The sequence below is a fragment of the Notamacropus eugenii genome, chromosome 2 (assembly GCF_028372415.1).
Source record: "Notamacropus eugenii isolate mMacEug1 chromosome 2, mMacEug1.pri_v2, whole genome shotgun sequence".
NCBI classification, from domain to species: Eukaryota; Metazoa; Chordata; class Mammalia; order Diprotodontia; family Macropodidae; genus Notamacropus; species Notamacropus eugenii.
Window position 1 is genome coordinate 5,338,563 of NC_092873.1, and position 72,089 is coordinate 5,410,651.

At 38.3% G+C, this 72,089-nt stretch overlaps 3 protein-coding genes across 5 annotated transcripts; 1 reads left to right on the top strand and 2 right to left on the bottom strand.

Moving 5' to 3' along the window:
• Nucleotides 1–8,047: 8,047 nt before the first annotated feature.
• LOC140523375 (olfactory receptor 4D6-like) lies at nucleotides 8,048–8,983 on the top strand. The gene has a single exon (XM_072638285.1). It carries the CDS (start codon nucleotides 8,048–8,050, stop codon nucleotides 8,981–8,983), a length of 936 nt encoding a protein of 311 aa, XP_072494386.1.
• A 6,463-nt stretch (nucleotides 8,984–15,446) lies between these two features.
• LOC140524287 (butyrophilin subfamily 1 member A1-like) lies at nucleotides 15,447–46,985 on the bottom strand. Of its 3 annotated transcripts, XM_072638706.1 has the most exons (10): nucleotides 46,611–46,985; nucleotides 39,740–39,838; nucleotides 37,263–37,610; nucleotides 33,762–34,043; nucleotides 31,656–31,763; nucleotides 27,036–27,056; nucleotides 25,538–25,558; nucleotides 22,842–23,033; nucleotides 19,347–19,373; nucleotides 15,447–17,210 (listed from the first exon to the last, which is right to left on the bottom strand). In XM_072638706.1, exons 1-10 carry the CDS (start codon nucleotides 46,768–46,770, stop codon nucleotides 16,612–16,614), a joined length of 1,857 nt encoding a protein of 618 aa, XP_072494807.1. In that variant the 5' UTR covers nucleotides 46,771–46,985; the 3' UTR covers nucleotides 15,447–16,611. The 3 variants fall into 3 exon arrangements, with proteins under 3 accessions (XP_072494807.1, XP_072494809.1, XP_072494808.1); XM_072638708.1 differs by lacking the exon at nucleotides 31,656–31,763; XM_072638707.1 differs by lacking the exons at nucleotides 25,538–25,558; nucleotides 27,036–27,056.
• A 7,942-nt stretch (nucleotides 46,986–54,927) lies between these two features.
• Nucleotides 54,928–69,033, bottom strand: LOC140522075 (butyrophilin subfamily 1 member A1-like). Its single transcript, XM_072637113.1, has 7 exons — nucleotides 68,958–69,033; nucleotides 66,484–66,825; nucleotides 64,466–64,747; nucleotides 63,730–63,846; nucleotides 61,314–61,443; nucleotides 59,058–59,080; nucleotides 54,928–56,294 (listed from the first exon to the last, which is right to left on the bottom strand). Exons 1-7 carry the CDS (start codon nucleotides 69,031–69,033, stop codon nucleotides 55,705–55,707), a joined length of 1,560 nt encoding a protein of 519 aa, XP_072493214.1. The 3' UTR covers nucleotides 54,928–55,704.
• Nucleotides 69,034–72,089: the final 3,056 nt, after the last annotated feature.

Consider the following 72,089-nt stretch of genomic DNA (forward strand, 5'->3'; position numbering starts at 1 on the left):
CTCATCCTTTCTGTGATTCTCCAAAAACCATTTTCCCTCTATGACAATGCAAGCTCCTTAAAGTCAGAGAGTTTAGTATTTGTATCCTTAGAACTCAGGACTGTACCTTCCACAAAGTAGCCACTTAACAAATGTTTTTCGTTTATTCATTCATTCACTCACTCACTCATTCATATGAATGTAATGATACATTGGAAAGGGCACTGGATTTACGTTCAAATTCTCTCTGCCATTTTGTACCCATGTAACTTTGGCCAAGTTATTATACCTCTCTTACAAGTTTCCTCATCTATTAAGAGATTAGAGTTGAACTGGAAGACCTATAAAAGCCCTCCTGGCTATACATCTCTGGTACAAGAGGATTCATCAATAATGGAATATTATAAGGCTTTAAGAAATTATGATGAACAGAAAGAACTATGAGATCCCTACAAAGTGAAGCAGAATGAAGCCATAAATTTGAAAGAGCTTATACACATTGACCAAAACTCTGTAAATTAAAACCAAATTAGACAAGTAGCAAGAGTCCCCTTAAATGAATTGGATGGCCAAGTTACTATAACTTCATTAGCATTAATTTGCAAAGCTTTTATTCCTTTTAGTCTATGATCCTAAGAATTTAGCAAATGACAGAATCAGGGGGTTATAAATATAATCATTTACACTCAATCTTTTTTTAAAAAAATTTATTGTTATCATTTATTTTTAAATTACAAATATTTATAGGTTACTCCCACTTCACGAGAGGTATCTTGTAATAAAATGAAATCATTAAGCAAAATGAAGAATACAATGACCTCATCTGAAAGTGGTTGCAACACTCTGGATCTGTAACGCCACTCCAGTTATTTGTTTGTTTTATTTTGTTTTTAGATGAAAGGAAATCTATTTCCTCTCCCTTCTCCTCTGATCCTCATTGGGAAAAGAAAAAAAGAAAAATAAATTTCTCGTAACAAGTAAGCATAGTGAAGTAAAATCTTCCATGGACATGGTTTTTCATCTCTGGCATGGATATGGTATTACATCATCACTCATCTGGAATCACAAATTATTGTTGTATTGATCATACAATGTTCTTTCAGTTTTCAAAGTTGTTTGTTTTTACATTGTCATTATTATATAAATTATTCTCAGGTTCTATTAATTTCTTTCATCAGTTTATAAAAGTCTTTAAAAATATACTTTGGTTTTATAATATTGACATTATACTATAAACTTCACTTTGTATCAGTTCATTCAAGTCTTTCCATGAGTCTTTGAAATCATTCATTTCTTAAAGCGTAATACTATTTAATCACACACATGTACCACAACATATTCAATCATTCTTCAGTTAATGGACAGACTTCTTAATTTCTAGTTTAGTTTGACCACTGCTAAAAAATTACTGTGCAATCACTTTTTAAACATTGTTTTGTCTAGTTGTTTTCATTTGTGCTTTTGTCTTCTTTTTTGATGGTGGGGTGTGGGGATGTGGAATTCTTTCATATTACCTGCTTTATCCTCCTAGTAGATTGAAAGCTTCTTGGCAGCAGAAGTTTTTTGGTTTTTTTTTTTTTTTTTTTTTTGGTCTCTTGCAATGCCCTGGATATTCTAAAATACCCAAATAGATCTGTCTTCTAGGTGATGTATACATTCTCCCAAACAAAGCACATCCCAGATCACCTATGCTTGACCAAACACACACCTCTTGTCCATGTAAACCCATTATTTCCCCATGAGATTGCAGCAAGGAGAGAAGGAAAGAGTCCATGAAATGAGTTGAGGGCCTTCCTGTCTTTCTTTTGACATCACAAGTATAACAGTAGAGAACATAGGCTATTTCTCAATTATCCCTCCCTCCTTCCACATGCGTAGTTCATCTCCTTTTTCTGCTTCTGTATTTCTTTGATAATATCTTTTTTTTCAATTGTCTTGCATAGTTCCTGATTTTAGAATATGCTACTTGCTCACACACCACTGTGCAGGACTCAGTATGATCTCTGCACGTGGAAGGATCTTAGTAAACCTTTGTTGCATTGGATTGGATTGAATTTGTAACTCTTTGTATCTCACCATGCTTGTATTGGTCAATGGAATTTAAAATTAGCTATATGCATAAATAAGCAATGGTCAAAAAAAAAGAAGGGTTTGTCCTAGATGATCTCTAAGATCCCTTCCAGTTCTCCTATCTATGATGTTAATGTACACAAAAGTTCTCTATTAACTGAAACTTATTCTATTAACTGGATCTTACATTCCATATAACCAATGTCAACATGTTCTTGGCCATTACCTCTAGGGTACAGGTCCCAGAGCACAGAGGCTGGAAAACACATTAGCTAATTAGAAAACAGACTTTGGATATCTTCCAGTAGTGTGTGTGTGTGTGTGTGTGTGTGTGTGTGACATTTTAATGACTCTCCGTGCTTTTGTACTACTACCTGTAACAAGACAAAACTCCATATCCTTCCCAAGGTCCAATAATGTCACCTACCCTACTACTTATACCAAAGAATTGTGTACCTGGGAGTAGAATAGGTTGTGATAAAGCCGAGGTGGAGCACATCATACCCGGAAAGATGGGGGTCCTGGAGACACCACCACAGTGATGTGGAGGTAGGTCAGGGAGTGGTCTGGAAGTATTGAAACCCTATCCTTAGCTGAAGGCTCAGAGCTTCCAGTATTAATATTCTCAGAAGGACTCCATTGCTTTTTAATATTTTTAAAAAATTATAAATGCTGTTTTCTACATCCTTCTTATAAAATCTTCTGATCTCTCATCATGACTGAAATTGACCACGCTCTCTGAAAAGCAATGGCTGCTGAAGACAATCTCTGGCAACGTCTACCAACCTGGAAAGCTGAACAATAGAATGGGTGTTCAAAGACCTCCCCGACTCTAGATGGAGAAGTTCACTACCAGCAAGTAGCCTAGATTGATCATTTCATGATCCCAGTATATTTGGTCCCTAGCAGGCACTTCACAAATGCTTGTTTCAATTATTGGTTATTTTGATGTACTTGGTTGGCTTATATTATTAATTTGCTTTGATTCATTTTGTTGATTGACTGGTTGATGCAATCATCTGCTTAGTAATAGAAAGGGTGGAATCTGATGTCCCTGCATCAGTTCAGAATACCCATACTAATGAAATCAAAAATTCCTAAAAGGGAAGTTGTTTTCTACTTGGTGCTCTATGATCTCATATGGCAAAAGGATAATCAATGATTGTTATAGGATCCTAAATTTAGAACTAGAAGGGATCATTTGGTTCTTTTTTCCCCCAAAATATAATCCTATTATGTTTTATTTCTTTTCAAAGATTTATTAATGCCCTTTATCAATAATATATTAGTCATTTATTGATATCCACCCTACACAAACGAATTTTCTCTTGTAACAAATGAAAACAACTAAACAAGAACAGTCCTGTGCTGCCACCAAGTCTGACATCACATCCTGAGCCCCACCTATCTACTAGGAGTGCAGAGGATGCTTTATCATCTGTTCTCCAGGATCAAATTAGACATTGTCATTAATGAGTCTGCCTGCGTTTTGGTGATTTTTTTCGTTATAACCGTTGTTGTATGGGTTGCTTTCCTGGTTCCTTCCTCATTTTATAGAGAGAAAGGAAAGGGAAACCCAGAAAGATGAAGTACCTCCCAAAGTCACATAAATAGTGACTGTCATGACTAGAACCTACATTTCCTGCCTTCCTTTCTTCTTTTTAATTGAATTTTCAAATGGATTTATTGAGAGCCCAGGTTTACACAGCGGGGGATTTGAGGCAGTATGACCCTGGAAATATGACCCAATTCTCTTTTTCCTCTGCTTTCCTTATATTTTCCAGGAAACTGATCCTGGTGACTCTAGGCTCTGTCTTCATGTTGCCATTCTAATCTCCTTCTCTGGTTCAGGATTCCCCATATGGAAATTAACCAATGATAACTATCCCCCCACTCCCATCCAGAAACACAAATATACTCTATGTCATTCTTATCATGGGGACACCAGCTGCCTTGAGCCCACAATGAATGCCTAGGATATTACACTATCACTCTACTCCTCAGAATAGCCAGAAAAATTATAATAATATTAATCACAATAATTAAGGTTTCTAAAGTAATAGGTTATGTTTATAAAATGCTTCAAAGTTGCAGATTACTTTACATACCAAATTTTATATGGATCTTTCCAACAATCCTCTAAGGTGGTATTATGATTATCATCATCCCTTTTTCATATGTGAAAAAAAAAATGATTGTCAAAGGGCTGATTTGTCAAGCTTACGTAGCCCCTGAGTATCTGAGGTGGTATTTGAGCCCAAGTCTTCATTGTTCCACGTCCAGCGCTCTATCCACTCTGCCACAATACTTCTCAATAGGAGCTGAATGTTTACAAAGCATGTTTCTAGTGATACAGAGAACATTGTGTTGAATAATGTAAAAGAACTTGTATGGTTGAGATTGTGCTGAAAGTGGAAGCTAAAAAAAGCCAAGCTTCTATTCAACCTCTGATGTTTGCCAGCTGTGTGGCCACAGATGAGTCACCTAACTTCTCTCCATGTGTTTTCTTATCTTTGAAATAGGACTCTTGGCACCTGAACTACCAATTTCACAGGGTTGTTGTCATACTCAAACTACGTAATGAATAATAAAGTGCTTGGCAACCATTAAAGCATGCAAATGTCCATTATGATTATCGCTAACATTGGACTTTTGCTATAAAGCTATAAAAGCATTGTGGTACAATGAATAGAACTGAGTTTTGAGTCAAGAGGACTGAGTTCAAATCCTACCCTGAACATTTACTTAGTTGTGTGCTTCTCAAAGCTTACAGTACTATATAAATGTTAGTTATTATTATAGGCAGCTAGTTGGCACAGTAGATTGAGTGCCTGACCTGGAGTCAAGAAGGCTTGTCTTCCTGAATTCAAATCCAGCCTCACACACTTACTAGCTGCGTGACCCTGGGCAAGTCACTTCACCCTGTTTGCCTCAGTTTTTTCATCTGTAAAACGAGCTGGAGAAGGAAACTCCACTCCAGGAACTTTCCCAAGAAAATCCTCAAATGGCGTCACAAAGAGTCAGACATGACTGAAACAACAAATCATTATTTTCTTTTCTCTCCATATCTTTGCTGTTTGGTCTGAAAAACTCTATTCATTATAAATAATTATTTTGATTATAGTAATCATGTGGATTTATGTAATCAGTGGGAAGAGCCTTGACTTCGTGATTAAACAACTTACCTGGATTCAAATCCTGGTGCCCATCACTATCTGTGGGACACTAGACAATTCAGGCGAACATGTATTTATTATGCTAACTCACATCCCTTCTCTGAGCTTCAGTTTCCTCATCCAAGAAAGACTCAGAAAGACAGACAGAGACAGAGAGACAGAAAGTAGGGAGGGAAGAGAGAGAGGAATAGGGAGAGGGAGAGGGATCTTCATCATAGGCACTTGGTTAAATCTAGGGCTTTCCATCCAGAGGTTCCCTTTGTCCCTCCCTCATCTCATGGTCCACTTGCTGGCAATTAATTGTTTTCACAATTAAAATAAAAGTACAATTAAAAACAGCTGATGTTTATCTGGAGATGAAATCCATTGTAAAATACAGTCATAAAATAAAATTTAAGAGTAAGTGACAGCAGTTCACTAGATGAAGATGAGGCAGGATGGGAGAGGAAGCAGAGAGGAGATAAATTCTCCTAGTCACAGTTTGGAAGGAAATTGTGCCCAGGTAGTTCTCTTGAGTGACTCAAGTGGTCAAGTCAGGCTCCAACTGCAGTCTACCCTTAGCCTGGCAACCCTTCTCCCAGTTCCCAGGATTGCTCAGGGTCACATAGCTTCCACCTTTATTAGTTCTTTCCAGCTGGGAAAAATATACTTCCTGTTAACCTCCTAGCCAATAAAAGGCTACCTTAGGAAGGACATTGTGAAGCTGTACAGAAAATTGAGGACAACCAGAGTGAGAAATGACCTCAACTTCATGCTTTGTAAGTTTCCATGAAAAAACAGGGTCTATTGAGCATGAATAAGAGAAGATCGTCAAAGGCATGGAGCATAGAGATGCCACATAGACAAAAATTTTCAGGTTCAATATGAGGAAGAACTTTTTAATAATTTATATAAAGGCAAATTCAGGGAAAATTTATAAGCACCTACTACGTACCAGGTAATGTGCTAAGTACTAGGGATGCAAAGAAAGACAATAATAGTTCTTGCCTTCAAAAAGCTCACAATCTAATGGAAAAGACTACATGCACACAACTATACAGAAACAGGATTAGATAGATAGATAGGTAGATAGATAGATAGATAGATAGATAGATAGATAGATAGATAGATAGATAGATAGATAGATAGATAGATAGATAGATAGATAGATAGATAGATAGATAGATGGATAGATGGATGGATGGATGGATGGATGGATGGATGGATGGATGGATGGATGGATGGATGGATAGAGCTATATATAGATAAATTAGAAATAATCAATGAAAGGAGGGCACTAGAATTAAGGGGGACTTAATTCTAGGTGGCACAGTAGATAGGGTTCTGGGCCAGGAGGCAGGAAGACTCATCTTCCTGAGTTCAAATCTAACTCAGACTGGTGAATTATTTAACACTGTTTATCTCAGTCTCCTTATCTGTAAAATGAGCTGGAGAAGAAAATGGCAAATCACTCCAGTATCTTTGCCAAGAAAACCCCACATGGGGTCATGAAGAGTTGGACACAACCAGAATGACTAAACAAAAACAAGGAAAGGCTCTTTGTAGAAGGTGGAATTTTACCTGAGACTTTAAGGAAGGCAGGGAAACCAGGAGGTGGAGATATGGAAGGAGAAAGTTTTAGGCTTGAGGACAATCAGTGGAAACAGCCAGATTTGGTAGAGTCTTATGCAAGGAACAGCAAGAAGGTGGATATCATTGGATTGTAGAATATGTGCAATGAGGTGCCTTGGGAGGAAATGGATTCCCGCTAAAGTTCCCTCATTTCATAAGTCATTACTTGTGCAGAATGAACTGAAGACCCTAGAAGTCTTCAAGCAGAGGCTAGGTGGTCACTTACTCATTATGACATAGTGGAAATGTGTTTTTCAGGTATAAATTGGACTTGAACTCTGAGGTCTCTTCTAACTGAAATTCTGTGCTTCTAAATGAGTCCAATCCTTTGCTTCTTTGAGGAAAGAGGTGAAACTTGGAATGTCTAAAAGCTGGTTTTTCCACGTTCCTCCTCTTACTGTAACTTCATTGTGATTTCATTGATGGGGTGTGGTGCTTCTCTCCTTAGCATGGATAGTCTTCCTTACTTTACCTTAAGAAACATTTTCCTTATTTATTGTTACCAAAATAATGTAGCATTTTATAGTTAGACCTCTGGTAATTTCCCTCTCTGAACTCAGGATGCTCCTCAAAGAGCAGACATATATATAGTCTGTAACTTGAAGCCTTTTCAGCTTGGTACAACAGTGCACAACTGGTACAGCCTTCAGAAAGCAAGGATTGTGTGCCTGGAAACCACAGCAGATCATTAGGGAAGGATAACAGTGGGCAATTCTCATACAGGTGGAGGTCATTCCCAGATCCTCATCCACAGGCTTTAGTCTTTTATTTGGCCTTTGGAAATTCCCTGTGTCTGTGAACATTCCATCCCCAAAAGGTGATACAAAGAAGTATGTGTATGGAAGCTGAATGAGTAGCATTATTAAAGTGTGTTGCATAGAAAGTCTCAGATATGTTCCCTGAAAAGAAAGATTTACCATAGTTAGGGAAAGCTTATATCCCACATTTTCCCAGAAGACACAGAATGAAGGCACAATCTACCTAAACGACAAGATTCTCGCTATTATCCAAACCCCATCATGGCAGTAGGGAGACAATTGGCAGGTTTAGAGCAAATCTAAGGGATGAATCAGCCCCAGAATTTTTTTTCCTGAGCAGCCAACATATTTTGGCACTGCAGAGAATCCCATTAAAAACCCCCCAAAAATGTATAATTTTCTAATTCTTCTTTAGCTCCTCCTAAGGTGGCCCTAAAGAGAAGTTTCTACACCATGGACTTAGAAAACTATACTGGAGTGACAGAGTTTGTCTTCTTGGAACTTACACAGTTTCAGGAGCTGGAAACTTTCTTGTTTGTGGCATTCCTTGCTGTATACATAACGATGGTACTGGGCAATGTACTCATTGTGGTCACTGTCACCTTTGAGTCTTGCCTTCACACACCCATGTACTTCCTCCTCCGGAACAAGTCCATATTGGATATTGTCTTCTCCTCTATTACAGTCCCTAAGTTTTTGGTGGACCTCCTATCAGAGAGAAAAGCCATCTCTTACAATGGGTGCATAGCCCAGATATTTTTCTTCCATTTTGCCGGTGGGGCAGACATTTTTTTCCTTTCGGTTATGGCTTACGACCGATATCTTGCAATCTCCAAACCCTTGCACTATGTCTCCATCATGAGAAAGGAAGTATGGCTTGGATTGATTTTGGCTTCATGGGTAGGGGGTGGTTTGCATTCACTTGTCCAGATCATTCTAATCCTCCCCCTCCACTTCTGTGGCCCCAATGTCCTGGATGCTTTTTACTGTGATGTCCCCCAGGTGGTAAAGCTTGCTTGCTCAGATACTTTTGCCCTTGAATTGTTGTTAATCTCCAACAATGGCCTGGTGACCTTACTGTGGTTCCTACTGCTTTTGGGGTCCTACACAGCTATCTTGGTGATGCTCAGATCACAAACAGGGGAAGGGAGAACCAAAGTCCTATCCACCTGTACCTCCCACATCATAGTGGTGACACTACACTTTGTACCTTGTGTTTACATCTATTGTAGGCCCTTTACCACCCTGCCCATGGATACAGCTGTGTCCATCAACAATACTCTCATCACCCCCACGCTGAACCCCATTATCTACACCCTGAGGAACCAAGAAATGAAGTTGGCCATGAGGAAATTGAAAAAACGACTTGTGTCTGCTGAAAGTAATTAAATCATGGTGAGAGATTCAGAGCCAGACTGAGAAAACAAAAAAAAATCATTCATGCATTCACTTTGTAAATAACCACTTATTAAGCACCTACTATTCAATTTTAACTGAAACATACTTAATTTCCTCAAACTGCTATTTTGAGACCAGGGCACCTAGTTCCCACTATTACTCATACATTAGCCTTTTAGTATTCAAACCTCCCAGAGAATGGGAAAGAAATGAAGAAGGAAAAGTGATAAAAATCTTAATTGGTTAACTGGACTGCTTGTTGGGGTCTCTATTGAAAAATATTATGTAGGAGAAGACAAGCAGAGAGTATCACCCAGGAGTGATTGTCATGTAATCTCAACATGCTGTTTTCCACTGTAGAAGATAAACTCCTTAAGGGAAGGAATTGCTTTATTTTTGTCTTTGTATCCTCAGTGCCTAGCACAGTGCTTGGCATACAATAGGTACTTGATAAATGCATCCTGATTGTTGATTAATTGGTTATTTATTTCATTTTAACATTCAAAAATATTCATTTCTAGCATCTGTCTTACCATATACAATCAAGAGGTAACTAAAAGCATTTATATTCATGCAGGTTTCAGTATATCAAAAATTGTATGACTTCACTTTGCTAGGACTTCACCATGATAGTAATGAAGATTGTAACCCTTCTATGCCTTAGTAGATGGATAAATAAAATATATTCAAAAAATATATATTCAACAAAAAGTACTCACTACCTACCTGGATAATCTTCTGACATTGTGTGTTTCCAAACTTTGTTATCGTTGTTCAGTCACACCTGACTCTTTGTGACTCTGTGGATCAACCTGTCCATGGGGTTTTCTTGGCAAAGATACTGAAGTGGTTTGCCATTTCCTTTTCAGGTTTTATTCAGGCAGGAGTTAATTGACTTGTCCAAGGTAACATAGCTAATAGGTATTGAGGTCAGATTTAATCTCAGATTTTCCTGACTCCAAGACCAATACTTTATTCATTGTGACACTTGACTGCACCCATCTTCAAACTTAGCTAGGTTGATCTTCAGGTGGCAATCCTCTACTGGACACATACTCAAAGCCTTTCTAATTTGGTCCAACCTGCCAGACCTTGTACTTCATTGGTATAGCCTTTGAGAACCCATAGTCTTCTCTAGTCACAGTAGAAGGAAGAACTTTAATGGAAGATATAGATGACATATGAGTAAACAGCATACAATTCATTTCCCTGAACTCTGCTAATTCTTATTTTAGTCTAATATTAAAAATATCTGTTAATATTCAAATTCAAATCTATAATGTTTTACCAAAGGTTATGCATAGGGAAATCATAAGAGGACTATCTTGCATTAAATACAAACAGTTATTGATTCTTCTCCATCGGAGAGTATCAGTAGCAAGCATATATTTCACTAGTACACCAGTGCAAAAGCACATATTAAGCTTTAATATCTAAAGGTCCTTTTTTCCTCCTTCCCCTCCTCTCTCCCTCTTTCTCTTCTTCCCTTTATCCTTTCCTTCCTCCTTCCTTCTGTCTTTGCTTGCTTCCTCTTTCTCCATCTCTCCCTTTCCCTCCTGTCTCTCTCCCTTCCTCCTTCCATTTCTCTTCTTTCTTTGCTTTTTTCTTTCCTTTTTGACCATTCTTTCATTTTCTTCCTGTCTTTCCTTCCTTCTTCCCTTCTTTCTCTCTCCCTTTCTTCCTCCATCCTTCTTTCCTCTCTCCCTTTCAGTCTTCCTTTTTTTCATCCTTCCTTCCTTCTTCAACAACAATAAATGTTTGTTAAGCACATAAAATGCACAAGGCTCACTGCCTACCATTAGGGATGCAGATGTAAGACATGTCCCTTTAAAGACATTTTCATATGGAGCAGTTTGGTGACATAAAGGGAAAGAAGAGTATTTTTTGTGTAAAGGAAAAGATTTATATCAACTAAAGATATTGCTATTTTTATAAATGGACATTTTGATTTCCTAAAAAAGTGGGAAAACAACTTTGTTTCAATAAAAATTGCTAATACACAAATATGAAAAAATTGGTTTTGAGATAGGACCTCAGCAACTTTGGACACAAAATGAACAGTAAAGTTAAATATAAGACTCTAAAACTTATTAATGATGTAAAATAATGTCTCACATATGTATGAACTGTTTAATATTTTAGAGGCAGAGAAAGGATTTTTATTTATTAAAAATTAGAGAAATATAAGTGTAAAGAAACAATTTTAAGTACATAAAAGGAGATATTGGACTATATTAAAACCCCCAGATCATTTGAAGATATATCTTTTTTATGACTAGAGGGGGTAAACTTGCAAAATGAGAAATCGTATAAGCATTTGAAGTCTAAGGAATGATTTTTTTTAAACTATCAGTGTGATAGATAGGAGAAAATTTGGTAAGAATGAATTGCCAAGTGAAAAGCAAGTCACTGAGAGTGAAGAGGCTTTCATTTAAGCCACTAAAGATACAGGAACCTTCAAGGCAAATAACACAGCAAACAAGGAGAAAGTGGAAGAATATAGACATTTGTGTAGTGCCTACTCTGGACCAGGCACTGTGTTATAACTGTTCTACCATTTGAGCCTCACAACAGAGGCAGGTGATTGTCCCCATTTTACACTTGAGGAAATAGAGGCAATCAAAGATATTTTCCATTGGCAGTTCATTTCAAGAGTCAATCACAAGAGCTGCCAATGAGAACAGTAGAGGCCATGGAGTAAAGATCTCACTTTTACTAAGTACAGAAAGTGAGGGTAATTTTGCAGTTACCTACACTGATAGATAATAGATAGATAGATAGATAGATAGATAGATAGATAGATAGATAGATAGATAGATAGACAGACAGATAGATAGATGATATGATGGGTAGGTAGATATGCATACATATATATGTACATATGTACATACACATATATAGCTTGCTGTATGTATTTCTAGATATATATATATATATACATTGTGTACATGTGTGTATGTATGTATATATGTGTGTATGTATATATATCTTGTTTGTACATAGTTTTGCACGTCTCACCCATTAGAGTCCAAGAGTGGGGAACCTGAGACTTTGAGGCCACTTACGGTCTTCTAGGTGTTTTGTTGCAGCCTTTTGACAGTCCCAGTTTTACAGAACAAATCCTTTTATTAAGGAGATTTGCTCTGTGAAGTTTAGATTCGGTCAAAGGGTCACACTTGAGGACCTAGAGGGCTACATGTGACCTTGAGGCTGCAGGTTCCCACCCCTGCATTACACTGTGAACTCTTTCTTTAAGAGCAGGACCTGTTTTTTGTTTTCCTTTGTATTTCCAGGGTTTAGCCCAGCATGTAACATATAGTAGACATTAGTATATGACTTGACTTACAGATGAGAACACTGAGGCCCGGGGCGGGGGGTTGGGAGGGAGGAGGGGGAGGCAGTGGAGGGGGTCAGTGGTTTGCCCTAGGTTACATAAGGAAGAAGAGCAGCTCTGAGATTTGAACACAGATTTGAAAACAGATCCATCATTAATTCCTTTATACCACCCAGCCTCAAAGGCTTTTATTACTGACTTCACCAGCTACACTGAGAACTTCAAACAAAAATGTTTTAATTAGGAGGGAAATTTTACCCAGAGGTGGTACTGAGAAACAGTCCCAAGACTGTCTCCAGATGGTTCTGGAATATCTCTGCCTGAGGCAGCTTGGCTCAAGTGGAAAGTGCTGAATTTGGAAGTGGAGCTTTCCAGGGGTTCAGACTCTCCCTCTGCTCCACCTCTGTGACCTTGGGCATCACTTCCCCCTTCTGGGTCCCAGTTTCCTCATGGACTAGATGAGCTATAAGGTTCCTGTCAACTCTGAGATTTTGTGATTTCATAAACTAATGAGCAAAGTAGAATCCAAAGAGAAGAAACCATTCATTTTCCCTCAGATGGTCAGGAAGATCATTTGAAGCTCAGGAACATGAGAGAGCATGTTTCTCCAAAATAGAGGCCTCAGAGGACAGAGCTTAGTTAGTCCAAGCTGAGATACCCTCAGATGGACTCTGGGAAGCTTCATGAGACCAGAATAACTCCCAGTATAACTTTCCAAACTACTTTGAAAATCAATCTACCAGACAGTGTTAAGTACCATGAACCTCAGACACAAAATAATTATCCATATGTAAAACACAACTATCCCTGTCTTGCCACTCAATCTGACCAAGATGCCTGAAAGATAGGGAATGTACTCATGGACCCATCTTTGACATAGGTCAAATGAAGAACCTCAGTCCAGGGAAAACCTCTCTCCTGTCATTTTCATGGTCCTAATCTCCAATACAGGTTGGATGAGGTACAAGAAAAATGAGTCCTAGGTTCAAATCTTGTATTACTCATTAAGTTACTTTGTGAACTTTTAATAAATTATGATTTTTCCCAGTGTTGGCCCAGAGCCAATTGTAAGATCAGAGAAACCTGAAAGGGTTTGACCCTTTGATCATCTAGCCCAAATCTCTCAATTTATAGATGAATAAACTGAGTCCCAGTCTTTAGTCTCTCTGTCTCATTTTTCTCACTTATGAAATAAACATATTGCTGAAAATTACAGGCCGCCTGAAGGTTGCATGGTCATGAAGGTCTAATGGGGAAAATTTGAGTTGAAAAACTTTGAAACGTTAAAAATAATGAGATAAATACAAAGGGAGGAAGAAAAGAAGGAGAAATAAGAAAAATGAGAAAACAGTGAAGGAAGAGGAGAAAGAAAAGGAAAATGAGGAGAAAGATGGAATTCCTTCTAGCCACGGATATAATGAACCAAGAGAACATTTAGAGATAATATAAAAGTACTGTCCAACATAGAGCCAGTATGTTTGACAGGACCAAACAGTCAGTCAATCTATATGCATTTATGAAGCACTCACTATACAATATGTATAATACTGTGCTAAGATGCTGAGTATATAAGGAAAGGCAAAAACAAAAAAAAAAAAAAAACTGTCCCTGCCCTCAGTGTTGGTGGAGAGAATGTGTGGAGAGAACTATGTCCATACAAGATATTATGGAGAGTAGATGAAAGGCACTGAGAATGGGGAGGTATTAGCATCTGGTCACTCAGATGAATGACAAGAAGAGGAAGAAAGAAAAGAAGGAAATCCCATGTAAACCATAAGGAACTTCCACTTTGAATCTGCTTGCTTGTCTTGTTTCAGTTCCACAGAAGCTGCCCTCACTGGGAACCCCTATTGCCCTATTCCCCTTACTCCTGATTTTCTGATTTTTTTTTTGTACTCTCTCCCCCACCTTTAGATTATAAATTCTTTGAGGGCAGGGACTTCTTTTTATTAATTGTACTCTCAGTACTTAGAATAGTGCCTCCCACATAAGAAGCACTTAATGAATGTTTATTGGATTGGATTAGATGAGATGGGATGGGATTGGATGGGACTAGATTGGACTGGAAAGATATAGGATTTGGGGACAGAGTGTGGATGATGACTGAGAAGGAGTGATCAGATGGGTAGGAGGGGAGATTGGAGAGAACAATGTCATGAAATGCCAGCAAAGATACAGGGTCCAGAATGAGGGGACCATTAATTTTATCAATGTCTGCTAAAGGGCAAGAGAGGATAGGAAGGATGAGGACAGAGAAAAGGTTGTCAGAATGGACAACTAAGAGATTATTCTCAGCCTTGGAGATGGTAAGTTTGGTGGCATGATTGGAATGCAGATCACAAAGGGTAAAGTAGAGGATAGGAGGAGAAGAAATGGACAAAATGAGCATGTAGTCTTTGTTCAGGAGGAAAGGTAGAATATGATAACATGAAGGGATGGCAGAGTTACATTAAAGTTGTTTAAGGTTGATGGAGACATGAATATGTCTCTGGTCAGTAAGAAAAGAGCCGGTAAATAGAAAAAGACTAAAGGGTAGATGCAAACTCTTCTGTTTATTATTTAAAACCTTCACATTCTGGTTGCAGCTCCTCTTTCCAGGCTTAATTTATAAAATCCCTATGAGTGGCAGTAGTAGCAACAGGTCAAAAGGGGAGCAGTAGGGAGAAGCAGAAGAGAGATGTGAAGCCCCACTACAAATCTAGCAAAGAGGACAGTCCAATTTGGACCAGACCCGGGAAAAAGAGAGTAGTGATGCAAAAAGACAGAGGAGTCTAAAAAATGTAGAAAGAAGAATGGCTCTTCTGCCAGGTATTCTGGCCAGATGTGATATGGATACATACATACATATATATGTACATATGTATGTACACACACATACATACATACATATCTGTGTCATGCAAACTTCTCCTCTTCCTACTGATTCTGGGCATTTCTCACATCCTTAGAGTGAACAGTGTCAATGGAGTGGAACCTAGATTGAAAATGATAAATTGTATGAGACAAAACAAAATGGAGGAAATGAGCACATGCCCCAGATTTATGGGTCGGGGGAAGAGGCATGTTGCTATATGATGTACTGCCAGGCTTTTGCAAATACATGTAATGAAGCTAGGAAAATTTTTGAACAGAGAGTTCTGCTTTTATTTTGACAATACCATCAGGCTATATTCTTAACAATGGAATTACTGGATCAAAAGCTAGGATTATTTTGATAAACTTTATTGTACACTGTCAGATAACTCTCCAGAAAGATATTACGTTTGCTGGTGTGATTGCACAGATTTATGATATAGATGGTGAAGATCTCACATGGTCTGGATACCAACCCACAAGTATAACTGTGTATATGTGAATGTAATGGTTACTTATAATTCTGGGTTGCAGGAATTCTAACTAGTTATGGTAACCAGCCAATATTTCCCATAAAAATAAACCACCCTTCTTCCTGGCAAATGTTCTGGGGTTCCTTGACCCATGGACTAATATCTAATGTATATCTTTATTTTTAAGGTTATTGTTAAAAATCTATAAGACAAACAGAACTATTATAGAAAAGGCACACTAGGAATTCTCATGGTGCAGAAGCAAATAAAATTGGATGAGGTTATGAGGATGTTGCTGCTGCTTTTCTTTTGTTTTTAAAGATGACCAGTGACATGTGATGTTTTGACTTGAGAGTGAACTGGATTTAAGTGACGCAGAGTTGCACAAAGTCATCAGCCTCCTTCTCTCTTCCGGAGTCACTGAAGTCTAGTGGCAAGACAAAAGTCAAGATGACCGATGACGGCCCAGAATGCAGCGCCTGACCTTGGCATCTTTGATGTCTAACCAAGCTCTTAGTGCTTCACAGAGCCTGCTTCAGCTGTCTTCGTGGTCACTGGAACAAATTGTTCTCGTCCACCCATTCCACCAGGGGTATACCATCTTTATATGCTTGGAATAGACATCTCCCTAATTCACCAACAGGTCTCAATTCTGTTGGTTGCCTTCAGCCTGGTTTAGCCCATCTGCCAAGAAGGTTTTACTGGGAATAGCTTCTTGGAACCATGAGAGTTAGGTAACAAGTGGACACTACAGGTGGATAAATATCCCTGAAAAGGACTTAACAAGCCCTCATACCAAATGGAGCAGAGAAGATGTACATAGGAATGGAGAAGGACATGTGGGAGAATTCTCAACATGTGCTTTTGGGACGCTCGTGAATATTTGATGTCCTCTAACAGAAATGAAAGGTACTGAGGGTTGTGGATAAGATGGCTTCTCCTCAAGAGCCCATATCTGCTTACTCAAAACAATTTCCAGGTTCTCCTGTGGTTTTAGGAAGTTTGGCAGGCTTGATACTTTCTTGCCTTTGGGATGGAATGGTGATAGGGACAATGTTTTCCCATAAAGAAAGGGGACCAGGGCAGATGCATGGTCGTAGGGCCTCATTAAAGGTGTCCTGGAAGGTGTAGATGTGGGTATCATCAGTCACATTGTAGAATGAGATCCAGCCACCTTCATAATCCAGGAAAATCCCCACAGTCTTGGGGGCCACAACCAATTGGAGACGGGTCCTACAGTCAGAGAGGGCCCAATACTCATTCCCTTTCTTCAGAGAGATAGTCCAGAACCCAGCTTCTGGTGTGATCTGGACCTCCCCTTTTCTGCAGACTGAGTCCTTACAGAGTCCCAAAGTCCATTTCATCTTATTTTCTACTTGCACCTCCCAGTAGAATTGCCCTGAAGTGAATTTCTCATTGCCCAGCACACAGAGGAGGGTTTCAAAGCGCTTAGCACACCTGGGCTTCTTTAGCTTCTGAGAACAGGCAAAGACACTTTTGCCATCCTTTCGAGGAAGGAGGTAAGGATGAGCTGTGTCCGCATCCAAAGTGATATCCACTGCAGAGAAACATAAATGTTCAATCCTGGGGTTAGAAACAAGAGCCTACAACCATGCTCCATCACTTCAACTGGCTCCCCAGTGATGTGCATTATTTAATGATACTTCACCTCTTGATGATTCCCTAAAATACATTTCCCAAAAGCTATTCAAACCACCTCCAAGCTTCAAGACATCAAACTCTCACCCAAACACACATGTACACATTCAGCCAATGCCTTTCTCCCAATTTTGCTGAGAAATACAAGGCCATATAGCCAAACTTCTTTCATCTTCCCTCTTTTTCTTCAGCTTGCTTTTTCACTTGCCCTGCCTCCATTCTCCCTAACTCAGAAGGGTAAGTCTGTTTTCTGTCTTCAAGTTTAGTATGCCATTACCATGAAAAAAATACCAGATAATGATAGTAGGCTTTAAGATTGGCAAAGTACTTTACAAATATTATGTCATTTTATCTACACAACAACCCTGAAAGGTTGGCAATATTATTGTCCCTTTTGCAGTTGAGGAAACTGAGGCAAGTCAATTAATTGATTTACCTCTGATCACACAGCTAGTATCTGAAACCAAATTTGAACTCAGTCTTGCTGAGGCCAGTGCGTCCCCTGGCAGGTGAATCTATTGTGGCCCTTTTGGAGTATAGTTACCCTTCCTTGAAGGCATGCCTCCATATGCTTTCTAGGCTAGGCCTCCTTTTACTATATTATTAAGGAACAATTAGAAAGGTAGGGAAAAAAACAATAGGGGAAGGGGATGTCAGATAACAGTATGGTACCAAAGAGTCCAAAGAAGAGTTTCAAGGAGAAGGGATCTGTAAAATATGGTCAAACAAAATAATAGAAGTCTTTGCAAACCTTCAAATTCTATATAAATATGACCAATTATGCACACAATCACAAAATCTCAGTTAAAAGGACTTAAAAGACCTTCAGTCTAATATGTGCCTGAAAGAGAATGTACTCTAAATAAGAATGTTCCTTAAGCTGTCAATCGGTCAATTAACAAACATGGATTTAATGCTTACTTGGTGCCAAATTATACTAAGAGCTGAATTCAGCCTTAAATCAAGCTATAAGAATTTATTAATCACCTGCTCTACTCCGGTCACTATGCTAAGTTCTAGGAAAAACAAAAAAAGAGAATGAAACAAAGACCTCAATTTAGGATTAGTGGGACATAGATTTTTAGTTAGAAAAGACCTAAGAAACCATCTTGCTCACCATTTCCCATTTTTTTACAGTTGAGGCAACTGAGGCCCAAAAGGGTTGAGTGACTTTCCCAAGGTTGCAAAGGTGGTAATGACAGAAGGAGAATTTTAACTCACATTCTCTGACTCCAAAGTCAACACTCTTTTCACTCTACCATATTGTCCTAACTTCAGGCCATCATTTTGCCTTAGAGCTATCTCTAATTATTGTTCCCCCTCCAAGCAAAGTAATTATAATCCCTATCACATGACTACTTTTTGAGTACTTGAATTACTTAAATATTCTCTTTTTTTTTTAAATAGCTAGGCTTTATATAGCACCTACTATTTCCCAAGCATTGGTCTCTCAGTGCTTTATAATTATCTCATTTGAGTCTTACAAAAACCTTGGAAGGTAGGTGATCCCCATTATGATCTCCATTCTACAGTTGAGGAAAATGAGGCAAACAAAGGCTAAGTGACTTTACTAGAGTCTGAGGCTTAGGATTTGAACTTAGATTTTCTTGACCTGATGCCCAGTACTCTAGACCCTTCACCACCAAGTTTTCCCAACACATCCATCCTAACACATCCACAGTTTCTTTTACTGATTCTCACTTGGCATCAACTTAAGACCCTTCAACACACTGATGTCTCTTCCCTAGACTCTCTCAACTTATAAATGTCCTTCCTATGTGGCTCCCAAAATTAAAATCAGTAATACTCCAGATGGAGGCTGACCAGAGCAAAGTACTGTGGGACTATCAACTCCCTAGACCTGGCTATTATTAAGCTTCTTTAAATGAAGACTTAGATGATATTAGATAGATAAGATTTCTTGACTGTCATCCAACACTATTGATTCAAATGGAGATTGCAGTCCAGTATAAACTCAGATCTAGACATTTTTATGCTCCCCACAGACTCTGCTCATAGCCTCTTCAGGGATTACCTCTGTGTTTCCGGGCAATTCGTAAGTCTGAAATAAAACCAAAAGAAGAAATAAGATTAAAATTCTAACACACACAGCTTGGCTGCAGCCACAGGGGCTGGTGACCACTCTCCATACTTTTCCTAGTCATTACTGATTGCCCAGACTCAGTCTGGACAATTTTGAGCCCTATTTAGAAGATTAGGACCCCAATTTTCATACTCTTTAGCTCATTATCAAATCCACACCCTGGCAATCTAGAGATTATGTTAATTACAATAGAAGTTATAATTCATAACTAGATTTCCCCCAAAAGGAGAAGTAATTAACAAATCTACTCAAAGCACAATAAATATTTTATAGGAAATTTACCCCTAACAAAAGCAATGAAACCATAAAGATCATACTGCATATCAACAGAATGATCAGGACAGAGTTAAGTCATTTTAACTACCACACAATTTTCTGGAAAGCTGATAGCTTAAGCCTCATTGATATAAAAAGCAATTTTTGCAAGTCTTTTAACTAATGCTTTTCCATTTTTCATCTCTGGCATTGTCTAATTAAACATCCAAATTTATTTTACTTTCTGGTGGTCTTTTTCACCAAAGATATTTCCCTTTCTTCAAACCCACTTCTTGACATTGCTGCCACTACAGTCATTCTGGTGTATATTTTTGGCACTTCTCACAGACCTCCCAATATTTCAATTTCACAAGGAAAAAGAACACCAGAAGGAAGTCAAAGGTAGCCAATCACCTCAGCTAAAGTTCACCTGGTTGAGTTCCCCTGCACTGGTTGCTATGTAGGTTGTCATAACACCAGCATAGGGAGAGACTTGAGGGGCCAAATAGGAAAGATGGGACTTTTTCCTTTCTCCGCCTCCTAGTAAAATGACATTTAATCATCCACTGAATTGCAGCCAAGAGGGAGCAAATAGGAAGTTGTGTTTTCTTTAAAAAGGTCACCTGCATCCTCAGATCTTCCTGTTTAGTAGCCAATTAGGGGATCCTCAGTTATCACTCATTCATGGATTAAAGTCAAGCCCTCAAATTTCCTCATGATTGACTAGGAGCAGGCAAAGAATATATGGACATGCTGCAAGGAATGCTCCTTACATAGATATTCTCTTGCCTCTGAGATACCCATGACCCCATATATGATTTAGATTTGAAGGAGATCTTGAAAAATCAAGATCAGCCTTATTTTATATATGAGGAATCCAAGGCTCAGAGCAGTGAGGTGACTTCTCTAAGGTCACACAGTATGTAGTAGACTGATGGTCAAAAAATGCTAGTTGGCTGAAAAACCGATATTCATCCCACCTTCTCCAGCAAATTGTCTGCTTATTGTCTCCATTCTCTCATATCTTCATTCTCTCCCTATATAACCATTGCTGCCCCATCCTTTTAAAACTCTCAAATGTTTCATCCACTCTTTCCTTTTTCCAAATTCAATTATTTTTTTCTTTATTTAAAAAAACGCTGATATATCGATACACAAAAACCCCACTTCCAAATCCTCATCTCTCAAGAAATAAATATTTTTTTGGTCTATTTTTACTATTTTGAATGAAAGTACTTGAACTGTAGTAGTATGATACTAACATCTGTAGTTGACTTTTCTTATCTTTAAATGGCTAGTGACTTTGTTTAACATGTAATCATTACATATGTGCTTCTTTCTTCTGTCCTCTTTATCCATTATTTCAGGCAATCAGTTTCTCTAAATTCTTTCCATATCTTCCTTTTTACATAACAGTGTTATTCTATTACATTGAACTACAACAGTTTCTCAGTCATTCTTCAGGTGTTAGAAACATATTTTGTTATCACAAATACTTCTGTAAAAGCCTTTGTAGGGTCATTTCTTGTTTTCAGTAGACTCATTAGCACAATCTCTGAGTCATGAGAGCATGGACAATTGAATAACTTTTCTTGAAAAATTCCAAATTGCTTTCCAGAAAAGGTGAAATATGTTACAACTCTTCCATTGTTTAATTACGATTCCGCTCTTCCTACAGACTCCCCGACAAAGAATTTTTCGGTCTTTGTTAACTACTTTAACATGACTTTAAACTGATGTTTAGTGGGTCTTCTAATTGGTAATTTTATTATTATTGATTTTAAACATTTTTCAGAAAATCATTGATAGCTGCTATTTCTTCTTTTGGAAATTTTTTGTTTATATCCTTAATTTGTCTATATGGGATAGTTTTATCAATCTGTATCAATTCCTCATAGATTTTGTATGTTAGACATTTTTCAGATATATCAATTGAAAAGTTTCTTTTGAAACCATATTTTTCCTCTGATTCTAGTCACATTGATTTTCTTTGTGTAAAAACTTTTAAAATGTATATAAGGGAGTTTGTCCCTTTTATATTTATTCTATTATCCAAAGTCTCCTTATGAATTTTTCCTTCTCAAAAACTTAAGTTATATAACTTTCCATTTTACTCTATTTTTAGTATATAAATATTATTTATATATTGTAAATATCTTGTATTATAAAGCATACTGTTTTGATCTAAGACATTTTTCTCCAGATACTTTTCCTGTTTTCTACAGGTTTGTGGTAAACAAAAAAACATAGTTTGTATTCTTATAAAAATTTTTAAGAAAATTTGAGAACCATTACTGTATGGTAATGTCATTTTTCTTGTCCTAGAAAAGCCCAGTCCTAAAGATTGAATAGCTTCCAACATTTTAGTGGTGTTTTACTTCTTACATCTTCTTTTATTCCTATAAAATTTTATAAAGATATGATTTTTTATTCTATAAAATATTTTGGTTGCATTTATATAATCTTTATGTATGTAAATTCCAAAAAATTTAGTACATTCTTGAAATTACATAGAATTTTTGTCCTATCTCTTCCTACTGACTTTTGTTAGTAATATATAGAAAGACAAGATTAGTTTAGATTAACATGTTGTCTAAAGCTTAATAGGGCTTAATAAATGCTCTTTGATTAATTGATTTTGTATCTGACACTTTTCTGAAGTTTCCAGTCATTTGAGATTCTTTTCTTGATTCTCTATTTCTCTAGAAGGAAATCAAGCAGAGATAAAGTAGACCAAAAAAAGGAGATCTGTATTAAAAATGAACATTACTATGACAATACAAACTAAAATATGACAAAAGAGAAGATAGCTGTGTATTCAAGAAATTATTTATATTCACCAGAAATCCAAGGATGGTTCAAATTTAGGGAAATTGAAAATATAACTCTATTACTAGCAAGCACAATAGAAATTAATTTTGTTATGAAATATTAAGACACCCAAAAATTCTTTGAGAGAAACATCCAAAAGCACAAAAATTGAAAGACCTCACAATTATACAGTATAAGTATATAAAACCAAACGTTAATATAATTTGTAACATGAATACTAGAAGCATTCCCAGTGAGATCAGAGATGATGCAAGGATGTCTAGTCTTTCTATCATTATTTCATTTGATGCTAGAAAGGCCATTTTTTGAAAACAGAGAAAATAACAATGGAATGTTAACCTGCTCTCTTCAATTCCACTTCCTTTTGGTCTCCTTGTTGGATCTCTTCATGATGGGAGAGAAGAGAGACAGATGCTATTTCTCCTTGCTCCTTTTGCATATCTCCTGTACTAGCCTGCTCCTGTGTGCGTAGGAGAGATGTGCCATTCCATTCTGCTCTTTCCAATAGTCTCCTGGCCTGGCTTGGATAGCCTGCAAGGGAAAAAAAAATAACATTCCATCTATTTCCTGCCTGGTCCCCTCTCCCAAGCTGATTAATGCTCTAAGAGGATTCTACTCTGAGAGCAAACTCTTAGAAATAGTGGTAATCTACCTGAATTAATTTATCAATGATTAATAAGCACCCATCCTGTCACCATCCTGTCACAACCCTCCTCTTCCTAGTGATTCTGAGCCAGAGCCTGTAATTATTCAAATCTCATTCTCCATCCCCCACTGTCCCATCACCCTTAAGCCAATTTCCACAACATTCCATTCTAAAGGTACTCAATCCTTCCACTGTGCTCTCTGGAATGCTTGTTCCATAGGTAACAAATGTGTTTTCATTTTAAAATTTTTCCTTTCCCACTCCTTCCATATTTTGCCTCCCACTGGAAACTGGCTCCCTCTTTATTACAGTCTTCTTGGTCTCTTTCAATTACTGGTTATATTTTCACTCATTTGTCCCACTCACTAGTTGAGGTGGAACAGTTAGGAAAGTACGTGTTCTGCGCTGCCATGTCCAAACTATCCTTCCTGACCTTTTGTCAGTTAACTTCTCCCTTTTAGATTCACTCAATCCAGATCTACCACCCAGTCAAATTCTGGTTGCTTTTGTTTATTGACTTCCAGGACACTCCTCTTCTTTTTGCAATTAATTCTGTGACTGGTTCATCCTTCTTCCTTTCTTTTCTGCCCTGATAATATAGGACTTCAACATACATATTGGTACTCTTTCAAATATTGAGGAAGTAGTCACCCTAACCTCCCAGTTCTTCAACGTTCTCATTTCACAGGACCTGCTTCCCTACCCCACCTCAGTTACTCAGAAATGGCTGCACCCTTTATTTTGGCATTACCACAGATGCACCACTTCTATGTTTGTCAACTCTGAAATTCCCTTATGTGATCATAAGCAATGGTTATTCCACCTCTCCCTTTGCCTCAAAACCCCAAACCTCACTACTCAACCTCATCATGACCTTCAATCCCTCTACTATTCAGTTTTTTCCCCAGACATTGTCTAAATTCTCCTCTTTTTTCCATCTTGACCCCTTGGTGATTTAGTTCAACTCCACCTGGTCCTATTCTCACTTATTGTGTGTGTGTCTGTGTGTGTGTGTGTGTGTGTCTGTGTATACTATCAAGGATCTTGCCCTATCTAACCTCAACACTGGATCAATCCCATCATCCATAACCTTTGCTCTTACTGATGTGCTGCTGAAAAACACTGGAGAAAAGTTATATAATTGTACTGACTAGATCCATTACAAATTTATGTTACATAACCTCAACTGGGCTCTCACTGCTGCAAGGCAATCTCTCTATACCTCCTTAATAAACTCATCATATGACTGATCACAGCAGCCATTCCAAACTTTTTCCATTGGCTGCCAAACTTCTCATATCTGAGAACTTTGCCTTGTAAATATTTAAGTCATTCACAAAGAGTTCCCTTTTCTCTCTTCTTCTCATATGACTTAGATACCTTTCCCAATTATCTCTTCATTCACTCCTGTCTCATATGAAGAGACAGATTTTCTCCTTGCCAAGGAAAATCCCTCTATAAACTACAAATGATTCCATTCCATCTTTCCTCCAACAGATTACTCCCTCTTCCTCCCCAGTCTCTCACTTATCTTCAATCTTTCCCTGCCTGTTGGCTGCTTCCCTGTTGTCTACAAACATGCTCATGTCTCCTCCAGCCTCAAAACATCCTCACTTGAACCACTCATCTCCACTAACTATAATCTTATATCTCTCATTGCTTTTGTGGAAGTTAATAAAAGCTTTTGATTGAACTTAAAATGTTTTCTTGGAGAAATCATTTAGCTCAATTTCACCTTCTGATATATGGATATTTGAGTTCCTTGTTACAAATTGTGTTCATTTTTGTCTTCTGTATTTTTCTCAGTTGTCATCTAGTTCATTGAAAGTTTCCATTTTGTTGGGATATAATTAAGTACTCTAGTTTCTAATGATTTTCTTTATACCTTCTCCATTGATTTAGAAATTCTCTCTCTTTATTATTGATATTGGCAATTAGTTTTCATCTTTTTAAAAGAAAATTATCGAATTTTTCATGGATCACAATAATCACCTCCAAAGAAACCAGATATTCATTTTATTAACATCTTAATGGTCATTTGGTTTTCAGTATTTTTTCTTTTATGCTTTGTTTTGGGTTTATAAATTTGATGACTTTTTAACTACTTGCTCTGTCTTTCTTTTGATAATAGGTATATTAAGATTCATAAACTTTCTTCTAAGACATACCTAAACTGCATCCCTTAAATATCAGTATGTTGATTCATTGTTATTATTTCAAAATTATTTGTTGTTTGTATCATCTATTCTTTGATCCCCTCACTTAGGATACCAATGTTTTGTCTCTAGGTTTCTTTTCTCTAAAATCTACAGCATAGTGAAATGAGCATCATCTAGTGGTATGTCATAGTCTTTATATATTGGATTATGAACAAGAAAGTATAACTCACCAAGCTCGTCTTTAAAAGTGCCTATAAAAAGAAAAGTGAGAAAAATTGCCAACTCATTCATATATATTATCCATTTTTTTTTACATTATGACCACCTCATTACTTGCTTTTCTGTTTTCTCAAGTATCCAGATTAGCTAATATAGATGAATAAACAAGGGACTCAGAGTTAGAAGACCTCAATTAATATTACGGTTGATTTTCCTACAAATTTTCCTCATGATCTTTGGTTTATCACTTCCTTTGTCTGGACCTCAATTTCTCCATTTGTGACACGAGAGGTATTGGATGAGATTGTCTCATACTCCTCATACTTCTAACAATGTATGAATCTATCTCAACTCTGATTCTTAACAACTTTGTGACCTTGGAAAAGTAATTTAATCTCTCTATATCTCTGTTTTCTCATCTATGAAGTGAGTGGGTTGGTCTAAATGTCTCTAAGGTCCCTAATAACTTTCAATTTATAATTCTTTGATAAAGTAACTTCTACTGGATGCTTTATTTCTAAGTTACTTCTCAATCATCAATTTTTTCTCTAAATTTGAATATCCTTTAAACTGTTGCCACACTGCTTTGGCATGGGTAAAATGAGGGAGTTGGACTAGGTCCCTAATCTCTCTAAGATCTAAATCTATAACCCATTGATGCTCCTTCTTCTATGTTGCCTTGGAATTATTTGTTCTCCAAATATCTAATAAAATTTCATTTCAAATAAATCCAGACTAGAAGTATTTTCTTCAGGAATTCCTTGACTTGATTTCCCTTTCAGATATTTGGCTATTTAATGTCTCTATTTTCTATTTTACTGATTTTTGCATTTTGTATTGTTCATCTACTTCAGGTACATTTTCAGTTTTAGCCATTTGTTGTATTTAACTAAAAGATTAAATGTATTAGCTAAATGATTTTGTTCCACTTTATCCATTGATTTGAAGACATTCTTAAAATGTCTACTTCTGGTCTTTCCTTCCCTGTTTCTTCTTTTTTTGGTTGTCTATGGCTTTTAAGCTTATGTTGGGGGGTTTTCTTCTGATATGTATCTTCAGAGGTATGACACTTTCAACTACATCCCAACAGTGCTGATATGCTGACTCACTGTTATCTTTTTCTGCTTTCTAGAATAAAATACAAAGCTCTTGTTTTGGATATTTAAAACTCTTCATAACCAATCCCCTCCATCTTATTATATGTTATTCTCCTCCACTCTCTCTATGATACATGTATAATGATTTACCCGCTATTTCTTGAGCATGACTCTCCATCTTTATATCTCCAGCACTTAGCACAGTACCTAGCATATGGTAAGCTCTTAATAAATGTTTATTGACTCACTGTCTGACTAACCAACTCAATTTTTAAGATGGAAATATGTTGATTCCTTCAGGAGATTTTTTTTTTCTGAATTCAACAATATAAAGAGATGAGAATCTTTCCATAGCCTGTAGCCTCCCCAAATATACATATTTGTATAATGATGGTAAAAATATATAACTTACCAAGTCTGTCATTAAAAGTATCTGTGGGGGAGGGTGGAGAGAGAGCAAGAGAAAGAAGTTAGTCAGCCTTTGAGTTTGCACTAGATTCTAGATCTGATTCTCTTACAAGGATCTTGAATAGTTCCTCTGTGCTTCTGGCAATGATTTTATCTAAATTCTGCCCTTCTGTGACCTTGGGAAAGTCACCTTTCTTGGTTTCAGTTTCTTCATATATGCAATTTTTTAATTGGACCAGATGATGTCATAGATCTTTTATCACTAAATTTAATTATATGACTTCTACTTTCCCTGTTTTTGAGGTGTTTTTCAGTCACACGTTCTTCTTATTTTTTTTTACATTTTCCTTAATTTATTGATAAATTTTGCTTTGACAAAGTAAACACTTCTTTAAAAACTCCCTATTCTACTTCTCAGTTACAACAGAAAAAGGTTTGTTTATCTTTAAACAAAAGAAATTCTGTGCTTTTAAATTTGAGAGGTGATAGTACCAGACTAATACTGTCACTGAATTTGATCAGTATTTTGCTGCCTCTTCTGGTTGCAAGGAGAGATAGGGCACCTCTACTTTCCCTTCTTTGACACGTAATGCTGTCAGAATTATTCTGCCTTTCAGTGTAAAGAAGACATCTCTTATTACCCCTATATAGTCTTTTTTCCTCCTCTCTCCACTCAGTTCTTCTTTGTGTGTGGGAAGGCTCACGTTAGTTGATATTTTTAAAGTTTAGAATTCCTAAAAATGAAAATGACTAAGTTTGGCCCAAGAAAATAAATACAAAAAGATCCCTCCCCAAACCTTCTTTACAGAGGAGGGTGACCATGGATGTGCAACACTGTGTATTAAATTAAACATTGATATGTTCATTACATTTCATTGAATCTTTTTCTCCTTTTAAAGAATTCTTTATTATGAAATATTTAGATAATATATGAAAATTTATATTAGGAGAAGAAAAAAAGGCACAATTTAAAAAAAAAAACTAGAAAATCACCAAGCAAATAACACCAAAGTGACCTCAGAAGTAAACATTTTAGAAAAAAATCAATGGAGAGATAAAGTTGAAAAGATAATGATTGAGCTAATAAATACAATTCTTGACCTGGAGCCAGACAGATTTGAATTAAAATATGGCTTCAGACATTTCTTAGCTATGTGACCTTGGAAACATCACTTCATTTCTATCTGCCTCAGTTTTCTCATCTGTAAAATGGAGGCAAATGTAACACCTCACAGGATTGTTGTGAGAATAAAGTGAGATGATATTTGTAAAGTACTTTGAAAACCTTAAGATTCTAGCTATTATAAGGGGTAGTTATTACATGGACAATTATATGAACAAGATAAGGCTACCTGGGAAGGGGTGGAGGAAGAGAAATAGTGGGGAAAATAAATGATATAAAAGCAAAAGATATCATGAAGTGATTTAAAGAGTATCTCAGGAAAAGTGAAAGAATGAGACAACTTCCCAACTTCCCTCCCTAGCCCCTAACAAATAAAGATTCAGTTTGTAGATCATTAACTGAAAGGAAAGATCCTCCTCTTAACTCTGGCAAGACATTAATATTAATTATTATTAATTGTATTAAATAATATTAAAATATTATTAATTATAATTTATTATTAATTAATTAACATTAATGTCAGTAGTTTCTGGCCAGAGTACTTTTGATTTTCAGTCTTACCCATATTAATTCTGTCGTGTATTGTATATATTGCTTTCTTCAATGGGCATCACTTTATGAAAATCTTTTTTTTCCTTAATATTTTATTCAAAGGAACCTCAAACCCTGTGAGGCCACTTGTCCCAAAGTAGAATGAGCTGCCTTCAGCAACCTTTAGTTTACATTTATGGGAGACCTTCTAACAATGACTAGATGAGCATTTTTCAAGTCTCTTACAGAAGGCATACTTCTCAGGTACTAATTGAACTAAATGATATCAGATGTTTCTTTCAGTTTGTACACATTGAGATTCTGTGAGTCAGAAAATCTGGAGGCATCTGTCTACATCAGAAGCCAATGAACTCCCCAATGCTGGATTCCACAAGGAGAAATTAAATAGCCATTGGTCAAGGATATTGTAAATATTTTCATTTGGTGTATGGGAGAAATCAGATAGCCTATGAAAACCTCTTAAGTCTAAAGACATAGTCTAACACTCTGGACTCTGACCCAACCTAGCTCACCCTGATCTATATTTCCCTATGATTATAATCTATACCACTCAATTTAGCATGTAACTATGGATGGGTGTGTATATATTATTACCTGATTAGTCTATAGTATGATATCCAGCATCCTGAGGTTTAGATATATGGAAGACAAGTCGACTGAATGTACTAGCCCTCCAAGGGAGTCATTGAAGGCCTTGGTGAGTTGCACTGTTAGGAGGTGAGGAGTGCTGAGGACCTTGTGAATCTTTGCTCTTCCCTCCACATTCCGTACTATCTCTTCAACTTTTCCCACCATTAAATGTATCACTGCACCCATTTTGGACATCTTTGACATCTCCACCAAATCTCCAGTAAACTCATTATTGGAAAATCTCATTATCTTGCAAAATCTAATCAACCAGGGACTAGTTGGTGCTCATACCTCATCAGTACCCTCTTCCCCCCTCTGATTGCAGGAAGGAGCCATGAACTCTTCAAATGCCATTTAAAGAAGTAGGGTAGTATAGACATTCCCATTTTCCACCTGGCTGCATTCATTTTGGACTTCTGTTTTCTCTCTGGATGCACTCATCTTGGATTTTTTTGGTTTTGGTCATTCCTCCCTGTTGAGTACCTTCTCCTTCCCCTACATATTCATCATCTGTCTTTATGTATTCTCTTCCCCCATCAGATTGTAAGTTTCTTGAAGACAGAGATTGTCTTTTTCATATTTATATCACCAGAGATTAACACAATGCTTGGCACATAGAGGGCACTTAAATATTCGTTGAATCTATCACTCTACTAAGTGTATAAATGTATTGTGTGAGTATGAAAGTATGTGTACATGTTTGTGTGTGTGTGTATCTATCTGCCCCCAGAGAATGTTAATTTCTTGAGGGTAGATATTTTACATCTCCAGACCTAATGCAGTGCCTAACATCTAGTGGATACTTAAAAAGTGTTTGTTGACTAATCAGTTTACTAGATTTATCTCCCCAACTAATCTTTCCTATATAATCTAAAGCAGTGCCTTCAGCTGAGAGGGTTAGATGAGGGTGGAGCAACTTCTAGGGATGAGGGACAACCCATTCAAAGGCATGGGCATAAAAATGGGTCATGGAATAACGTGTATGGAGTTGGATTGAAATGATTGTATTATGTTCTGAAACAGTTTGTGGAAGTTAGATGCAAGTTCAGCCAAATTGTATGAAGCACCAGAGCAGAGGCAAGAAGAAAAACAATCTTCAGACTCAGGAGTGACTGAACTTCCAATTACACCTCAGATACTTATGAGCTGTGTGACCATGGACAGGTCAGCTAGAAAACAATCATAATGTCTCAAGTTCCTATCTCACAGGCCTGTTGTGAGGCTCAAAAGAGAAAATACTTGTAAAGAGTTTGCAAAACTTCAAGCCTACATCAGTGTGAATTAATTAGTTAGCTTCCAGGCTGGACCAAGTTCTAGTCTGTTAAAGGACTTGTAAATGGCTCTTAACATCAGGTACTCCTGTTATTTCACTACCTTCCCCTAACACTTTCCAGGATCCAGAAAATCTCCAGAATTATTCAAGGTGATCTTGCATTCAGGCTCTTAGTATTGAGAGAAATAAAATGAAATATAATTTAATAGGGACCATATATCAACTTATTTTAAAAATCAATGGATTAGTAAAGTTGAGAGATGTATATTTTCATGTAGTCTAATAAAACTTTCTGCTCCAAATTATAATTAAGTGAAACAGCGTGTGTCTATGCTCCTTCATTGACATTTAGAATTTGTTATTGGGACCATAAATGCTTAATAATAGTGATGGTGATATTTAATGATAATAATAGTATTTATATGGTGTTTTTAAGGTTTGCAAAGCACTTTAAGTACATTATCTCATTTGAACCTCACAATGTCCCTGTGAAGCAGCTGCTGTTGTTATCCACGGTCTATTTTGTGACCCAAAATATGAGGAAGAATTAATTGATTAGCCTCTGTGTTACCAAACAGGTTTCAACCTACCTTTCCAAGCTTACTGCATACCAATACCCTTCCCAAAGTCAAACTGGCCTTTTCATTCCCTGTACATAATGCCTTATCTCTCATTTCTGTGTCTTTACATACAGTGTCCCTCATGTTTAGAATGCTCTCTCTCTTCCCCTCTGTCTCTGAGAATCTCAGGCTTCCTCCAAAACTCATCTCCAACACTGTCTTTCATTTTAAGCTTAGCAGCCCAAGGCCGGATTCACATCTAATGATGTCTAGTTTGAATCTGAAAATTCCAGTAGGATACAATTAATACACCCCACCTACAGTTATCTATTTGGAATCAAATTGGCTTTTCAGCGGGTTTATCATAGTCTGAACTGATCCCCCAAGGGTCAAACTAAAATTGATCCCCCTAGTGTCCAACTAAAAATAAACTGCTAGGTCCCATTGTATTGTAAAATAATCCCACCCACACATTTTCCCCTTTACCTCTGATTTTTGTTAGAATGTCCTTGTAATTGGTGAAGAAGAGGAAAACTGCAACCACAAACACCCAAAAAAATGGTATGATTATCCCAGAAGAGGTCTCTGGAGCATCTGAAAAAATCAGATCTCAGAGTTATAGGCAGCTGATGCCTTACTGATTAGAGCTAAATTCTAATTTAACAGATGAGGAAACAGAGGCCCAAGCAGTTCTGGTGCTTTGCCCAAGAGCCACACATGGTGGACCTAGAACCCAGAAATCCTAATTTCACAGTACCCTGATTCTCTAGTTGGAGCACTGGTCTATGCAAACAGATGCCCTACTCTCCACTGCATTGCTGTTAGCACAGCAAGGAAGCCAGCCTACAGGGCCAGAAAAGGAGCTGCTGTGATTTTGCTTTGACCAAATGGAAGCTATCTCCAACAACTCTAGTGAGGAGAGAGAGAGGTTGTAGTTACTGCCTGTTGACCTGAAGCTGGCTCTTTTCTTCCTAAAGATTAGCAGTTCAAGAAATAAGGAGATGATTATTGAATTGGGTTGGGATAAGGTTGAAAGAAGAACAGTTAGTAGGGAGTCAGGATGGCAGGACAGACCTTGGTTCCTTGAATGTGTTAGTCCTGCTCTATGTTGTATGCTCAATGGTATAAGGACCCTTGTATTCCATCTACCCTCCTCCATGGGCTATTACCGAATAGGCATGCCCTGTAAGAGGCATGGCAGAATCAGCATTGCTGAGAGTAGAATTTTACAGATAGATTGTAGAGCCAGAAATGACCTTAGAGTATCTGGTTCCATTATTCTATGGATTAGGAAGTTGGAGCCCAGAGAGGTTAAGTGACTAGCCTAGAGTCACACAGCTAGTGTCTGAGGCAGGATTTGAACTTATGGATGCCAAATTCAATGCACCGCTCTGTGTTCTAACTCTCTCTTGCCCCCATGTTGGTAGATGCTCCCAAAGCACATGTACTGTTGTGTAGCCCACAATTCAGAAGTTCGGGGCCAAGGATGACAAATTGCTCCTGTCTATATCATTAGACAGATAGGTAAATAGCAAGCATTCAGGTGGCACAGTGGATAGAGTTCCAGGCCTGGCATCAGGAAGATTCATCTTCCTGAGTTCAAATCTGACCTCAGATACTTATTAGCTATGTGGCCCTGGGCAACCCTGTTTGCCTCAGTTTCCTCATATGTTAAATGAACTATAGAAGTATATGGCAAACTACTCCAGTATCACTCCCAAGAAAACCCCCAAAGGAATCACAGAGTCAGACATGACTGGAAAACAACTGAACCACAACAATATGTGCCAGTCCCTGTGCTAAGTGCTGGAGAGAGAGAAATATAAGCAAAAAGGAAGACAGTCCCTATCTTCAAGACAATATCCATTACCCTCTAGTGGAGAAAGAAAACATATAAAGGGAAGCTTGAAAGGGGATGGGGTGAGGGGAAATACAGCATGACAAACATATCACAAGAGAAGGTCCTAGGTGATAAGAAAAGTTCCACGGTGAAAGGGCAGCTGAGTCATGATTCAAAAATCCTTAGAAATCAAAGCATGACTGGGGAATGGAGCATGGTCAGCCTGAACCTGCCCCCAAAACAGAGGCCCCAGAAGGAATTCACCATTGGGAGAAGAGGGACTTTGACCACTAAAGAGAAGGTGTGATCAGCTTGGGAGCAAATGAAGCTACATCAATGTGTGCCTTTGTTCAGTCTGCTTCTATGGGTTCACTGGAAATGATGAGGCCAATGGACAAACAGCAAACACAATCCCATTACAGCAATAGGGAATCTAAAGATCTCCAGTCCCAGTGTAAAGCCCCAGAGTCTCAGTACCCTTGAATGATAGGAAGGGGCACCTTGATCTATTGGAAAGAGAATTGGATTTGTATTCTGAAGATACTCTTGAATCCAGACTCGGTCGCTTTAAGACTAGAGAATTTCTGGAGTCTCTTCCATTGTTAAGATCCTACATGTTCTGATAGTGAAATGTGGAACATTATGACACATAACTGTGTGAGACATTTGGAGGTGTCTAGCTCTCCCTTTCTTCTTAGGACCTACAGTTTACTCTTTCTGGGCTAGTTCTGGTATTTAGGGAGTGAACTGACCTGCCCAAAAAACCTGTGCTTCCTTCCCTTGCTTGAGGAGGGGGTTCCAAATGAAGCAAGAGATGTTTTCTTTTAAAGTGGCTTGCAACATGATTGACATTTCTACAGAGAACAGCCCATTGTCCTGCTGCTTAATGATTTTTGAGGCTGGTAACAAGGGCATCCCATAAATGTTCTTCCATTGTGCCTGAGGCTTTGGATACCAGCCGGCAGATGTGCATGTCAGCCAAAGTCTCTTGCTTCCCTCAAAGTTGGTTTGTATGTGAGGGGCTGAACCTGTTCCTAGGAGAGAGAAACAAAACAAATTAGAGGTTATTTCCATGCACAGAGAATGATTCTTAATTTCTATGTTCATTTTGCATCTGTTAAAAATCGGAAAATATAGTGTGATAAAAGTGCATATATCTATACCTTGGGTGAAGTCATATATGGCATATTTATCCAATGGAGAAGGTAGCATTTTTTAATTTAAATAGGAATTGAATAAGTGCCTGCTATATGTCAAGCATGGTACTAGGTGCTGAGAACACAAAGCCCAAATCCTGTAAGTCCCTGTCCTCAAGAAACATACAATGGAAGAGAGGTGGGATAAGAAGACAACAGGTACACAGATAAATAAAATATAGACAAAGAAATTTTAGGGAGACGGAGAGGGCATGAGAAACAAATGACAAATATAGCTAATATTTTGAAATAGTATTGATTTGTAAAGAGATCACAGCAGGCAAAAATGGTGACGTAAAATGAAACAAATGAATTATAAAGCCCTTTACTAGAATTCCAAAAATCACCTGCACAAATACAAAAGTGGCCACTGTGTGTAAGAAAGGCCAGGGAATTGGGTGAACTGGGCACCTAATATGAGTCAACAGTCAGATGCTGAGTCAATCAATGTACAAATATTAATTAAGCACTTATGATACTATGATAGCTACCCTGCTAGGTTCTGGTGAAACAAATATACTGAGTGAAATGAGACAATTCTTACTCCTAAGGACCTTACATGTTATTAGTAGAGACAACATGCACATACACAATAAATAAATGAATGAGTGAATAAGTAAATGGGTGGATAAATAAATAAACAAATGAATGAATGAATGAACTAATTAATTAATTGAAAATAAATAGCAGGAAGCTAAACATTATGCAATCTGGAAGGGAGGGCAGGCATCATTCGCAAGATGATACTTGAAAGAAGGGGCTCTCTGAGAGACAAGTGAAAAGAGAACACATTCTAAGAATGAGAGATGGTCATCTCTCACGTGCAGAGGCACAATCAGACTCTCTGAAATTGTTCATTCTGGTTGGTAAATTTCAGGAAAAGTTTCAACAAATGGGGGTATATGAAAGGACTGTCCAGGGTGATAAGAGGAAAATGGTTTTAAGAAACTGAAGAAAAGACATAGGGGGATCAAAATCATTGCTTTCAAACGCTGGAAGGGCTGAGCCATTAAAGAGTATTTTGGCTTGTGCTTGGCCCCAGCAGCATGAGCAATAGGGGGAAGTTATATAGAGGTAGATTTCAGAAAAGTTTTATAACAATGCAAGCTGTCCAAAAATTGACCAGACTGCCTCATTTGGAAGTGAGGTCTCTTTTCCTGATGATATTTAGGAGAATGGATGGTCCCTTATCAGGAACATTATAGAGATGATTCATGTACAGGTAGAGTTTTGGAGGTTTCTTTCCAATGTCCCTGACATTCTGTGATTATACACATGTATATCCATGTACATTTGTGAGCACACGCACTAGAAAGGCAGACTGTGAGTAAAAACATGGCTATCTATGTCTAATTAGGTTTCTCTACAAATTGTGTTGCTGTGTATGGACAGAGTTATCAAATCTCATGTTATACAAATAACAACAGGGTCCCTAAAGCCTTGGCTTGACAATCTCTCATCTTCTCATCTCCACGTTCATACAATATATGAGCTTCCTGAAATTTGAAGCTCTGTTATATTACATAGAAAGGAGTAAGTAGGGATATAATACTATACCCTTCTCCCTTTCCCTGGGAAAAGCTTTTTGCAGATTGAACATGTTTCCTCCGAGTTGAAATTGAGGGAGATTGTGGTCTTTGTTACTTCACTTCATTAGTCCTTTTCCTTCAAGTGATCACTTTTTCTCTCCTCCCTTTTGCAACCATGCACCAGGGCATATGTACTTGTTACCTCCACTGACCCTTCAACACCATGCAATGTGACTTTCAACCTCCACATGTAACTGAAGCTGTGCTCTTCAGACATTTTCTCAATCCACAACCTATATATTTTTATGTATTGACCATCCTATCCTCCCAGGTACCATTTTTTTCATAGTTGGATCTTTGTAGTATCTCCCCTCTCCTCGATCTCATTTTCAATTATCTTTTTCTTTAGTATTGAAGTGCCCCAGAGTTCTTACTAGGTCTTCTCTCTATATACTCCCTTCTCCTCACTACATTTCATCAGTGCCCATGAATTAAATTGTCACTCTATTTAAAGGACATTTGAGAATACACATTCCCAGACCTCATCTCTCTTCCAAGCATTTGTCCCATATCACATACAGACATCTCCATCTGGATGTCCCTTAGGAATGCCAAGCTTAACACATCCAAATCAGAATTCATTTTTCCTGTAAACACACCCTTATCACTAACTTCTCTGTTTCTATCAAGAGTGCCATTCTTTCTAGTCAACTAAGTTTGGAAACTCAGTCTCTCTATCATTCTCTGTTCTTCCCTTTCATTCTCCACCTACATCCAACCAGTCACCATTTTTTTCTACTTCCATGACATCTCTTTCATTCATTCATGTCTCCATCTTCCCATGGCCTCTACCCTGCTTCTGACCCTTATCACATCTTGCCCCCCAGATTTCTCTCCTCTTCCAATCTCTTCCCAATTCAATTTATCCTCCATACAGCTCCCAAAATTCAACTCCTAACATGGAGATCCAGACATGTCATTCCTCTCATCATGAAATTACTTTTTACTTTGTATATAAATTATATTTAATTATCAGTATAATTGTGGCAGTATGTAAACTACCTGAGGTCAAGGTTGGTTTAATTTTTGTCTTCAGGGGATCTTTAAATTGATGACACAAGCCATGAGCATAATTATCCATCAGTTTAGTGCATTAGCTAAAATACCATTTCAATAACTGCTGGAAATTCACCATGATGGACCATTATTCTCACTCGAAGTGGTTTCCCAGAAATATCACCACAGTGAATCTAACTTAAGTACTTGCTTTGGATTGCATTATATTTCCTCAGTTGAACTACTTGTCCCCAACTGGAAGGGACCATTACTTTCCAGAATACTGATCTTCATCTTTGAATTGCTCCCTGCTTTTGATGCTCTGACCTGGAAACAAGACAACATTGCCTTTAACATTAGATGTCCCTATTTTGTCCTACTAGTAGGATAGGGCTGCCTGTATTCCCCAGAAGGAAATTTCTCTATCACTGTTGTTTCCACGTAAGGACTCCACCACCTGCCACAAACTCACCTGCCACAAGTACTTGGAATTCTGCTTCATGAGAATAGATGGAGCTTCTAAATCGACACAAGTACTTCCCCTCATCAGATGGATGGATGTTGCTCAATCTCAGGGCCACATTCCCACTGGAAATATTCTCTCGAAGGAATTTCGTTCGTTCTTTATATTCTGGAAGTTGATGTTTCACTTGATTCTGCTTATCTTTATAGTGATGAATTAGACCTGAATGTTTCTCATGGAACCACACCACCTCCATATCAGCAGCATCCTTCTGGGGACAGAGGCGGCAGTGGAATGTAGTCTCTCCACCCACCAGGGCTGTGATTGGCTCTTGTGGTCCCAAAACAGTGAACTCTCCTGGAGAATAGGGACAGAGTCAGAAGGAAGCCAGAACTAATCCTAGGACAGGGGCAAGATAAAAAGTAGTGGAGTGTGCGGAACGCATAAAGTCAAAGGTGGTTATTTTTCAATATGGAAAATACTTAGATACAACATAGGGAAATCTCCACCTTTTGTAGATTACAGAAATATAAGAGCAACAGTATGAAGGACCTTCAAGGTCATTGAATGTACTCCTCCCCACCCCATCCCAAGCAATCATCTTCTCCATAGTTATCTCTGAGACACAATCATCTAGCCCCTGCTAAAAGATCTCACTGGTTAGGGAGTTCAAAACCTTATTGTTATCAGTCAACCAAAGGAGGAGAGAAAAGTGGATCAAGACAACAAAATAAAAAACAGTAGCCTTGAAATCACTGGTCCAACAAGATACTATCAGTGAGTTTAAAAATCCAGACTGATTGTGGTGAGAAGGAAATCAACTAATGTTGATAACTTTGATTTACTTTTGGTTTGATTATAGCATTAAGCTCCCTTCTTTAGGAAAAGCTAGATCTAACAGCTACACCAGACTAACATAGATAGTCTCTGAAATCTATATTATCAATAGATTTAATGAAGAGATAGAGAAGATTTTATCATTTAGTAGCAAATAATTTAGAGTAAGATATAATAAATAATCTTAGGATTACTCTTTTTAAAAAGCTTGGTTTCCCTTTCTGGTAGGAAAAGTTTTTGACCAGAGGCTTAGTTCCCCTTTCTGGCAATTGGAGAATAGTTAGCCAGAGGTTTACTTCTTTTTTCCAGCCTTAGCAGATAAGCTTCCTTGTAATTTCTTGAACTAGAATCTAAATTAAATAATGAAATCTTCTAAGGAAGATTGAAGTGGGGGGGGGGGTGGAAATTAACTGTTAACTACTGACCACAGTTTTCCCTTTCCCAGTAGTATTTCTGGTTACAAAAGGTACTATCTCTAAGGAAAAGTGGGATTAAATATTAAGGATTCTGGATGGCATTAAGAAAGGCTGGGAGAAACTAGATATTAAATAGATGACTTGACTTGTCCAATTGAATTATGTTCAAAACAATTTTTATTACTCTTTTCTCCTATAAAAATCCCCCCCCCCCCCAATAAATCACTCCTAGTCTCTGACATTGGAGAAGTTAGGTGAACTAATTTGATATGTAAATGCTATCTTTGCAAACTAAAATATAGATGGTTTAGTAACTGTACTCAGTTTCCTTTTTATCTCAGACAACTTAACAGTGGGTTTTTTTATCAACAACATGCTAAAAATTCTTTTTACTGAATTGACTGATCATTGTTAGTTCAATGCAAAAAATAGTCAGAACAGTTGACAGAACAAGCTAGTTAATTTACTAAAAGAATTAAAATTGAGCATGAATACAAAGTAAGTCAAGCACTCTAATAAAACAGGTCATTTTTTCTGTGAGATAGGTTCTTTTGAGATTCAAATTATCCGACCCATCACCCAAACTCCCTCCTAAAATGAAAATAAGGAAGTACGATGGAACTTTTTAAAAATATCTGTCTTCATCTTATACCATATAGCATGTTCTACCATGAAAAATAATAGAAGATAATAGATGGAGTCATCTTTCACAGATGTAGCTTGGCTAAGTAAGGATCCTTAACCAAATAAGAAATAGGCGAAAGCACAAAAGATTAAATACGTAATGTATTATGTGAAATTGAAAAACTTTAGCACAAATAAAATTAATGCATCTAGTATGTAAAGAGAAATAATCAACTATCTCTGGTAAAAGTTTTCTATCCAAAATATATAGGGAACCAACACAAATACATAAGACTAAAAACCATTGTCCAATAGATAATTGACCAAAGGATACTAACAAAGAATTCTTGAAAGAATTGGCAATTATAAACAATTTTATGAAAGACTGCTCAAAATCAATAATAACAAAAGAATTGTATATCAATGCAACTCTGAGGTTTCACCTGACCCCAAACAAATTGACTAAGAATACAAAATATATGAAAAGGTAATGCTGGCTTTCAAGAAAATATACCCATTGATATGCAGTGAGTGGAGGTAGTGAATTGATCCCACACTCTGGAAAGTAATTCAGAATAATGGTTTAATAAAATAACTAAATGTCTGTACCTTTTGATCCAGAAGAAACGCTACTTCCATATTTCAAGCAGATAAAAGTCCCACGTTGACCAAAAGTGTCACAGAAGTACTTTCTGAGGTGGAAAAAATCTGGGGGGAGAGGGACAAAGTAAGTATCTGTGGGTTAGGGAAGAATAAAGCAAATGGGAGTTCATGAATATAATGAAATTGTAGTTGTTGAAAACAATAAATACAAGAAAATAAGAGAAAGATGTAAAGAATTGTATAAACTGATGCATTGTGACTTAAGTAGAAGCAAGAAAATAATGTACACGGATGAGAGCAAGGTAATAAGGAAGAATGATAAAATGAAATTAAGTTCTTTATTTACAGTGCCCTGGATCTGACCCAGGGAAGAGTAGAAAAATGGAACTTTGCTCCCTTCTCCATAGAGATGAAGGACAATGGGTGTGAAATACATTATGTTTTACCAGATATACTTAATTGTATGGCAAGGAGGCATAAAGGAGAGACAGTTAGGGTTAGAGCCAAGAAAATCTGACTTGGAATCCTGTCTCATATATTTACCAGCTGATTGAATCAGAAAAAGTCACTTTCCTTCTGTGTCTCAGTTTCTTTGTCAATAAATGTGAATAATAAAAAATAGCCCCTACCTCAAAAGGTTGTTGAGAAGATCAAATGAGATATGTGTAAAGCACTTCGAAAACCTACAAATGCTACACAAATGTTAGATATTGTGTGTTGACTGGTTTTTTTTTTTTGAAGGGACACTTATGTGGCACCAGTGGATAGAGTACTTGACCTGGAAACAGGAAGCCTTGAGTTCAAAGTCAACCTCAGATACTTACTGGCTGTGTGACCCTGGGGCAAGTCACTTAACCCAGTTTGCCTCAATTTCCACATTTGGAAATGGCAAAACACTGCAGTATCTTTGCCAAGGAAACCTCAAATGTCTTGAAGAGTCAGACAGGACTAAACAAGGGTTTTGTGAAGGGTTTTTCTCTCCCACTCTTTGCCTTTTTTTTTAAAAAAAAATCTTTGCAATTACAGAAAGCTTTCGTGGTTTAGGACTGGAGAGTAAAGGAATATATTAGCAAATACAAGTGACATATAAATCAAAGGCATTAATAAAAACAGATAAGTGAAACATCTGTTTTGAAACCCAATGGTTGAACCAGAGACAGATTTGTAAAAGACACCCATTCTAATGGGTATAATCTCAGCTGCTCAATTAGAAGTTCTATCAATTTTAAATTTAACTAACATAATAAAAACTAGAAAGCTTTCTGAGGAATAACTGGTTTTTCTATTGAGAGAAGGGGTCGTAATAAAAGACCCCTATAATAATAACTAGAAATTTTATAGACATTGAGATGTATAAAGCACTTTGTATATGTTAGCTTCATTTCATCTTAACAACCGCACTGTGATAAAGGTGCCATTATTAGGCCCATTTTGCAGTAGAGGAAACTAAGGGTGGGGGGATTTTTGGTGATTTTCCCAGGGTCATTGTTTTCAACTATTAAATGTCTGATTCGGTACTTGAACTCATGTCTTCTATACTCCAAGTCCAGCACTTTATTCACTATGCTCCTGAACTACCAAATGCATTAATTTGTAGCTTGAGCAAGACCTTCTTTCCATATTAATTTTGTGTTTGCCTGGGCCGTAAAAAGAAAGAATGAGACAAAATCAGAAATCATGCCTTACCTTCCTGATAGGTAAATATATAGGTCTCACATTCTCCTTGTTACCTGGCCAGACAAATCCTAACTCTACCTGACCTTGGCTGATTAACAGGATGCAATGATTATCGGGTTAGTAGAATAAAGTAAGGCTATTCCTTCTCATTGGCTTAAGCAGATTGAGAAAGTGAGTAAATTGCAGGTTGTTGTCATTAAAATATATGTGTGTGTGTGTTCTCCTGTATGTGTGTGTGTATACATATGTATAGCTTCTACACATGAGAAGACAGAAGGAATTTTTGAATGCAGATGGACTCACAGCTGAAAGCACAGAAATATAGACCAACTGAGAGAAGTCAACTACAAGAAAAGCAAGCAGGAAATCAAGTGTGAGACAGAACCAAAGTTAGATTAAGGAAAGGTAGAAAACAGTCAAGAATCTGTGAAAAGAGCACCAAATTCTACCTATGAATTTTTGTCTTTAAAACTGATTCTATCTACAAGGCTAGCTGCTTTGTGTATTATATTTCTTGGTTTTAAGAAAGCCTTTGATTTTTTAAAGAATGTATAGAAAACCAAAGAATTCTTCCACCTCATCATACCAATAGCTTAAACCTGATAAGGCAAACCAAGCAAGTAAATAATTGCTTCCACCTTGTGGGTGTAAACTATAATCACAGACTGTTATTTAGAGAGATCAAAATAGAATCTGGAAAGTGAAACAAACCTCACCAGCAATACCACCATATGTTCAAACTAGTTTTTTGACAGTATGTAGATATAGCCAGTTTTTTTGAAGATAGTTATTGCTTGATTGTATCACAGACAAGGCCATACTGATTTTGAGATGAAGAATGAAAAGTAGTTGACTTTTAAAAATTAAACTCTACAAGATTAAGACAAAATGACCAGAAGATTAAACAATGATTCCATTAACAAATATTCATTAAGAACCTACAATAGAAGCCCATCAATTGAGGAATGACTGAAAAAAATGATGGCATATGAATATAATAGTATATGAGTGTGTTGGGGAAAAAAAGACAAGTATGATGAATACAGAGAAGTATAGAAAGACCTACATGAACTGTTAAAGAGTAAAGTAAGCAGAACCAAGAAAATAATATACACAGAATACAACAGAGTCCATGGAAAGACCAATCACCCCAAAGCAGTCAAAAGTGACTGTTGCAAAATTAAAAAAAAAAAACAATCATAGTCCCAAAGAAGAGATGTGAAAAAATAATTTTTCCCTCTCCTGTCCAGAGATGGGTGGTCCATAAGTGAAAAACACTATATATTTTCAGTGTCTTTCAATTTATGACCAGTTTTGCTGATTTATTTCTCTGCTTTTTTGTCTTTAAAAAATATTCTTTGTTTTATGGATAGCATTATGGGAATGGGAGAAAAAGAACTGTAAAAACAAAAGATAGGAAGGCAATATAAATATAAAAGCTAGAGATATCAGCATAAGTTTTAAAAAAAGAATGTACCATGTACAGAACCATTCCCAAAATCTAAATAAGAGAGAATCTCTGCTCTTTTGTCTCTCAGCACTCACAAAAGGACAAGCTCACAGAATCTGAGGGTTGGAAGGGACCTTGGTAGCTATCTGATCCAACTAATACATGAAAGGAATCCTCACAATAATATAGGGGTAAGGGGATTGATTGATTTACTAAATTAAGTCACACCACATAAAATCAGTAATCAGCTGGCCAATCAATCAGTAAGTGCACAGAATCCTTGGAAAGGAAATATGTTTAAAATATATATATTTTATTATTTATCTGTATACATCTCATATATGTATGTATATATTAAATTATATATGTGCAACATGTATAAAAATCATGCTTAAAAAGACCAAGGAAAGTTGGTCACATCCCAGGGGCTGTCAGCAAGTTATTGAGGCAGTTTAGAACTAAACTCTTTCCAGACATTGGAGTGTGACATTCTATCTCAGCCCCCTGACTAGCCAGCGTCATGCTTTGTCAGACCCTATGGGTCTGTTTATTTGCTGTTTAATCATGTTGACTAAGACCACTATACACTAATGTTGCCTAAGAGCATCTCCATCTCAAGTTAAGAATGACATCTTCTTACATAGAAAATAAGGTTCTTGTCTCCATAGATTTCAAATAGAGATGTTCTTAGGAAATCATTTGAACTTGGTTCATCTTTGAATCATCTTTGAATGGTATGTAAAACCATCAAATAGAGAAACAATTAAAGAGAATATGGCCAAAATGGTATACAGACTGGAGCCTGTTACCTACCTTAACATGAACTGAAGGAATGAAAAAATTCACACAGTCTTGAAGTCCCTCAGATCTCAGGCATTTAAGAGCTATTGCACTATGCTATCAGACAAACGATTGACATAGTATTTTTTTGTTGGCTTTAAGACCTGGGGCATCGTGACAATGGTGGTGATTTTTGTTTTAAATTTGTTAAAAAGCAATGAATCATGGCCTTTCAAAATTAATCCTGGTGAGGAATTGCTATTTAAATTTCAAGATTAACCTTCCTTCCCCCCACCTCCATGAAATTAAAAGTACAGTGTTTCCTCCAAGGTGCAAATTAATCATATTTGGACTCCACCACCAAATTCAAAGGAATGTCATTCTATATCTATCATGTTACCAGAATTGAAAGGTAGGAGACAGTTTATTTTGAGAGGCTGAAAGGAGGCAGTAGGAAAAGGGGTCTTTTTTTGTGATTTCTGATCAAAGAAACCACAAAAATGATCCCTCTCTTCAGCAGAATAATCTTTTTACTGTATAATTGTGACACTATTCCACTGACTACAATGACTTAAACCTCTTCTCTCTTTCAGGCTCCCACAAAACCACTACCATCTGAACTGAAGACTTCACCTAATACTTCTCAAATAAGTCATTAACTATAAGCTTTCTCTCGTTCCTTTCTCCTCAACTCACAAACTTTGGATATCATCTTATATACTCTCTTCCTTTGTTCTAGGTTCTGATGAAGAGGTGGCCCTTCTTCTTGCCAAAACCAACCTTTCTCCAGGTACTAGATCAAGCCCAATCCCTCTCATCTTTTCTGGTAAATTTCTCCCAATATCATCACCCTGGAATTTTAATCTTCAATCTCTCCTTCCCTACTGATTACACCCCTACAAACACACCAAATTATTCCCTATCTTTAAAAACTTTCCTGTGATCCTATCATACTTTTAGTCTATCATCCTCTATCTTGCCTATATATTTCAGCTGAGTTCCTTGAAAAAAAAAGCTGTAGATAATATCTCTATTTCTTCTCTCTCTTTCTCTCTTTTTCTAAACTCTGTCTAAAACTGCCAAGAACCTTTTTTAAATTGACAAATCTAATGGCTTCTTCCTAATTCTTATCCTGCTAGACCTACCACATTTGACACTTTTATCTAGCCTCACTTTCTGTGTTTTCACTATTGCACTGTCTTATGTCTCCTTTTATCATTCTGATGAATTATATTTCCCAACCTTCTTTAGTATTTGATCATTATCAAATATCCTGTCCATTGATTGTATGTGTTCTCCAAGGTTCTGTTTTGTGCCTTCTCTTTTCTCTGTACACTCTCACCTTGAGCTCATTAGTGCCAATAGATTTAATTATCATCTGTATTCAGAATACATATATGTGTGTGTAATATATGTGTAACATATATGTATGTACATAAATGTATGTTAGCATAGATGAGAGTGTGTATACATACCAAACTCACTATTAGGAATTTTAAGCTGGATATACTATAGGTACTTCAATCTCAGCATGTCCAAGCCTGAACTCATTACCTTTCTTCTCAAAATCCACCCCTCTTACTATTATTGAGGGCACTGCCTCATCCTTATAGTCAAAGAATGAGAAAACTTCAGTATTATCTCTGACTCCTCTCTCATCTATACTATATATCTAGTTATTTTCTAAATCTTGTTTGCCGCAATATCTCCTGCATATGTCCCTTTCTCTTTACCCAAACAGCCACCATCTTAATTCAGGTTCTCATCATCTGAACTCTTTCAACAGCCTCTTTGATTTCTCTGCCCCAAGTATTTCTTAATTTCATCCAGTCATTCACCAAATTAAAGCAAATTCTAAAGGGAAGGACAAGTTTGAGGGAATAGGAGGCAGTGGATTAAAAGACAATGAAGAGCGATTCCAAAAGGTGGAAAAGATGGGAAGAACTTTGTAGGGAATGAGGCATCATAAAGCATGTAAGGAGAACAGAGATTGCTGGGGACCATGAAGGGTACCATGATCATTACCTAGGGGTGTTATGTTAAAATGATGACAGAAATTAGGAGATGATGTCTGATACAGAGTACACTGTGAAAAATTCGCTATTAGGGAAAAAGAGGAACACCAATGAGGCAAAGGATTGATTACCTAAGTGCTGTTTCTGCCAGGAATTGTAGGAACAGGGCACCAAAAGGCAGAGGCAACTGGTTGCACCCAGTTATCAGTAAATTTCAAGTTTTAGCTAAAGTTCACACCTTCATTTCACAAGTGATGTCTTCACAATAGACATCAACGCCAGCAGTCACAAAATCTCCATAAATGGTCCAGTTTCAAGGAAAGAGACTTTGCAAAGTCCCTCTATCTTGTTAGACTACATGACCCAATTTGGAGTAACCTGTCCTCGTCTTCCTAACCTCCACTTACATCACCTCTCCATGTGTGGACATGGTAAGGGAACATATTCATATATGACTGTGCTATAAAGAAAATTCATGAAAAAATGTATTTTTTAAAATGCAGTAAACAGAGAGGGAAACAAGTTTTCTTTTGATGACCATTATTCCCCCTTGAGGGTATAATTTGAGATTATTTTGAACTGGATTGAAAAGTTAGGGAGGAGGAATCAGAGTCCATTGATCCTAGACCCAGCACCCTTGAAGATAAAATGAATGAGACAGACTGATAATGCAGTACGTAAAAGCAGGGAAAGGTCACTTTGTCCAGGGCAGCTTTATACATGAAATGGAATCTTATCTGGGTCCTGAGAGACAAGTAGGGCTGGAATCTAAATTGGAAATGTGACTATACCTAATTCTTCCCAATATCCTCTGATCTGAAACATTCCACCACTCCAAGAAAGGGTGACAAAGATGCCTAGAAAAACCAATAACAGAGATGACCAGGGGCAAGGAAATCCTTCCCAGAAGAAGCCAGCAAAGAGCGCAGGGCCTCAACACCAAGGTCCCACCTACCTGAGAGAAGCCAGGGGAGCTGGAACAGGAGAATAAGGGCCACTTCCCTAGGAGAGAGAGAAATCATCTTGTGCAGTTCCACTTTGGGAATTCCAGCTTTTCCAGTTGCTCCCAGTGGGACTTTGGACCAATCACTTAACCCTTCTGAATTTTCATTCATTCCAGGGGAGGCATTAATGTAAAGAGCTCTGACATCTCTTCCAACTTTTAATCTAGGATCTTATCTATTTCTGAAACCTGTCCACATTTAAGGACACAATGTAAGTGATGAGGTCAAAGAACTGCCTGGCTACCTGAGTCACAAAAACTACGACCCTTTTCACAAGAGCCACTTTCAGGGCTTGAAAATCTTGTTTTCTAAAACTGTCGTCTGATCCATCAGGAAATGAAAGTGAAAGAGTTCAACTTTAACCTTCCTGATGATTGAGCCTCTCATGTGACAGAGTACTCATAATAATTACAGTAACAGAGTGTAACTAAGTAGAAAGTTAGGTGGTATAGTAGAGTAGAGCACTGGGCTTGGAGCCAGGAAGACCTGAGTTCAAATCTCATATTAGACACTGACCAGTTGTGTGTCTCTAGCAAGTCTTTTTACCTCTCATCCTCAGTTTCCTCAAATGTAATATGTAAAACCTACCTCCTGGGGTTGTTGAGAGTATTGAATGAGATAATATTTATAAAGTTCCTGGCACATGGTAGATGCTTAATAAATGCTTGTGCTCTTTTCTTCCCCAAGCTGGAGTTAACTTTTGTCAGGAGAAAAATCCATTCTGTGTATTCTCCACTTAGCCAATGTCAGAGATCACGGATTTTTAGAATTCCTAAAATACAGGTCCAGCCATGTCAGTCTCCTGCCCAGAAACCTCCAGTGGATCCCTATAAACTCTAGGGTTAAACATTAAGTCCTCTTTTTGACATCTAAAGGATTTAACAGCTTGACTCCAATGTCTTTGCTTGTTATCTTAGACATTATCCCCCTGTTAATAGGTACCAAATAGCTACTAAACAGCTTAATAGGTACCAAATTAAAAAATTTTCTTCTTGATCTCTAGAGCAAGAGTGTGAGGTATTATGTGTAAAAGAAACTGCTTCCCCCACCAAATAATAAGACAGAAGTCACAAAATTAAAACTCTTCTGGTGATGGGGCAGAATTTTAAATAAATCAGTGTATTTTCTAGAAGAAAAAACTCCGAATTTTACTTGTGTGTCTGTGTGTGATTATTGTCCCTTATTCTCAAAGAGTACCAAAATGACATCACTATGTTAGAGTCAAATTACAATGCTTCCATCTGTAGCTGATCAGACCAATATGAGATCTGAATGCTCTACCATAGGTTGAATATAAATAATCCATGTGAACATTTGGAGTGAGTTCTCTAAATTTGTGTGTCTCATGTTTCTGTTGAGTTATTTCAGTTCTGCTTTGCTCATAAAGTGCAGCACTTTCTCTGATGTGGGCATGCCATGCTGGGCAGTCCTATGCCAGTGTCTCCCACATCAAATAATCAATTCTAAAGTTCTTAAGAGAAACCTTGAAAGTGTCCTTGTATTGCTTCTTCTGACCACCATATGAGCTCTTACCCTGTGTGGGTTCTCCATAAAATAATCTTCTAGGTAAGTTTGTTTGACAAGTATGCTTGGCATTTGGACAATGTAGCCAGCCCATTGTAGCTGTGCTCTCTGCACTAGAGTCTGAATGTTTAGCAGTTTAGTTTGCATAAGGATCTCAGTGTCTGATACCTTATCCTACCAGGTGACCTTCAGAATCTTTCAAAGACAATTCAAATGGGAGCTATTCAGTTTCCTAGCATGACACTGGTAGACTGTCATCAATGTGCCAACAGAGGACAAGCTTATAATGCTGGGAGATGTTAATGCTAGAATAAGCTCAGACTACCAGACATGGCAGGGAGTCCTTGAGAGGAATGAAGTTGGAAACAGCAACAGCACTGGTCACTTACTGCTGAAGACTTGTGTATCTCATGACCTTCTTATCATCAACATTGTCTTCCATTTACCTAAATGCAATAAAACTTCATGGATGTAACCTCACAGCAAACACTGGTATTTAATAGACTATGTGATTGTAAGGAAAGAGACAGACAGAATGTGAGAGTAACGAAGACAATGAATGGCACAGAGTGCTGAACTGATCATAGATTTATCCTCTCCAACCTACATATTCACATTCAACAAAAGCCGTGGCCTCAAAGCAAAATGACTACCAGAAGAATTAGTTGTTAATAGATTAGAGTGCTTCTCTAAGTAGGAACAGGTTGTTGCTAATTTGGAGAGAAACTTGAGCCAACACACAGTTGGCAACAGTGAAGTAGAAAAGGAGTGGGAAGTTTTCAGAGATTTGGTATACAGCACTGCATTTGCTCATCTAGGTCAGAACACTTGCAAACACCAAGACTGGTCTGATGAAAATGATGGAGAAATTCTGAAGCTGCTAAATGAAAAACAAGAGCTCCATAGTATATATATGTATGCGAACATGTTTCTGTAAATATATGTCTACATACATATATCTTTATATATTAGATGCATTTTTGCATATATGTGTACATATATAGATAAACATGTGTGTTCATTCTATTGTGCATATATGTTTGTGTATTTATGCATATGTGCAAATGGTACATATGTACATATATACATTTTATATTTAGAGATATAGATATACGTATATAAATTTTTTTACTTGACCTGAAATTTCATTTGTATAAGGAACTTTGGGGTTTTGAGGAAGAAATTTGGTATACTCACCAGAGGAAATGTTTTACTTAATGGAGATTAGAAATACTATGTAGGTTCATCCCTGAAGTCTCACAATGACCCTTTGACCTCAAATTCCCCACTCTGGAGCTAAGAAAGAAACTTGTCCACAAAAACCAACCTGCTGTCATAGTTCAGTGCCCCTGCCCCTCTTTGAGGTCCCACTGTTATATTCCATGGTGCTCAGTCAAAGTAAGAACTTAGAAAGATCTTAGCTTTAAAAAGTCAAAGTCTCCCACTGCATCCTGGGCCATCTCCAGTCATCCTGATCTATATCTCACCCCTGAATGCAAATGACTCCAGAGGAGAAAGTGAGGCTGATGACTTTGTACATCCCTGCCTCACTTAAATCCAATTCACTTGCATGTCATGGCATCACCTCCCTGATGTCATGGTCCTCTTCAAGAATGAACAACTAATAAAAATAACAACAACTATACTCCATGGCATTTGATAGTAAGACTTTTAAATAAGCTGTTCCCTAGAAAAAAGCATTTATTGGCTAGAACATTCTACTACCCTTTGCCAAGCCTACATGGAGCATCCACTCTGTGTAACTATCTCTGCTCTTACACTATGTATATAAGTAATTCCTGTTCTTCTGCCAGCTCCATTTCAGGACTGACAATCAAAAGTGAAACTCCAGCTGGGACCTGACCTCTAACCTGGCCTCCCCAGTAATGGGTCTTTCTATGACAGAGACATAACAAACTCTTCTGCTTGAATGCCTGGCTTCAATTAGCTGCACAAAGAGAGAAAGCAGGGATTGAGAGAAAATCAGAAGAAGGCAAAAACATCAGGAAAAGCCACAAAAAAGAAATGAACATCAGGGAAATGAAGAAGGCAGTTGGACACTGCTGATGTTCACCTTCAAATCAAAGTTTCAGCAATTCAAAACCATATAGTGAAAAGGAGTCCATGATGCTAATGTTTTTAGACAGAAAGAAAACTTCTCAGGCTAGGAATATAGGCCTTAAGCAAGAAAAAATATCAAAAGCAATGGAAAATGGAGAGAGAATATTAGACTACAATACCCAGAAGCATGTTCTCTAGAATGGGCTGCACTCATCCTCATGTGCGGATGTATATGCAAACCCTGGCCATGACTTTTGAGATCAGTGGAGTTTGTTTTTTCTCACTTCTGCTTCCTTTCCTGTAACATTTCCTAGTACTGTTCCAGCCCCACAGGATTCACCTGACATCCTGTTGCCACCCTCTGACTGCCCAGTTTCCCAAAATGGTATCCTAGGTAAGTCTTCTCTCTCTCTATGATATCCCCACAAATGAGGAGGAACAGAAACATATGTAATGATTCAGTGCTACTTATCCCCAGTGTTGGAAGGGGAATAACATGAAATAAACATGGAAAGGTAACCTTCAGCTAGATTGTGAAGAGTTTTATATGGTTATATTAGGAATTTGGATTTCATTCTTGGGACACTAGATGAGGATTCTTTTTTGTGCTTTTTTTTTCTTACAAATACTTTATTTTAAAGAAGCTGGTCCAAATAATATCCATCTATAAAACCCATGTCCCACTGTTTTTGATAGACTTAGTCCTCCACAGCAAGGCAAGAACCTAAAACATTTCTAAAGGACTCATGATGCAAAATGCCATCCACATTGGGAGAAAGAACTATGGAGTTAGAATGCAGAATGAAGCAGAATATTTTCTCTTTTGTTATGTTTAGTTTTGTTTAGTTTTACTCATGCTTTCTCCCATTCATTTTAATTCTTCTGTGCAATGTGACTAATATGAAAATGTGTTTAATAATAAAATGTATATGTAGAACCCATTTAAGATTGCATGCCATCTTAGGGAAGGAGGTGGGAGGGAGGGGGAGAAAATTTTAAAGCTATGGAAGTAATTGTTGAAAATTGAAAACAAATAAATAAATTTTTAAAAAGTAAATAAGATATAATTTATAAAACAAAACCCATGTCCTTGGCCAAAAGATATAATAAAATCAAGTGATAATAATAGTCTACTATATACATTTCTGTATCAATACCTCTATTAATCACAAGTGAGAAATTGATAGCTTTTCTGGGTTCTTCTGACAAGATTTAAAATCCTAAAATAGTTTGTCTCTTCAGTGAAGTCAGTCATGATTGTAGCCTGATCTATCATCTCCATTTTCAACCTAATATTCTTCTGGTCCTGATCATCAGATTCATTAAAAAGTAGCTTAAAATGAAAGAAATACCATTTTTCCACAGCTCACTCTCTGAACTCTCCTTTGTTCACTGAGAGTTATAGTCCAAGAGGAAAGCAATGACACAACAGGACACACCAGGTCAAGGGGAAAGTCATCTAGCACACTAATGCTGACAGATCTCATCACCTTCAAGCCTGCAATGCACAGTCCTAGTGAATGCAGTATTTTGAAATATTTCAAAAATAATGGTAGGAAAGTAGGAAGAGGCTGCAGCTTGATTAAAAGTACTTTCATCAGTACAATGAAAGCAAACAATAACGTATAAGGAGCACTAGAATTCAAAATAGCAGACTTCGAAAGCAAGATTTGCAGGCATAGGGTGCTAGTTTCAACTTAGTGTCAAACGCAACATTACAAAAAAATGATTGAAAATAAAAAAGAAGTAAAGGAAAAGGAAAAAAACACAAAATGACAACTGCCAAATGACCCCATCTCTTCCTGATAATCTTCCATCACATCTGCCTCCATGCCCAGCTCTTTTGGAGTAGGATTATTAGCAATTCTCTGACCTTCAAAGACAAACCTGAGTGAATTCAGTAGTCTGAGCATCTTTGACAGTATTATTCCTTATGCTTCTTGAGATGTGTTGTCCTTTTCACCTTGAAGTGAATTTCACTGCTGTCCTGCCCAATGACTTTGAGTTTATGCATTCTCCTTCTGTTTTTCCTCCCAAGTCCTTAGCAGAAAGCTTTGCTTCCTTGTCACCATCAATGTTATTCCCTCATTTATAAGAGGAACTGAACCCCAGTTCCATTTAGCAAGTTATCAGTCAGCTTTCACAAAGGAATGTTTACTTCAAAAGTATATCCAGAATAAACATATAAACATTCCCCAAATACTTGGGATGGCATAGTACCCCCAACCCTGTACTGCCTCAGTCTCTGGGGAGGAAAGGGGGATTGGGTTCACAGTTTAACTTAGCTCCTATATAACACAGTACCAAATTTGAAGTCCAGAGGACCCCCATTGGCCCAAGTTCAGAGATGCTGGTTTTTCAGGGCTTCTCTCCTAGGACAGCAACAACATCTGGTCTAGAATCCTGTCTCCAAGGTTGTCATAGTGCAATGCCCCAGGTCTAGTGGGGATTAGGCTTAAAAAGGACAAACAAAACCAAACAAACTAAAGCAAAACAGAAAGTCCATTTCTTAGGACCACCTAGTCAAAGGGGAGAGGGTCCCCTCAGCAGCTCAGTTTACAAATAGTGGATGAACTTGGTCCTTCGCATTTCTGGATGCAGCCAGAAAAAGAACTAGAATGACCCAGTCTGATCATTTTAAAGACACAGTTTGTTCCAACCAGCAGTCAATAGGAAGAGGTTATTTCCATCTGTAAGGGAGGGACATGCGCAATGTCATCTCCTACAAAGAAGTCCCAGGCCTCTTCTGTTTTCAGGCATCTGGACATACCCAAAGCAAAGTCCCAGTTACACAAAACTTCAGTTACTGATGTAAACTTTTTCAGATTGTTCTCCCTTGACTTTGCTGTTGGACTTACACAGAGTTTGGATGCAAATGGAGTCGGGTCCTCAAAAGCTGGCTCCCACCTCAAAGAAAAGTCTGCATGTGTACAGACATACTAGGCACTCTACTCTGGAGAAGCTCTCTCTGGTGGAGGCAAGGAGGCCATATTCCCACAAAAACCAAACCACTCTCCATTTGGGAAGTTTTTTCATGTTTAACCTATCATCTAATGATTGTCTGTATTTTTGAGATACTTACTAAAAATCAGTAAGACAAGTTGGATTATTATCACAAAGGTGCACTGGGAATTCTATTGTCCTGAACTGAACAAAAATAAAAATAATAGCTAACATGTATATAGTACCTATCATATGCCACTTATTTGTGCTAAATGTTTTACAATTATTATCTCATTTGATCTCTACAATAACCCTGGAAGGCAAGTGTCATATTATGTCCATTTTGCAGATGAGAAAACTGAGACAAAAGAGGTTAAGTGACTTGCCCACACAGCTAAGTATCTAAGGCTAGGTTTGAACTCAGGTCTTCCTGATTCCAGGGTCCCATGGCCCCTGGAAGTGTAGACATGAATGAAGAAGGATTCCCAACACCTCATTGTGCAAGGAATTCTACTAAGTATCTGGGAATCCAACACTCAGTAATTATGTGACCTTGAGCAAGTCACTTATCCTCTCTAAGCCTCAGTTTCTTTCTTTGTCAAATGAGGGGAGTGAACACAATGATCAACTGGGGATCCTTATAGCTCTAAATCCATGACCTTATAACTATACACTTTTATAAGATAATATTCAACGAATAAAATGTTTCACAAAAGTAATAACCTCATTGAAATTTATCTGCCTTACGACCACAGTGTGCGAGAGTTTTTTCTGGTAGACTTGTAACTTCATTGCAATGCAAGGACTTAAAAAAATTCCCAATGGTCTTCTAAGGCAAAATGCCTTCCACATCAAGAGAAAGAACTATGGAATTCAATTGCAGAATGTAGCTGATCATTTGTGTGTGTGTGTGTATTGTGTTTTGGTTTGTTGGATGATTTCTCCCACTTATTTTAATTCTTCAACACAGCATGACTATAGTGAAAAAGTATTTAATAGGAATGTATGTGTAGAACCTATACAAAATTGTATGCTGTCTCTGGGAGGGAAGGGGGAGAGAGGGGAGAGGTAGGGGAGGGGAAAATAAAGATCTAAGTTATATGGTAGTTATTGTAGAACACTAAAAATAAATAAAATTAATTAATATTAAAAAAAGAAATCTATCTGCCTTGGGGGTGGGGGGGGTCCAATTTCCAATTTTCAGGTTTGGTCTAGTAAGCACAAAATCAATGTTACCAACTCAATCTCATTTAGAGATCATCTAGGTCAATCCCCTCATTTTACAGTGTAAGAAACTAAGACCTAGAAAAGTGCAATAAATTGCCTAAAGTCTCCTGCATAGCAAGTGGAAGAGCCAGGTTTTAAACCTGGTTTCTCTAACCTGAGCTCCTTTCCTGAAGGGACAGAGCCATCAAGCCTCAATTTCTGACCTATTCTGAGTTGTGATTAGGGGAAGTAGGAAAGACAGGGTGGGGGGCAATATGGGAAAAGATAACTGCTGGATGATTCTATTGAAAGGGAGGAGAAGGTAGGTTTTGCAAAGATTAGTTAAAAGTCTAACGATCATGACAGAAATAGGAGGGGATGAGGATATGATATACAGATTAATTGAAAGTTCTCACAAGAGATTCAGGAGATAGTTTGATAGAGAGGAAGTTGCCTAACGTAAAGGGCTCAGAACCTTTTGTTGGGATCTGAAAACTTGCTTCCCCCAGTGCTACGAGCTACAAGGAGAATTTTTACTTAATGCTGAGTCGAGGTGGAAATCTAGGTTAGAGTTCAAACTGGAAAGGAGGAAGGAGAGTATGCTCAAGGCCAGTGTGGTATGCCCCCGTGATGTCACCAGTCGAGGGAGGTAAGAGAGGTGTCTGGGCAGAGGATGGACAAAGCTTTTACTTGACAGCTGGTTATTGGAAGGATTTAGCATTTTGACATGTAACCAAGCTCCCGATATTTACATTACCTAGTCTGGATTCTCTCCCTCTTCCACTACAAGAAAAATTGGATTTGTATTCTTGTTTATTTTAGCTTTATTCTTCATTAAAGGCCTAGTGTTAAAGATCACAGCACTGAATCCTACTCATAGAGTTTGATGGCAGCATTACCATGTCCTTCTGACCCGAGGGTTTTCTACCTCTTCATCAGCTCAGAGGTGAATGACTTCTCTAGGTCTCTGACTCAACCCTGGATTCATAAACATCCCTGCAAACCCAAAGTAAGTGCTAAAGCATGTTGCATTTGGGCCCACTCCTAAAACAAAATGGAAGAAGAGATAGCAAGAGAAGTCCCAAGTCTAGAGGAACCCAGACCTATATTACATTCTCTTAGAGTCTAAGCCAGCTGAATCCCTGTCCTACTAAAAGAAAGGAGTCATGACTGGTCCATCTTGTAGGGCATTGCTGAGGATCTCAGGATTCTTATGGGAACAAAGCTAGATTACACTATGAAAGATTTCCTTTCACTCCTCACTAAACTTGTTGACTGATAGATAAGTATAATATTTCTTAAAGAGAGGGATCAGTTAGGAGCTGGGGACAGCTCTCCTGGGACGCACACTGGGTGAAAATCACTTGGCACTTCTGAAAGAGAGATATTCAACTTGGGCAGGATGAGGGGAGCACCAGGAGAGACCCAGAAAAAGGGATAGATAGTCCCAGAGAAAGAGCAATTGGGAAAGGTATAAATATGTGCTCTATCTGTCGCATTGTAAAATGAAACCTCTCTAGCCTCATAGTCCAAGTAAACTCCAACTCGGCTAAAGTGTTTTTTCAGAGAGAGAGGGGTCACAGGGTTGCTCAGAGCCTCATAGCAGTTTTTATAAAACCTCATTGTCCAAAACCCTTCTTCTGGAGATAAGACAATCCATCCCTTCTTGTTCACTGCTTCCCTACAAACACCCAGAGTCCAAGCTGTCCCAGTTCCCACTTCAACCTCCCAGTAACGCCTTCCAGAGGTGAAGCCATTACTGCCCATGACACAGGGCTGAAAGTCAAATCGTTGGCTGGTTTTAGGAACATCCTGTTCAGCATCCCCATAGGTCACCTGGCTCTGGTCCTCAGAGAGCCTCAGGATGGGGTGAGCGGTGGCTGGGTCCAAAGTTACAGGTACTGTAACAGAGATACACTTGGTGAATCACAAGAGTCTGGAAACTACTTCCAGAACTGTACAGTTAATCAGTCCTACAGCCACCCCAAGCCACCCTCACCTCTATACGCTTCCTGACAAACGTAGTTTCTGAGTAGTTCTTCAAGGGCATCAGTTAGGATTCTTTAGACCACTGTGTCATAGCTACTTTGGAAATTAGGGAAAGTAGGCATTGGCTAGGTGTTAAGATTGGCTGCCATGTAGGCTGAGGTTCTGAGGGTTCTTATTAGAATTCTTATTAGAACTATTTTGTAGACATTTCAGCATCATAAATTTCAATTCAGCAAGCAGATAGTAGGCACTCGATATGTGCCAGACACTACGGTAGGCCTTGCAAATATAAAAACAAAACAGCCCCTACCCTCAAGGATCTTATATTCTACTGAGAGAAAACATAATTAAAAATAATTCTGCCCCAGTCTTCACTGAAAAGTCATTTACAAATGAAACTGATTGAATTCAAACTGGCTAAGCTATTTTGAAAATAGCCATGTTTGCTCCATTTGTTTGATTGAAGTGCATTGAATGCTTTCAAAGTTACCTGACAATAGGTCAGGTAAAAGTGACCTGTATATGCAGCCCCAGGTCCAGGGGACACAAATACAGACAAATGGCTCATCTGGCATCATGCAGACCAAAACAATTAGTTGACCAGGTTTCCTTTTAAAATGTGCTATTTTAAAAGCATGGGGTCAGAACCCACAGAAAAAGTCACTACTGTCACCTTGGGTATGTACAACAGAAATATCCTTTCCCTCTCCTGGGTGCCTCACCTGCATGTTTCCAGGCCCTTCTCCACCCTGAAAATAGAAATTGAATTCAGTTTTGTTTTCTGAAGCAAGGGTGACCTGCCACACCATATATCTCATTCCCGGGCTTCCAGTGCCTCCCATGAGCAGGTTTGAAAGGGACAAACACAAACACATACTGGCTAGATCAGGAGCTAAGGTGATAGCAAGAGAAGGAAAATTTGCCTCCACTTTCCACACTTCCCTCTAACAAGAGATTCAGTAAACTGATTATTTCTTTTTCTTCTCCAAAGAGTCTGAGGGCACATTGTTGCACCCTGAAGAACTGGAAAGGAAGAGTATTATTCTGGTACAAAAATGACTGTGAAATTGAACATTGGCTGCCTCTGACTCCAGAGTGATCATATGGTCAATGCAAAGTAGAAAATCCAATGTTCCACTTAAGTCCGTGCTCCATGCGGCTAATATTCATCTTCAATTGAGTTCAAGGAATATTAATTAAGCACCTACTATGGATTCCTTAATCTTAATGCCTGGTCTTTGAGACTACCCTAAATTTATCCTGTGTATAAGTTGTTTGTACGCAGTTTTTGCACGTTATCTCCCTCATTGGATTGAAAAGCTTCTTGAGGACAGGAAGTTTTGTCTTTTTTTAATCTCCAGAGCTTAGCACAGTGCCTGACAGATAGTAGGTGTTTAATGAATGTTAGTTGACTGCCAGACACAGGACCTCCAGGTGATAGAATAGATAGAGTGATGGACTCAGTGTCAGGCAAGCAGGCAATACAGTGGACAAGGTGCTACTATACTTGGAGACGCTAGGATCTGCATTCAAACCAAGGCTCAGATACTTGCTAGCTCTGTGACTCTGGGAAAGTCAAAAAACTTCTCTCAGCCTCAGTTTCCTTCCCAGGGTTATTGTGAAGATCAAATAAGATAACATCTGTAAAGCACTTGGTAAACTTTAAATCACTGTGTAAATGCTACCTATTATTGTTAGGAAAAACTGAATTCAAATCCTGCCTCAGACATTTACTAGCTGTATGGTTGTGGATAAGTCACATAACTTCTCTGTGTCCCTTTTTGTTTCTCTATAAAATGAGGGAGTGAAACTCAGTGACCTGCAAGGTCTCATCCGGATCTAAATCTATGATTTTATGAGCATCTCTTCTACTACAGGAACTTACTTAAACACCAAAGAATAACTCAGAAGACATTAAGTTATAAGAACCTTTAGAAATCATATAAGTCAAATCCTTCCTTTTTCAGAAGAGGCAATTGAAGTCCAGAGATATAGTGATTCATCCAAGATCACAGACAAGTTAATGGCAGAATTGCCAAGGTGTTCAGTGTCCCAGTTAAATGTTACCTCGATTACACTGCCCTGTCTTTTCTCTTGGGCTCTAGTCAAAACTTTGATTTTTGTGAAAAGGGATTTCCTATTTGACTTTTAAGTTTAATCTACTCATAGTGAATTGATCCCTGTGTTTGGGTCTAAAATAGACATTAGGTCCCTTAGTTAGCATTGAACTTTAAAATTTATTGAACATTCTTTTCTAAAAGCACCAAAGTATTTTTATCTCATTCATCCACTCAACATCACTGAGAAATGGGGAGGGGGGCTGGAAACAGTTATTGATTATAAAAATATATATACAAATTGACTAAGTCCCAAAGAAGGCAAGCAATTTGAGAAGGTCACTCAACAGGTAAGACCTAGGGCCAAGATTAGAACTCAGGGCTTTTGAATGATATCTAAAGGTGATAATCTGCCAAATCAAGAAGTTGAAAGTTTGGAGTAGTAGGTAGGGAGCTCTTCAAGGTAGCTGTCAGATCACAGAATCATGCAAAAACTGTTAGATTGGGGAGAGTCCTTTGAGAGCATGGAGTCCACTATTCTCTTATAATAGAGTAAGAAACCAGGATTCAAGGATGGGAAGTGATTTGCCCAAGGTCTCACACACATAACTCACCTACATCTGTAATGACTTTTTTGGAATCTGCAATTAAACAAAAATGGAGATGAGATGCTGATGAAACAATCCCGAAAGAAACAACTTGGCCAATATAGAAAACTTACCACTTTCCTCTTGAAGAGCCACTGAGGGGAAAAAGCAGACAAAAAAATGCAAAAATTTTAGTTGTGCATGGAATTTTAGACACAGGACAGGATCTTTTCTTCTACAGACCTTTGATTCTTCTCAGGAGGCACTTTCCACATCATCACTATTCCCACTGTTAAAATACGGGGCCATTGTGTTTGGTCCTTCCTTTACCAACACTTCGAGGAATTTAAGATACAATGGACAGTAATGCTTTTGGTCCAACCAAAACAAGTGTGCCTATAAGAGGTTCACATTAAGGCTACGTATACATGTAATGTTGGGGAAAGGAAAGAAAGTAGAGATCACCAGTATCAAAATCAGGAGGTCTGACTTTTAACCCAAGCTCTGTTACTAGAAGCTTTACTCCTGGCTCAGCTCACTTTCTTGACTTCTCCACCTTGCCATCATTGCCTTCCCACTTCAGGATGACTCTGCCCTGTCAGTCTGCTCACTGATTGGTGAGTCCCTGCTCAGGGTCATCACTTCTTGTGGAGCCCTTACAATGTTTATCGCTCTTCTCCCAGCTCAAACCATTCTGGATGGTCCTCATTTCCTGTTTTCATTGATCTTACTCCATTAGCATGTAAGTTTCTTGATAACAGGAACCATCTTATTTCCTTGTATTTGTATCCCAAACTCAGTCCAATGTCTGGGGAATAGTAAATGTTGAATAAATTCTTCTCTAAGGAACTCTGCTACTAAGGAACTCTGTGACTTTGAGCAAATCAATTCATATCTTGGATCTCATGTTCCTCATTTACAAAATTAGTGGACCATTCTTTCTGACATTCCTTCTGAATTCAAACTGCTATGATTGTATATAACCTACTGATAAATTAGTTTTACTCACCCACAAAACTTATTAATTTTCACTCTGACACTAACAGTTTTCTAATAAAAAACCCAGTCATGCGACCTCTATAAGTCTCAGTTTTCTTATCTGTGAAATGGGGTGTTGGACAAGATGAGCACTAAGGTTGTGTGTGTGTGTGTGTGTGTGTGTGTTCAGTCATTTTAGTTGGGTCTGACTCTGTGGCCCCATTTGGGTATTTTCTTAACAAACATAATGGAGCAGTTTGCCATTTCCTTCTCCAGCTCATTTTACCAATGAGGAACTGAAATAAAGAGGGGTTAAGTGGCTTGCCCAGGGTTACACAGTTAATAAATGTCTGAGAGTGAATTTGAACTCATGAAAATGAGTCTTCCAGATTCCAAGTCTAGTGTTCTATCCACTAAACCACAGACTTACTATTCTGGAATCTGGAATAAATCATTATTTTTAAAATTTGCCTAATTTTTCACTAAATTCACAATATAGTTACATAGATAGACTCAGTTACTTGTTGTTATTGTTATATAATATTGTCTTAGTGGAAAAAACAAAACTCTACAGTATTGGATAGATTAAACAGTGAGGGGATGGAAAAAATTCCATTCTTCAACTATTTATCACAGATTGTGCATTGAGAGGTATATCAGGAGTGAGCTATATATTACGACATCTTGAAGACACACAGTTATGGTGTTTGTAATTTTCTGATGACAATTTCACAATAAAAGGCGATATTACTCAAGGCAGAGAAAGATAACTTCAGAGATGGGAAGACCTGAGTAGAAGACTTGCCTCTGATACATCCTGCCTGTGTGACCCTGAGCGCATTTATCTTCTATCTGTTTCCATTTCCTCAACTGTAAATAGAGATAAAACTAGCACCTACCTGCCATGGTCATTGTGAGAATCAAATGAGGTAAAGCACATTGTAGGCAGTGAATAATTTTTTTTTTACTTCCAATGAATTCATAAGTCTCATCAAAAGAATTACAGATGCTTTATCTTAAGCATATTCCAAGTGATTAGTCTCATCATTAGCTTTATATATTGAGGAATGTAAAACAAGTGGCTCAGCCTTGTCCTTTAGCCTGAGGAAGAAGTCATGAATGATTTCTTTAAACCGCAACCATTGAGAGTTCTATCATTCAATCCCTGCCTAAACTAGTTAGTTTCACACAGAAAACTACTGAACTTGATGCCCAGACCCTAAGGCTACCTCTGGTCAGATGTCTCACAAATGACATTGATTACAATAGAATAAATTCATGACAGAGTGTGTGGATGGTTCAGCCCCACCCCTCTCCTCTCTTGGAGGAAAAGGGGCAGAGGGAATGTCTCAAAGAATATGGGTTACTAAAGATGCGTCCAAGTTTATCATTAAGGTATGAGATTTTACCTTTCTCTTCTTCATTTTGAGATTGATTTTCTGGAGGAAGAAAAAGAAAGTGTGAAGTTGTATCTTCTTGCATCTAAAAACATTAATCTTTCAATACAGTCCAGGCTCCCCCCCCCCTCCGGGCTATCTTTTCTCTTTCCAATGCCCTTCCTGAAAAGTTGTTTTGTGTATATTTTGTTTCTTTTTTCTATGTTTATACATTCTTTTCCTCCAATAGAATATAAGTTCCTTGAGTGCAGAGGCTGTTTGTTTTTGTCTTTATATCCCTGCACCTAAGTCAGCGTCTGGCCTATGATAGGCCCTCAGGAAATACTTCCTGAAATAATAAAATGAATGAAATACCATTTGTGGAGTCAAAACTCACTTTCAGATATTAGGTTGTCCATTCTGCCTATAAAAATATCTTTCTCTTCATCCATTTTCCTTGTTATTCTCCATTAAGCAAATTCCTTGGAGTAGATGAATTCATTTCTGTGATGCTAGATAAGTGCATCCATTTTCCATTAGTCAAGGGACTGGGATAGAAGAAGAGAATTCCTAGTTTTCTTTGCAGTACAGCTCAAGGGCTACCTTTTGCATGTTTCCCTACCTGATATGCTCCCTAGTCATATATCTTACCCTCCATTACCTCATATTAATTTTGTATATATCTTATATGTTCTTGTTGGTCTCCACCCTACCTAAAGGATTTAAGTTATTCAAGAGCTGTAGTCTCTGGCATATAGGAGGTGCTTAATAAATGCTTGTTCAAGGGCCCTACATGATTCAGTGGATAGAATGACAGTCCTGGAGGCAGGAAAACCTAAGTTCAAATCTGGCCTCAGACACTTACTAACTGTGTGAGTTTAAGCAAATCACTTAACCTGTTTGCCTCAGTTTCCTCATCTGTAAAATGAACTGGAAAAAGAAATAGCAAACTACTCTGGTATCTTAGCCAATAAAATCCCAAATGGGATCATGAAGAGTTGGACACCAAGGAAACTACTGAACAGCAGTGGCAACAAAAAGGGTGTTTATTGATTTGAAGTTGGGTGGAAGGAGCCCCTAGAAGATTAGGGATATTTCATAGGGAAAGACTGAAAGAATTGCAGCTTTTGAACAGAACCCTAAATCCAGACACAGAAGATGTGGGTTCAAAACCTGACTCTCCCCATTATTACCAGTGTTGCATTGGGCAAGTCCCTTCACCTCTATGACACTCAGAGGGTAAAATGAAGTACTTAGACAAGAGTCAGAGGATCAGAGATTTCCAGCTGAAGGAGGCCTTGGAGGTCATTCAGTCCAAACCCCCCACGCTTTGCAGATGAGGAAACTGAGGACCAGAGAGGTTAAATGATTTGCCTGAGATCACATGAGTAGCAAATGTCAGAGGTAAGGGCTAATGGCTTTGGATTGATTCCATCTTTAATGTAAAATCCAGAAGAGAGAGAAAGTGAAAGTGGCACATTTATAGAGGAAGAATTTTAGTGAAAGATATTGAGTAATTGCTGTTCTCTCTCCCCACAGAAAGACAGAGCTGGCATTACAGTAGCTGAAAGGAGTCCCTCAAAGACACAAACTTAAAAGAAAGCAGGAAAGGTTGGGGTTGGACCTCCTGGTCCCCAAAGCAAGAAAACCCTCCCCTCTGTTCACCAAGAAAGTTTACAGCTCTAAAGATCTCCAAGAGCAGAAAAATCACCTACTCTTCTCTGCCTCCATGAAAACAGGGAAATAAACTTTTGATGATCTTTTAAGGTTTCTTCTAGATTTGGGGTTCTAACTTATTAGGAGTGTGTTGTTGTTCAGTTATATCCAATTTTCTATGACTATGGGGTCTTCTTGGCAAAGACATTGGAGTAGTTTGTCATTTCCTTCTCCCATTCATTTTACAGATGAGGAAACTAAGGCAACGGGGATTAAGTGACTTGCTCAGGGTCATATAGCTGATAAGTGTCTGAGGCTGGATTTGAACTCACAAAGAGGAGTCTTCTTGACTTTTTGCCCAACATGCTATCAACTGAGCCACTTAGCTGCCTCCTGAGCTAACCTACCTAGCTAGCCACTCCTAATAAAGGAGTGTAGTTAGGCATAAAATGGAAGTAAACCTTGGCATTTAGTCACAAAGGATTCACCTTTTCCCTCCTAAAATGCCTTAGACACCAGGATCACTAGGCATGTACTAGCTTCTACATTGAGTTAGAATGACCTCAATTCTCTCCTCTGCCTTAAGGTCCTCTTTGCTTCTGAGTGAGAGGATGATCATCTCTGATGGCTTTCTACTCCTCAGATTCAAGACTAACTCAAGTGCTCTCTCTTGTGACCATTTCCCAATCATACCTCTTGCCTTGCATTGCTTCCTGATGAAATAAGTGCTCCCCAAAATGAAGAGTCCCATGATTTGGAGGCCTATTACACATGCAACGATCCAGACACAATACTTTGAGGAAAGAGATGCTGAAACACAAAGTCTCAAAGTCAGCACACTGACTTCAAACTTTATAAGTCCCTGACTCTTAAGATTGATCTAGATACTCTCTGAAGTTCATTCAAACTAATAAAACTAGAGTTATAGGAGAAAAAAAACTTTAGTGATGGATGGCTATTATATTTAGCCCTTGCAATTAGCAAGTCACTGACCTCACTACAATCCTGTGAGATAGGTAGTACAACTGCCCATTATCCTCATTTTACAGATAAGGAGGGGAAATCCTCTTTGTTGTAAAATTTTAGCATAATGAGGTGCTAAGATAATAGTTGGCATGTAGAATGCTAAGTGTTGCAATGTTTCTGGAGTATATTTTCAGGACTTTGCAACACAATGCCATTTTCTCTTTAGATCAGGGTCACAAAAGTAATCAGTGTTTCTGTATATTAAAATCCTGCAGAAGATAGAAAAAAATTCTATACAAAATTACTACAAAACACATACCTACCAACCTACCAACATCCACTCAGGTCTTGTATGACAACTATTCCAAAACACTAAACAGAAGTGGATACCTTAAGTCACTGGATAGAAACTGTAACTCAGATGTTTCATTCCATAATAATAATTTTTAAAAAAGGGACTAACCTCTTGAGGGAAATAACGCTGTCTTCTGCTTCCCAAAGAGAGGGTGCCAAATAGAGCAAAACACATCTTTGGTGGAATTGGTTTGGATTACTAGAGATGTTTCTACTTGGAAGAGGTCTTTTCCATCCTGAGAATGAGACTCTGACAGGGGTGGCAAGGTCTCTCCCTGAAAGTCTTTCCATCCCACTTGGGGCTTTGGGTACCACCCATTTGATCGGCACAGGAGAAGAATTTCTCCATCCTTTAGAGGTTCCACATCAATCTGAGGATCTGATCCCCAAGCTGGGAGAAAAGCAAATAGAAACAAATAATGTTTTAACAATCACTCCAAACTTAAAGCAATAAACAGCTAGGAAGAAAAAACATCACCTTCCCTTAATGACTCCTTCAACCTTCCCCTATTAGTTCATTCAATACTTTGATGCTTCTCCCCTCATTTTTGTTCATTCATTCAATAAATATTGACTACAAAGCTCTATGCTACATATGCTGGGATATAAAGATGAAATGTAGTTATTCTTGCCCTATAGAAATTTGAAATTTGACATGGATATAGGCAGCAGACCTATAATTTCATTGGTACAAAGAATTGAGTGAGAAAATTCCCCCTTTTGATGCAAATAAGCACATTTTCTATAACTTATACTCTTAAAAAATTGCCTGGTGATCTAGAGGTTAAGCGACTTATCGAAGTTCACACAGACAGTACGTATCAGGAGTGGGACTTAGGTCTACCTTACTTTAAGACCAGTGTGTTCATTGTATATGTGGTGAGTATATCCTTAGATCTGTACATGTTGTCTCCATTAGAACACAATCTCTTTGATACAGGGACTGTATCACTTTTGTCTTTGTATGGCTGGCCTTAGCCAAAGATGTGACTTGATTAAAGTTTATCAATTACTTGAATTATTGAATAAGAACTCATATTTCTATGGAGCTTAAAAGTTTATAAAGCCCCTTCCTCACAACTGTGGGAAGGAGGTAGATTGTTATCCCCATTTTATAGATGAGGAAACAGTTTCAGAGAGGTTAAATCATTTATCCAGGGTAGCACACCTAGTCAATATCAGAATGTGAACTCAAAGCAAGTTTTTCAATGTCAAGTCCAAATGTAAATGAGTTACTTTATAGACCTTAAAGAGCTACATAGATATAGCGATGATGAATATAATATTAATTGATGTTTTTTCTTTGTATCCATAACATGTTCTGCATGGACCAATGTGATTCAATAATTGTTAGTTGAGTCATAGCTAGAGAAAAAGAAGGGAAAGTGATTCAGGAAGACGCTCTCTTTCTTATCACTATAAACTCCAGGAGGCATTACCCAGGAAAATGGCTCTCCTGTTTGATCCAAGCAATCTTGTTATCCTGGAAGATCCCTCCACTCTGGCAGCTCCTTTTCTCTGATTTGTCATTTGCTCCTAGGCCTTCTGTTTTAAGAAAGTGCCAAGACGAGGGGTGTTCATCTGGTACTGGTTAGGTACCAGATTCTCTAGACTTCTTTCCCTCTCCATTTTTCAACTTTCTTTCAAATGTTGTCTTCCCAGTTAGACGGTAAGGTCTTTGATGGCACAAACTGTCTTTTTGCTTCTATCTGTATTTGCAGAACTGAACACTGTGCCTGGCAAAGAACAAGTGCTTAATAAATGCTTTCTGACTTGATTGTGGTATCTCTGAGGAAGTGGTTTTGCTTGGGAGGTGAATTTCTCTGTCTCCTACCACAGTACAATCATTTTATAGAGACGGGAGACATACTGGGCAAGAAATCTTTTGAGAGTGAAACTGAAGCTTGCACTACACCAGACACCAGACACAACTTGCCTTCTGAGTCTTGAGGCTTCCAAGAAAGCAAAGGGTGGGGGGACATCAAATGTTGAAGTCAAGGGCTTTAGAGATCATCTAGTTCAAATCCCTCCCCCTCATTATATAGATGAGCAAAAAGAGTTCCACAGAGGGGAAGTGACCTGCCAAAAGTCAAAGGTCAAAGCACAAATCCTTGGCAACATTCTTACCTGCCACCTTCAGCTCCAGAGTGGCTGCCTGCAGGCTGCTGCCATCTTGCAGAACACATTGGTACTCTCCTTCATCAGAGAATATGACTTGGTGAATCTTCAAGGCCATGCTTCCTTTAGTAATATCATCATTCAATAGGTTGATTCTTTCTGTATATTCTATCAACTGCTTTTTAGTGACACTCTCTCTATCATGATGTGTGACATTGGACCGGGCAACTCTGTACCATCTAATTTCCATGTGCTCTGCATTCTTCTCAGGATATAAATCACAAGGTAATGTGATTTCTTCTCCCAGTAAAGCCACTATGGGTGCTCCAGGACCAACCACAGTGGTCCTGGCTGCAAAAGAATCAGAAACAAATGAAATTATTAGTATGGTTTCAAGCAAGGTATGAGGCATTAAATACATGAGCTAATGGTAAAGTTCTCCAGACTCTGCTAGCAGTTCATCGAGATATTTTGGGGCATCATGAATGTAGCCTTGGAATGTTGAGTATCTTGGCCTGTTGTGTTCCTCTTTGGGGATTAAGAGATTGAGAAATGAGTCCTGGTGGTGGAAGGAGGCAGGAGCATCATTCGTGGGTGGGGGCAGATATATGTGCACCTATCACATGTAAGGGGTTGGAAGGAAATTGTGGATGGACAATAGTAACATATTGATATCACATTTTATTTTATTTATTATCTTTATTTAAAAGATTTTTCACACTGACTTCATTTGAATCTCACAAACCTGTAACCTAGGTACAGCCTCATGTATATATACATATGGAAAATGAGGTTCATACTCAAGCCAAGTCACCTAAGTAACTGATCCAAGGCCAGCTAGTAGCAAATAGCAGAACCATTCTAAAAGATTAAGCAAGTATACAGGTGTAAGGTGGCCTGGAAGAGCTTGTCAAGCACTTGGTAAGATTCTGTGGTTTGCCTGGTTTAGGTAGACAGATAGGATGGGAAGGAAGGAAGGAAGGAAAGAAGGAAGGAAGGAAGGAAGGAAGGAAGGAAGGAAGGAAGGAAGGAAGGAAGGAAGGAAGGAAGGAAGGAAGGAAGGAAGGAAGGAAGGAAGGAGAGAAGATAGAGATAGAGGGAGGAAGAAAGAGAGGGAAGGAGGAAGGGAGGGAAGAAGGAAGGAAAGATTTATTCAGTGCCTATCATGTGCCAGGCACTGCCCTGAGTACTTTATAAATTATCTCATCTGATCCTTACAACAATCCTGAGATAGGTGCTATTATTAGCCCCATTTTACTGATCGGGAAACTGAAGCTGACAAGGGTCACAAAATTAGTATCTACAGCAGAATTTGAACTTGTCTTTCTGCACCCTCAGACATACTTCCCTTTCACGAATGTCTGATGCAATAATGCACCTTCTGAAACCTCAGAGTGAAGAAAACCCCCTTATCTGTTGCTTCTGGGAGGAAAAAATAAGCTAAATTTTCCCTTCTCAGTGCATACCTTTGCAGGGCCCAAGTCCATGAGTTTATACCATTTGTGACTTGAACTTGTGGGTTGGAGGATTAGAATCTGCTTGATTCTTATCCAAATGACTTGCAACATTTCCTCTGGGATCACTCACCCTACTCCTACCAGTGGTCTTCCCCTTAGAAGTATAGGGGTAACCCTTAGGGGATGGACTTTCCAGTCTTTTTTCATGTGCACCCACCAGTGTGCTTCTCATTAATTATCAGCCAGAAGACTCAGTTAGCTTTTACCAAAGAATGCTTTTACTAAGGTGGTATAACAGAGACAGTTGACACAAGACATCCCTTCCTCCCAAGTCTAAAGCCTCCTTTCTCATAAATATACCCAGATCCATGAGACTCTAGAGAAAAAAATAAAATTACATCAAACACCATGAAACCTGCCATCATGGAAGGATCCAAAATTAGCTAAAGCTGAATATGAATCAAGGAGAAGCAGCTTGCACAGTGATCTTAGAGTTAAAAAAACATGAATTCAAATCTCACTTCTGACACATACCTGCTATGTGACCCTGGACAAGTCAATTACCCTCTCATTGTCCCCAAGCAATCCTCCAAGACTCTAAGTTGAAGAGAGGTGAATCTTCATTAGTAGAGGGAGTTTTCTCTCTGGGAGTTCCCTATACCAATACAGATCCCTTCAAAAAAATGTTAAGTTGACTTCTACACATACACAACTCCCTTTTAAAATGATTTCAACATCAGAGAACAGGTAGGAAAGTGTTTTGAAAGAAGCAGTATGTCATTCCTAGGACCTACAAAATCATTGTGGTACACTAGCTCTTCCATATACAATGGGAATCTCACCCTTCCGTTGTGAAGGATGAGTAACCTCCCATCCTCCAACCTTCTCCCACAGGTCTTCTGCTGTGATACCTTAGCCCTGGTTCTCCTTGTACCCTCCAGAAGCCTAACTACTGACCACAGGGTTCCACTCTGATCCTATAACCCTCAGAGCCCAAGTTCTAGAGAAAAAAGTCAGAATTCCCACCTGAAATCCATAAAGTTAACTGGAGAAGGAGCCACAGGACACAGCTTGGCATACAGGAGCCTAGGGGTGCTGCCATATCTATCAGGGCTGTAGACACAGAGAGGCCACAAAAGGAGTCAGACAAAAACTGAGAAAGAATTATTGAGGGGAAGAGAAAAAGGAACTGAAAGAATTTCACCTCTCTACCCATTCTCTGCTGCCACAGCTATCTTGGTGATTTGACCCCAACACAGAGTCACCTCCTGCAAATTCTAACTCCATGACATTGAGGAAGAAAGGGGGAGTGGGGAGAGAAAGAGAAATGCTGAGTAAAGAAGGAGAGGGGGTGGTTGTGAGAGGGCAAGACAAAGAACAGTAAAAGAAATGGAAAGGAAAGAGGGAAGGAGGGGAGAAAAGAAGGAAAGAGAAATGCAGAAAGGAAGGTGGTGAAGGGTTAAGAAGATGAGACAGGTATCCAGAGGAGAGGGGAAAGAGGGTGGGGGGGAAGAGGGGGGAGGAACCTTCCTAGGCCTCTTTGGTGACCCACTCCTTAAGAGCCTTTTTCTTTGTTTTCCTGTCTCTCTTTGTTTCTCTGTCTCTTCTCCTCTCTCTGTCTCTCTTTTCTCTCTCTGTCTCTCTCTCTCTTTCTGTCTCTTTGTCTCTCTCTCTCTCTCTCTCTCTCTCCCTCTCTCTCTCTCTCTCTCTCTCTCTCTCTCTCTCTCTCTCTCTCTCTCTCTCTCTCTCTCTCTCTCTTTGTCTCTCTCTCTCTGGCTCTGGCTGCGGCTCTCGCTGTCTCTGTCTCTGTCTCTTTGTCTCTGCCTGTCTGTCTTTGTGTCTCTGTCTCTCTCTGTCTTTGTCTCTCTGTCTTTATCTGTCTGTCTGGATCTTTCTATCACTCCCTCCCTCCCTTTTTAATCTCCATCTTTTCTGCTTTCTTTCTTTCTTTCCTCTTTCCTTTCTCTCCTACCTAGGCCTGAAATGCCAGTGGTGCTCTTGGCAGACTCATTGTTAAGGTACATGAAAGTTATTGACCGATGTGACTCAGAGAGAGGCAATAAATTGAGGAGAAAGAAGCACCCTGACGCAGTGGTGCCAACAACAGCCAAAGATTTCCATCCTACCTCCCCTCCACTCTCCCATCCCCAATATTTGTTCCTATAAACAGGGCTTTACCATTTTAAAAACACTTCATTATTACTAGCTATGCTAGATGTTCATGAAACAGTTTTCACTCAGATTAAAATGTCCTTGGGAAGAGAAGGTTGGAGAGAGGAGTACACCTTGTGTGATCCAAAGGAAGTCCAGTCCTCCTGTACCCCCCTGTGAGCAACCCTGCTCAGTCTCATGGTGAGATCTGAAAATTGGCACACAATGGGCCAGGGTGCCAGCATAGCCATCAGGCAGGACATGAATAAGGCTTCCCCCACCCACCTTTCAATCCTGGAAGAGTATGAGAGGAGGAAGGAGCTCTGAGATGCTCAGTCTGTGCCTCGATTTCTGAAGCTGCAAAGCCCAGAGGCCCCACAACAGTTCAGGTTCTGGTACTTCCTGGATCATTCACCACTTGTGAAAATGAAAGAAGCCCAGGTGGACCTTGACTTTTCCCCAGTCTGCCCAACCCTGTTTAAGAGTTGGCCATAAAATCCTCTTTCTGAGAATGAATCCAAAGCCTCTCTAAACTCACACAGTTAAAAGAGGGAACCACCTACATTTCACTTGGCCATGCTGAGGGCAGCACCCCCAAGACCTAGCCCAGAGTATGGGTATAGAAACAGCTGAGTGGTATGACAGCCACAGAGCTAGACCTGGATTCAAATGTTTTCTCAGATGCTTCCTACTTGTGTGACCCTGTCCAAGTCACTTAACCATGCTTTGCCTAGGTTCCCTCATCTGTAAAAGGGGAACAAAAATGCCACCTGCCTCCTCCTAGGGTGGTTGTGCGGGCCAAATGGGAAAGGAAGAGAAAAGAAATAAGCATTTATATGTCACCTGCTATGTACCAGCAGCCATGCTAAGCACTTTACAAATATCTCATTTGATCCCCACAACAATCCTGTGAGGTGGGTGCTGCTATTACCCCATTTTACAGTTGAGGAAACTGAAGCAAACAGAGGCTAAGTGACTTGCCTAGGGTCACAGAACTAAAAAGTGTCTGAGGTAGGTTTCAAATTCCAGTCTTCCTGACTCCAAATCCAACACTATCCACTACACCACTTAGCTGTCTCTGAAGTGGATGTTATTCCTCCCTGGGGCCCCTGGGTCGAGAAACACTCTCTGTTGTGCCCCCTGGCCTAGCAGCAACTTGGGCCCCTGTCAAAACTGTTCTGTGAGATACGTTTGCTGTTAAAACCGCAAAGCTGTACCGGGAAGTGCCGAAATGCTTAAAAGGCACACATATACCTTAGTTCGGGGCTGCCTCCTCTGGGTTTTTCCATGAGACAGCTGCCGGCCTGGCTAATACAGATGCTCTCAAAATTCCAATTGACTCTTGCCTGTGTTTTTTCCTCCGTCCGTCCATTTCAGTCTCTAAACAGAAGAATATTTTTAAGGAAATTTGCAAGCTTTAAAATATTATATAAGTACTAACTGATGATGGTGATAACAATGGTGGTGGTAGAGGTGATGGTGATGATGATGATGGTGGTGATGATGATGATGACGATGGTAGTGATGATGATGATGGTAGTGATGGTGGTGGTGGTAATGGTGATGGTGGTGATGATAATGACAACTCTGGTGGTGATGTTGATGATGAGGGTGGTGGTGATAATGATAATTATAGTGATGATGATGGTGTTGGTAGTGGTGAGGGTGGTGATGATGGTGGTGGTGATGATGATGGTGACACATGTATGCTAAAAATACCTCCCACCTTAACAAAGAGGTAATGGACCAGAGGAACAGAATAAGACATTCATTCTCAGACATGGCCATTGTATTGATTTGTTTTACTAAATTAAACATTTTTGCCCCAAAGGAGGGCTTCTACTCAGAAAGGGTGGGAGAGAGTTTACTAGGCATTGTTAGGCATGAAAAAAACAAGCATCAATGAAATATACTTTTAATGCACAAAATAAAAAGTAAATATGAAGTAGATAAGAATAGTGAGATTTTGTTTTACTGTTCTTTCTTTTAGGTGTTATGAGGGTCTGA

Bases quoted from the DNA above. Each gene is read 5' to 3' on its own strand.
- LOC140523375 (XM_072638285.1), top strand. From the start codon at position 8,048: ATGGACTTAGAAAACTATACTGGAGTGACAGAGTTTGTCTTCTTGGAA.
- LOC140524287 (XM_072638706.1), bottom strand. From the start codon at position 46,770: ATGAATGAAAATTCAGAAGGGTTAAGTGATTGGTCCAAAGTCCCACTG. The intron at 39,839-46,610 runs GTAGGTGGGACC...CTCTCCCCCCAG, and splicing joins GCTCCCCTGGCTTCTCTCAG to ATTTTTTCCACCTCAGAAAG. The intron at 37,611-39,739 runs GTACAGACATTT...CCTATTCTCCAG, and splicing joins CGTTTCTTCTGGATCAAAAG to GAGAGTTCACTGTTTTGGGA.
- LOC140522075 (XM_072637113.1), bottom strand. From the start codon at position 69,033: ATGGCAGCACCCCTAGGCTCCTGTATGCCAAGCTGTGTCCTGTGGCTC. The intron at 59,081-61,313 runs GTGGGGCTGAAC...GTTTAATTGCAG, and splicing joins TCCTCCAAGAGAGGAGAGGG to ATTCCAAAAAAGTCATTACA. The intron at 56,295-59,057 runs GTAGGTGAGTTA...TCTCTGTTACAG, and splicing joins CCAAAAAAGTCATTACAGAT to TACCTGTAACTTTGGACCCA.